This window comes from Sciurus carolinensis, chromosome 1 (genome assembly GCF_902686445.1).
Source record: "Sciurus carolinensis chromosome 1, mSciCar1.2, whole genome shotgun sequence".
In the NCBI taxonomy this organism is placed as follows: Eukaryota; Metazoa; Chordata; class Mammalia; order Rodentia; family Sciuridae; genus Sciurus; species Sciurus carolinensis.
In genome coordinates this window covers 42,868,772-42,940,860 of record NC_062213.1, presented here as the reverse complement: position 1 = coordinate 42,940,860, position 72,089 = coordinate 42,868,772, and the positions used below count along the sequence as shown (strand labels likewise).

Sequence of the window (72,089 nt, the reverse complement as noted above, 5' to 3'; positions counted from 1 at the left end):
CCACTGGTTGGGGGATAAAGGAGAGAGAATTTGGCAGCAACCGTGGGAAGTTTGGATGGGGGTGTTACGCCGACAAAGATCACAGGAGGAGTGGGTGACGAGAGGTTTAGCTGTGGATGGTTGAGATGGGGGCCGGTGGCCAGATGTGTGTGGGGCAGATAAAGATGGAGGTGTTGCCAACGTGTGGGTGCTAAGACCAGGAAGGAGTGTGTTTAACTCAGCAAATGTTGCCTGATGCACCTGCTGTGCTATCAGATGCTTTTAGACCATTTTTAAAAATGTTCATGGAATGCCACTTGGGCCTGGATCCTTCACACTCACTCCCTCAGCCCATAAACCTGTGAGGAAGAATTTGTCTAGTTACCCAGCCTGGCTGGAGAAAGCATTTAAGCCAATTGGCATTATTACCTGTCTCATTTTGCCTCCAGGTTCAGAAGAAGTGAAATCAAGAGTTAAATGTCAGCTGTACCAAAGGTGGGAGAGTGGGCTCTAGAGTCTTAGTGGCCTGGTCTGTTCTACAACTGTCTTTCATGATGTGGGTGACCTTTGAGCAGAATATGCTTCCATTCCAGAGGAACAGGCTGCTTACAGGGGCTTGTGTGGGTCCGTGGGGCGAGGGCAACCTGAACCTGGCCATAACTCAAGTCCATGTGCCTCATATATACGCGCTGGGAAGGACTCGACCCAGAGATCTGGTGATGTTCAGAGAAGGCTTGGTACTCATTTTATTATCCGGTGGAGTGTGAGGTTTCCTGCCCTTCCCAGCCCTAAGTGCCCCCTGCTGTCCCAGCTGCTGGAGGGGAGGCCTGCAATGAGCCCCAAATGACACTAGAGGGGCCTGTGCCTGGTAGGAGAGGTTCCTGGCCTTAGGTATTGAAAGGTTTGTGTGTGTGGAGGGGTGGGGCGGGGGGGAGTGCTCAATCACTGACATTTATTAGTGCAAGGCTAGTGTCGAACTGGGTTGAATTGCACTCCCAACAAAATACAGCTTCTAGTCCTCAGTACCTGTGAGTGAGCTTGTTTGGAAAAGGGTAAGAAAGAATTTCCATGCGAGGCAGAGCACTCGTCTTACATGCAGGAGACCCTAGGTTCCATCCCCAGCACTGCAAAAACCCAAATGACCAAGCAAGAATCTCCATGAGAAATCATCCAGGAATCAGGGTGGCTCCTAAATCTGGTGTCCTTGTAAAAGAGAGGAGAGGGAACTCTGGTGCCCAGAGAATACGGCCATGCGAAGAGAGGGGAGCGATGGGGGTGACAGAGCCACTGTCTGGGGTGACGGAGCCACTGTCTGGAGTGTCCGGGGCCATCAGAAGCAGAGAGAGGCAAGAAGTGGCCTCTCCTAGGGGCTTTGGAGGGATGCGCCCCCCACCTGCAATTTTGGCCCAGTAATACTAATTTCCAACTTCTGGACTTCAACATGGGACAGAATTTCTGTTGTTGTAAGCCACCCACTTTGTGGTAATTTCTTGTGGCAGAACAGCCACAGGGAAAGAATACAGCTGGCGAACAAGTAGCAGCACCTCCTCCGCCCAAGGCAGACCTCAGTAATCACTCTGCATTCCTGTCACCCCCACCACCCCACCCTGCCCACGGGCCTGCTGCAGCTGCTGCCTTGCTGCTGGGTGGGCCTGCTCCCTCAAACCTCTGAGCCGCCCAGTGCCTACCACATACCTGACTGGCCTGGGCATCGGCAGGGCCACTGTTGTCCAGGGGCTGTTGCTGGGTGTGAGTGGCTCATGTCTGTAGCATTAACAGCACCTGCCAGTCTTGGAACATCTGCTCAGGCTACCAGACTCTGCTCAGCAGCTGGGACTCCTCCAGCTCCCTGGCCGTCCAGCTGCGGCACAGCAGACAGCAGCCTGGGAATTGTGGCCTCAACCCCAAGGGGAACAGGTCACCCACAGAGATTCAGGCAGCCAAAACCACCGTGTGAGCCAGTGGGGTCAAGAAAATGCACCGGTGATGGGATTTAGGGGCTGTGGCTCCTGAGAACATCTTACTTCTTTCTGACCCTGAGGAGAAAAACAGCGCCAGGGAGGTGTGACATGGGGGCTGGGTCTTGAAGGAGGAGTAGAAATTATCCCCATCAGGAGAAAGGGGCGAGAAATCCTGAAGGATGCAGCCTCTCCCGCCCCCATGGTGGGAAGCACTTTCTCATCCTTCTGGAAAAGGCTAATTCCTCTCTCAGATCTTCTCCTCTCCTTTGTTTTCCTTCCAACTGCTTTCAACTGAAGTACTGGCTATACTTATGCAAATACAGACTCCTGGACTGCCTCCCCCACACACATACTGCATCAGTCCCTGAGGGCCCGGCCTAGGTAGTGCATTTTGAACACCTTGCCCAGATGATTCTGATGCGCCACCAAACTTTAGGTCAACCATAGGCCTGAAGGTACTTCCTGCAGGGCCCGCCTTTGCTGGACTGGTACAAAGCAGGTGTGCCCACTTCTGCTCCATTTTCTCCTTGTGAAACTGGGCATGGGGTATGGATGCTCCATGGCTTCCAGAACAACACTGACCCCATTGTTAGGTCGGAATTTGGGCGACTGTATGACGGTGAGTGGAGCAACTGAGGCAAAGGGCAGCATGCCACCCCACGACCAATCAAAACGGGCAGGAAAACTCCACTGACACTTACCTTCACCTATCACTCAGCAGGACCCGCCCATTTCGGCCTATAAAGACCCTGGGCAGCAGGAGCCACGTGGGATTTTCTGACTGACCGGTGCGGGGTGGGGGTGGGGGTGGGGCAGGGGCAGGGTGTAAGGGACTGGGAATTTCGCCCAATAGCCAAATTCCAATACACTTTCTTTGGCTGCTTTCTGTCTGATTTTATTTGGCCACTAGCCGTGCCCCCGAGCTTACACCCATGGGCCCTTTCAGGCAGTTTGAGCCCAAGACTAGGCCCACATGTAGGCCTCATGAGACTAGCCTGGGATTCAGTGAGGATGGCATTGCTGTTTACTATTAAGAGATGAGTGCTTTAAAGAGAGCTATTTAACCTCTCAGTGTTCTCATCTGGAAAGCGAGAATACCCACAGAACAGGGTTATTGAGAGGGCTGAGTGACGGTATAGACAGAAAATACCTTATTTGGTGCACAGCACAATGTCAATAGAGCAAAACTTTTTTAAAAAAATTATTTTAAATTATTTTAATTAATCCAGAAGAGAGAAAATTTAATTGAAATCGTCATTACAAAGCTCAGTTGAAGCTCTCCTGCACATTAAACCTCTTGGGGAGTATTGGAAAACATCTGTCTAGGTGCCCCTCCCCGTCCATACCCTCCCCATCCTTCTTTTCGACCTATTAAACTAAAGGAATCTCTGGTAGAGAAGCAGCTGCATTTTATATAAAGAAAACAACTTTATTTAAAAAAATAGAGGATCACCTGGGGGCACTTGGAGACATCTTTTCCTGGACTCTCCAGCAAATTTTACTTCAGGGGATGGGATCTTGGAATTGGTGTTTTAAAGCAGGTGTTTCTTATCTTTCTAGAAGTTAGGAAAGCATTGATTTAAAGCAAGTTCAACCTTCTATGGTAGCATTTTGGTGCCAGATGGGGAATATTGTTTATGGTATAAAGACATTGACGTTGTGTTTGGAGATTACCATGTATAAAATCTTAGTATTCTGTACACATGTGTATGTAAGTGTGCACACAGATGCACAGTTCCCGGAAAACTAGCTAAGGTGATGGTAGGAAAGGAGAATTGGCCAAAATCATAGAAGTTGGGGCCAGGATGGTGCTCAGAGGAAATTCATCCTAATACTAAATTGTAACTGAAGGATGAAGGGATTCCTGATGGACAGATGTAGAGTCCAGCAACTGGAACCCAATGGTTCCCACTGCATCCATCACCTTCCAAAGTGGTGGGTGCAGCATGACAGCTGCTGTCGGGAGTCCTGGGAGGACTGACCCTTCCCCTGTGTGTGCTGGGCCTGTCCTAAGAAGCCGCTCAGCCAACCCTGCCCGCTGAGGTAGGAGCAGGCAGAGGTGGAGGCCCTTCCCCAGCCTCCCCTTCGCTAAGGACGCTGCTCCTTTCTTGCGGCCCCCGTGCCTTCCTTTTTGACGTGTCCTCTGTAACAGGGACTTGACAGTGACACGTAAGCAGTGTCATGCCCACATAGTCACATTTCAGGGAACCATCTGCACCAGCCATGCTGAAGCGTTGGAGGGGATCAGTGCTGGATTATCAGCATTCTTCCAGGATCGGACCAGGAACACCAGATATAACTGGAATTCAGCGAGACCTTGGGAGATGGTTTATGAAAACAAAACAACAACAAAAAGCATCAGTGAACATACTAAAAACCATTAAGTCTCTGTTTATTTTATTTTATTATTTTTTTTGGCACTGGGGATTGAACCCAAGGCTTTGTACATGTCAGATAAGTGCTCTACCCATGAGCTACATGCCCAGCCCTTCAGATGCAATTTAAATGAGTGTTGTGCGGTATGTGAATTATATCCCAATAAAGCTGTTTAAAAAAAAAAAAAACGCTGACAAGTGGGTGATTTCCTGGAACGTAGTTTCTTATTTGAGGGTCTAGTCATTAGCCTATGTGGGACTCGTTTTCCCTTCTGCCCTGTCTTGCTCAGAAACACCAGTCTGTGATCATCCACCAGCACCACAGAACCTGAGCGATCTCCACCTTGATCAATCGCTTGACTGTTCGAGGGTGTGAAATTTGACAAATTCCAAGAGTCATAGAGGGGAACCATCAGTGTTTGGGTTTGGATTGACAAACTGAATCCTGAATAATAGCCACGAGTCATGAAGAAGAGGAGTTAGCACTTACGTATGAGTTCTGATGGGCCAGACCTGCCTAAGTGCATTCAGCTTTCGGGAGAACCCCATATGGTAGTACTTAGGCCTATCCGCACTTCACGCTGGAGGCAGCAAGCACACTTGGAGTGAATTGCCCAAAGCCACTCAGCTGGTGAATGGCCAAGTCAGAGTTCAAGATGGGGTTCTAACCTTGGCTGCACATGGAAACATCTGGAGAGCTTTAACAATCACTGGGGCCTCTTTCCCATCCCTGGAGATTGTGATTTTATTAATTGGGATGTGATCTGAGCATCAGGCTCTTTTTGTTTTGCACATAATGCACCAGGTGACTTTAATAAATGGACTCTGCTATGGGGATCACGTTCCTTCTCCATTAATGAGGCTGTTTATGCTTTGCCCAGCACCACACCTGTGCCTTACCTGTGTGCCACTGGCAGCATGGCTAAATTCCTTCATTTGGGGTTCATAGAAGAAAAGAAACAGAAGTTTTGGGCTGTGGTTGTAGGCTTTGTGCAATTTGTCAGGCCCTGTCTGATGCTTGGGCTCTGCTAGCCTCCCTTACCATTGGAAACCAGAGTCTCACCCCAGGGACAGTCCCAATGCACCCCAACCCTCTGACCAGCTGTTATGGTTTGGAGGTGAGGTGTCCCCCAAAAGCTGACATGTGAGACAATGCAAGAAGGTTTAGAGGAGAAATGATTGGGTTATGAAGGTCTTAACCCAATAGTGAATTAACCCCCTGAGGGGATTAATTGTAACTTAGGTGGAGCAGGGGGGTCATTGGGAGCCTGCCTTTGGGGTATGTACTGTGTATCTGGTGAGTGGAGTCTCTCTTTCTGCTTCCTCATCATCATGTGAGCTGATTCCCTTTACCACACACTTCAACCGTGATGTTCTGCCTCACTTAGAGCCTTGAGGAATGGAGTCAGCCATCTATGAATTGAGCCCTCTGAAACTGTGAGCCCTCAAATAAACTTTTCCTCCTCTATAATTATTCTGGCCAGGTCTTTTAGTCACAGCAGCAAAAAAGTTGACTAAAACACCAGTGCTTACCCTGACTGGGGCTCAGGAGTGTGCGTCAACAGCAGGGATTGCTGGATGTTAATCCACCCAAGCCAGTGCCCGTACTTATAACCAGGGTGTGGGCTTTGTCTTGGTCTGCTGGTCAACCTCATTAAGGGAACTAAACATCTGTCCAGTTCTTCCAGGCTGAGGCCTCGTCAGGAGCCTTGCTCTTTTCTCACACGCAAACCCTATATTTCACTTAGTAGGGCTGAGGCAGGAGGACAGCAAATTGGGAGGGTCAGTCTGGGCAACTTAGTGAGACTCTGTCTCCAAATAAAAAATAGTTCTGGAGATGTAGCTCCGTGGTAGAATGTCCCTGGATTCGCAGAGCCTCTCTTCCGTCATGTGCCTGAGATGAGACCATGACAGCCTATGGCTGGCAGCTCTCAAGTGAGGCAGCTCATTCTCCACCCTGAACTCACTTGGGGCCTGGAAACCATTGTTGGCCTTCTTGTTGCTTCTTGATGCTATTTACAGACACCTGTGGTCATCTTCCTTCAGAAAATACTCGTCCTTTGAAATCTCTCCCTATACTGTCTGTAAGGTTGGGATTAGTCCCTCTGCTGACAGACAGCCTATAATAACAGTGTCTCAAGCACTCACCATTTTTTTCAGTTAAAGAAGTCTCAGAGGTAGACCATCCAGAGCAGGTAAGTCACCTTCATTGAGTCCTCAGGGACCCAAACTTCTTCCCCTCACTTAAGGTGGGATCCTTGTTCTCATGGCCCAAAATGTGACCTGTACCTTGGTCACCACATCAGAGTTCCAGGATGACCAAGAGGGAAGGAGAGAAGAAAGACTTTCAGAAGTACCACGGCCACTCCAAGCAACCAGGTAGGTTGGCAATGCAATTTAAACATGTTTGAAGGACTGGGGACGTAGCTCAGTGGTAGATCACTTACCTAGCATGAGTGAAGCCCTGGGTTTGATCCCCAGCACCAGAAGAAAGAAAAAAAATCTGGGTGGCAATGGTTGTGGCTAAAAATCAAACACTTGATTGCTAAGAAGGGGCCAGTGGATACCAGGGGGCAACCCGTGCTTCTCATTTCTTAGGTCTTGCCTCACTAGTTCTGAGGACTTTGATACTTGTTTCCAACTAATACAATTCCAGGCTCTCATGAGGCCCTTGATCCCTTACCTCCTCTTTACTTGCCAAGTAAAAGAAGCTGTCCTCAGTTTACTTCTGCTCCTCCCCTGCTGCCTGGAAGCCCGTGGTGATCTTTCAGACTCAGGATTTCAACTGCCACCTACATCCCAGCAGGACTTTCTGCTTTGACTGAAGTCAAGTTCTCCAGTTGTCAGGGGTGTTTGGTTGTGTCTGAGGGCCTGGTGGACACACTCGCCCAGTTCATTTGTTAGGGAAGAGGAGTCTCCTGGGAAACATCCCTTCCTTCACAGTCACTACATCAGATTTAATTCAACACGTATCAGTGCGCATTCTCCTGGACACTGGGAGTACAGAAGGGAGCAAAGCAGACACAATCCTGGTCTTCTGAAGACAGACATAAACAAGGTAAGTGAGTAAGATGCGCCAAGGAGAAAAAAAAGGAGGGGCACAGATAGGGAATGTGTGTGGGTGTTGGCATTTGAGACACCAAGATGGTGACATCTTGAGCAAAGACTGAAGAGGCGGTGTGTGGCCACAGGCAGGGAGAGTATTCTGGGTTGAGGGACAAAGTGCCAAGGACTACTAAATGACTAAATGAGCCCAGTGCTTTTGACTGGGCTCCTGCAATAGGCCCAACACACCGGACCAAACCAGAATGGAGTCACTCATACCAGGTGCCACAGAATCAGAACAAATTTTAAACAGTCTGGTTTTCAAAAAAGAAAACCCAGGAGATTTACAGCAACCAAACAGAAGGGGCCCACTTTACTTCAGCAGGCATGACAAGGACATCCCTTGAGTTTTAACCCTATAAAGAAAGTAACTTTGAAATGACCAATTCTTTGTTCCATGCTTCAGCCCTTTTCTGCCAAAAACCCTCCTCCTCTGCTTGGTCCATTGGAGCACTTTCCCCAAACCTTAAGCTAGGAAGCTGCCTGATTCATGATCACAAATAAAAGCTGATTTGATCTTTTAACGACATTTGTTGAAATTTGTTTTTTAACAGTCCTGAGAGGACACCCAGGATCTTTGCATGAGGTCAGAAAGAAGCAGAGTGATTCAGAAGTGGCTTGAAGATAAGATCAGAGCGATAGTGGCCTGTGTGTTGGGGTGGGGGTTGTTAAAGCTATGTAAGATCAAAAGTTTAACTCTGAGGTAGACTGGGGAGGGTTTAGGGCAGAGAAGTGACATGGTCTGATTGATGTCTTAAAAGCCTCCCCTAGCCTACTGTGTCAAGAATAGGCTGAAGGACAGAAACAATGGAAAGAGCTATTTAAATAACTCAGGTAAAAGATAATAATGGATATGGGTCTGGGCCGGGAACAATGGAGGTGATGAAACCAGGTTAGTATCTGCTACCCTTCTTTTAAGGGTAGCCCCAACAGAATTTGCTAGTGGTCCACCCACAGATGATGCTATTTAAGACTACAGTCTAGACTTTGGGAGTTACTGTCTACTTGGGCATGCCTTTAGACAGTGTGGTGTGGGTGGGGTTAGGTATTCTTTTTCCCAGATACAAATGGTTGTTCTTAATGTCAATCATTGTTGAAAGATGAGGAAGAGAGGAAGGCTTGGGAGAGCCAGGCTGTCAGTGGGGTCTGGATCTCTAGGTATGGAGATACTGAGGACATTCTTGGGATGACGTTGTTGTTGGTGGTTGTCTTACTCCACTTTCTGGTGCTATAACAGAATACTTGAAACTGGGTAATTTATAGAGAACAGAGATTTATTTAGCCCATGATCCTAGAGACTGGGAAGTCTAAGAGCATGGTACTGGCATCTGGCCAAGGCTTTCATGCTTCATTGTTGCATGGTAGAAGGCGGAAGGGCAGGAAAGGGCAAGAGCTTGACAGAAGACAGGGGTGGACATATCCTTTCATTAGGAGCCCACTACTGTGATAACTGACCCACTCTCATAATAGTGACATTAATTTATTAATAAGAGACCTGTCTTCATAACTTAATCACCTCTTAAAAATCCTACCTCTTAATACTGTCACAATGGCAATTAAACTTCCACATGAAATTTCAAATCTTAGCAGTGGTATCAGTGGTATAGGTGAAGTGGTTGGGGGCCAAGTTACCTTTGACCTGGAGGCAGACCAGGCTCTCGATAGGGCTTCACTGTGGAGGGACTAGTGTAGGGTTGGTCCTACTGGCTTTCAGAGAAGTCACTCATGGTTACACTCCACCTCTTTTTGTGCATTTATTCCTTTTCAATGCAGACAGCCATGCTGTTGACGGTGGGCACTGGTCCCAGTGGGTCACAGCAACAGCAGTGGCAGTGAGTGAGGATCAGGTCCAGGCCCACCCCTGAGTCTTGAGTGATGCAAAACATCCCTGCAATGAGCAGGAGCAGGGAAGAGGGAAAACTGGATACCATGTAGCAGGAGGAGTCTAGTTCAAGAAGTAAGTTTATTCTGGAGGCTTCCATATACATACACCAAGGTTCCCCAGAATTCCCTGGGATGTGTTTGAGAGGGGCTGAGTTTCCCTGAGTAGGAGAAGGTAGAAGTAGAGAAGGACCATCTTGGGTGACTCATTGTCATGCTATTTTTTACTCCAGGCTTCTGTTGTCTGGGAAATGTGCCTTCTTGTAGTCAGCTGACTCCCAGTCTCTCCCTCCAGACCAGCTTTCCCTCCTGACAGCCACACCTCCTGGGCGTCTTGATTTAGATAGTTCAGACCTCAAACCCAACATGTCCCAAAGTTACCTCTTCTCTGCAAACCTTCTCTCCCGTCTCTTCTCAGTCTCCAGAGTCCCACCAGTCAGCTGTCCAGGCTCGAGCTTTGGGTCAAACTGGACTCCCTCTTTCTTTGTGCTGGTCACAGGCTCCGGGTGCCACGTCCTAATCATCTCTTGGCCTCTCTGTGCAGCCCCACCCTGAGTTCTAGGGTGACCCCTTGCTGTCGAACCTCCTTACAGGACCTTTGTTTCAATTTTTTCCTCCTCTTTTCTCCTCATGCCCCACACAGCCCAGAGTGACTTTTGTGGAGCTGTGACCTCCTGCTTACCATTCTTCAGTGGCTCCCATAACCTTTGGGAGATGATGCACAGCAGACAAGGCCCGTATCAGTGTGGCGCAGCCAACTGTCCACCTTCAGCCACTCCTTGAAGCCCTCCAAGTATCTGAATTGCTATTAGTTCCTGCACCCTGCTGGGGTTTGGGACACTTATTCTCAACATCTTCTGTTTCTATTGACTGGAGGGAATTTCAGAGACCCCAGTGGGAATGGTATTGGGGAAAAAAAAAAAAAAAAAAAAAAAACACCAAGAACTTCCAGCAGCTTCTCTCCATTCTCTTGGGGTTGTGGTTGGGCTCTTTGGAGACCTGGGAGAATACCCTGAGCACACCCACCCGAGCATCTTCTCTTCTTGCCCTGCAGAAAGACACATTCAGGTCAGTTTTCTCAACGGTCATGGATGGTGTTGGGCTCTGCCTTGGGAAGCAGTAGGCCTGCAGTTTGGGCACCCATTAGGAAACCCACACCCTCAAGAGCGCTATTATTTTCCCCTACAGACCTAGCAAAATCAGCCTCTCTGAAACTTCTGTGTCCCAGTCGCTGCTCCTCTCTCCCTGAAGTGTTCTATCCCTGTCCACATGGAGAAGTTCTCTAGTGTCCTGTCTCTCCTGACACCGCATCTGCCTGGTGGTCCCCTCCCTGGCCACTCTTCCTCCCCAGCCTCCAGTGCTCCTTCCGAGGCCTTCGCCATGCTCTCTGCACCTTCCACAGTTACAGGTGCTCCACCCACTGCCATGTCTGCAGGTCTAACGCAGGGTTGGTTTTTGTGGGGACACCTTTTCATCTTTGCAGTGCTCACGCCTGTGTGAAGTCTGGCACACAGGACTTTGGTACGTGTTGAGTAATTCAGTTTGACATTGTCTATTCAGGAGGTATTGTTCTAGGCATTGTGCAGTGGGAGACAAGAGTGGATAAGACGATGGAAATTGCTGGAGGTGTAGAGACCAGTGGAAAAAGCCATGCTTGCAACCAAATAATTATCAAGTAGTGTAAGTCCTATGCAGCGTTTATGAAAGATGCTGCTCTCATGTAGTTAAGAAGTACTGACTCTGGCTGGGGGCGGTGGCACAAGACTGTGATCCTAGTGGCTCAGGAGGTTGAGATGGGAGGATCACAAGTTCAAAGCCAGCCTTAGCAACTGAGTAAGGCCCTAGCAACTCAGTGAGACTCTGTCTCTAAATAAAATATAAAAAAAGGGCTGGGGATGTGGTTCAGTGGTTAAGTGTCCCTGGGTTCACTCTCCAGTATATAAAAAGAAAAGTACTGGCTCTGGAGTTAGGACCCTGGGTTGAAATCCAAGCTCCATAATCCTCTAGCCTCCATTTTCACAGCTGTCAGGTGGGAATAATGACACTGTTCTCATATGTTAAGGTTCAAGTGAAATAAGGTGTGTAAAAGCTTACTAGGCCTGTACTATATGCCCAACAGAAGTTTGTGGGATTGAATGTGTTCTGTTTTGTGGTTGCATGGAGCCTAGAGCCTTTGTTTGCTTGCAGGCAGCTGGGCAGACTTCACTGAGGAGGGACCTTGGCATTGGACCTTGGCAAGAAATCTGTTGGAAATTGCGTTTCTGGAGAGAGGTCTTGGAGTCAGGCTTGGCTGGAGCTGGGGCCTGAAACTTGGAGAAGCCGCCTCCAGAGGAGCGTCCCTGCCATAGTGTCTGCAGCGATGTGCCTGCTGAGTCACCTTGGGGCCCACAGGGTTCTGCCTGACCGAGAAAGCTTTTGGCTGTAGAACAAGCCTGGACAAGGCCACGGCTGCCAGGATTTTGTGTCCAGCTCTGTTTCATGGAAGCAGTGTGGAGTTCTGCTTGCCCCTTCTCTTTCTCCCATCCCTGCAGGGAGGCCCCAAGGAACCTCAGTCCGTGTTCCTGAAGTGGGTTCCAGCTCTGGGTTAGGGTGGGGATGTGTTTGTTTCAGGGCAGTGTTTTACACCTTGTAGCCCCCAAAGTAAAGAAGCTGTAATTCTTGCTTCGAGGTGGGGGGTTTGGTGGTTAAGCGGCCCCAGGATGAAATCCCAGCACAAGATGTTTAGCTTCTTTAAGCCTAGTTCTCTCATCTGTAAAATGGGGGTCGTAAGGCTCGTACACCAAGGCCCTTACCAGAACTCGCTTTGCACAGTGAAGGTCTTCACACTTGGATTGAAGGAAGGATCTGAGGCTCTGGCCCCTATTCTCATTCACCATGGAGTCCTGAAGATTCAGTGCTTCTCAAGCTTTCATGCTGAAATCACTCAGGGAATGTAAAATGCAGCCTCTGCCTCAGGAGGCCTGGGTGGGACCTGAGAAATTTACGTTTCTAACAGGCACCCAGGTGCTGCCCAGGCCTGCTGCCCAGAGCACACGGTGAGTGAGTGAGTGGCCAGGCTCTAGATGATTCCCTCCCTCTGCCCCAATCCACCCTGCAGACCCCCTCACTCCCTACAGTGCCCTCCTACCTGGCCACCCCCACCTCAACTCTTCCTGGAGTGCAGGGGAAGATGGCTAGTGGGGGCCACATGCAGGAGCTGCTGCTTCTGCAGGGGGAGGGGATTGAGAAGTCTCCTGGAGGGACCAGCCTTTTCTCTCCAAAAACACCTCAGAGGCTGCTTGGGTGTGAGAGGTGAGTCACCCAGGGCTGCTGCTTATGCTTATTAAGAAAGATTGGTGTTGCAGACATGACCTCCTTGTGATGGTCTGTGGCTGTTGAGGCTCTTTGCTGTGGCTCAGTTCCCCTGTTGATTAAAGAGCTTAGCAGGTGCCTGGGATCCCAGGCCCATCCATTGATTGTCAGTGAGAAACACTTGCTTTGGGGAGGAGGCTGATTTGAAGGGCCCAGAACCACCCTCTTCTGTCCTATCCCTCAATCCCTGATCAGCTCCATGTGTGTGTGGGGTGGGGCAGAAAGAAGGGTTAGTTTAGTTCCTTAGCCTTTCAGAAACAATTATCACATAGCTGTCTAAGTCCCTCTTTTTAAAAGCCATCTTCACTTGTGCCTAGAAATATTTTGGAGAAAAGAGGAAAATGAGCAGATGGATGCTCAGAAATAGGGTCCATGTTCCTGTTGAATGGTTCCAGCAATGCTGGGGCCCAGATGCTGCATGGGCCTTGCCTTCAGCTGGGTGACCTCCCTGCTGTTTTCTGCTGGCCACAGCTCCAGGGGCAAGAAGCATGGTGCTGCCTTCCCATAACTTGAATGTTAAGAAATAAAGTGCGATTTACTCGACTGTGCAAAAATGAGAGTAACTGGGCACCTAGAGTTCTGAGTCGTAGCTAGAGATTCTGCCGCCAGGGGTTTTGATCTCTGAGGGTGGATTCTGAGTAGATTTGGAGGAGCATAATTTTCTAGCTGACAAATGAAAAAATGCAGATGGGAGTTGCTGCACATAAATCACATTCAGGAGGACATCAGGGTCCCTGAGAGGCTACATCCCTTTTTTCCGTCTTCTTGCATAAAGGAGATGATTGGTGTGAGCCTGGCTGGTTTGCTAGCTAAACACAGATGTGTGCTTGCAGCTGTACTGCACTTCTTGAGCTGTCAGGAGGAAATTATACATTGTGCATTAATGAGCAAATGATTAAACAGGAAGCTGACCGTCCACCCATGGTGGCTGTGATTCCACTTTGACAGGAGAGACGGAAGAAAAAGGAAAGTCTTTAGGACAGTTGAGGACTGGAGTTGATCTGTAACAAATTAGTTTACATCTCTGGTGGCTCTGTGGAATTAGAACACACTTTTATATCTTCTTTTTGTAAATTGATCTTCCAGAAAATAATGGACACAACTTTTAATTAAAAACACATATGTAGCTAGGTGTGGTGGGGCATGACTATCATCTCAGCTACTCAGGAGTTTCAGATAGGAGGATTGCAAGTTCAACGCCAGCCTGGGTGACTTAGTGAGCCCCCCCAATTCTCCCAAAATAAAAATAAAAAGGGTTGGGGATGTAGCTCAGTATTAGAGCACCTACCTATTATGTGTGAGGCACTGGGTTTGATTCCCTGCGCTGTTAAAAAAGCTCAAAACCCCAAAAACACATATGTAAACTGGGTAGCTTAAATGTAAGTCGGAAAGACCAGGAATTATAGAGAGGAAGTGGGGAGAAAACTCTGCCCAGAATATGAGGTAAGGGATATGAGAACGTAGACCTAGTTCTGAACCTCTCTCATTCTGCTTCTTCCACCTGCCACATGACGCTGGTGAGGTTACATATTCCATGGCTTCCTGAAAGCAGTTATGAAATATCCCCCTAAGTCCTGTCCTGGCCAGGGGGAAGGTGTCCTCTGTGAATATGGTAATGTGGACTGAGAGGCTGGATGCTGTGCCTGAGTCCAGGTCCTGAGGATGGGCACACACTGGGGTCCACACCAGGCCTCTGTGTTATGGGGCGCAACTTAAGAACAGACCGATCACCACTGAGATGTCCAAATTTGAGAGTCTATTAAGCCGGCTGACTGTCTCACACAATGGCCCAAAAGTGGCTATTGGGAGAATAGTCCCAACCATAGGGTTGTAGGGGTTCTTATACCAAAAATCACATCAATCATAAGTGTCTGTTGCTATGATTCAAAATTACAAACTAATATCACGAGATCATCGACAGAGGGGAAGTGGGTCAAAATGACCCTTACCTAGGTACAAACTAAAGAATGGTTACTAACATCCACACAATCACTGTTCACATGGTACATTGTTTAGCAGCAATAGGAATCAAAAGAGAACAATTTTTCTTTACATAGGAATTGTCAATCTGTATTGTTAAACATGTCACACTAAGTAACTGATGATGGGTACAGAGGTGGGGTGTTCCCATGGGAGAAGCTTATTTTCTATAAATCATGGAGTCTCAGCAAAATGGAGTCTGTTTAGTCATTTCCCTTAGAGTCTGGCCTATAACATTCTCATGGAGCCAGATCTGTCAGCCCATCACATCTGTCCCTGGCCTGCCTTCTTCCAGCCTCTCTGCCAAGGTGAGGAAACACACGCCCATGGCTAGAGTTCAGCTCTCTTGCAACTACTCCTTCTTCCCCTGGGGCCTTCTTAGTAACAGTGGCTTGAGTGTGGGACCAATGGAATAGGGAAAGAAAGGGTGGAGAGAGATGGGAGGCTGAATGGTGGGCAAGGCCTTGAAGGCCGTGCTGGGAAAGTGGGACTTGGCTCTTGAATGTTTTAAGCAGGGAGGTGACCTGGTCAGATCTGATCTTCATATTTACCTAGCACTGGGCCCCAACTGCAGGGTGGGGAGCAGTCCTGAACCCTCAGCCCTCCAGGAATCTGTTTCTTGGGGAGTTTGGAGAGGAATCTGGCTTGAATTAACCATGGCAGAAACATCCCATGGGCTCCTTGCCTCTCGGGCTGCCCACCTCATCCACATCACCGCCCCGGTCTTCATCCTGCTGCAGTGCATGGCACTTTGCAGTTCCCCCTTTTAATCAGTCACCTCACTTTTAATTAGATGGGTGGGGTTGACAGTCCCTAATTTTGTGGGCTAGCAGCCTATTCATTTTGTGTGCGGCTATGGTACCCTAGCTTGGTTTTCTGGTACCACCCCTCCTCAATTCTCAATCTATGTGCTTTGGGTAAAGTTGACCCAACGCCTGGGTGCTAGAGTGGAGCAGGTGACTGATGCTAAGCCAATCAGTACAATCCATCCACCCTGGCTTCAGTGATTGGCTCAGGAATGTGATGCTGTCCAGCGGAGTCAATTTGGCACGGGAGACAAATGAATAGCGAGGCTTCTGAATTCGGAATGGTTTATTGTAGATTCAGGAAACCCAGGAACCCTGGCGCTCTAGGAGAGTCGGTTTATATCCCCTCCAGGGGACGAAGGGTAGGGCTGACGCTAATTGTGCGAAGATTAGGCGAGGAGCTAGATGTCCGAGCAGGCACGATTAGGAGCGCTCGGGAACACATACGCACGCATTGTGTGCGTGGACTTAATTGAATACGGCCAATGACAAATCACCTGGGTGTGCTTATGTTAATCAACCTCCTCACTGCCAATGTGACCAAAACAACTTCTGGCTAACTTCCAGGTGCCATCTTGGCATAGTCCGTATGGCATAGCCCCCAGCAGGAATGGACAGGTGATTTACATAAGCCAATTAGCATTAAGGGTACTGGATCTCTGGTTTTTTTTTTTTTTTTTCTATTTTTTTCCTATAGGTTTATTGATGCAAAATTGAAGTATAATAAAATGCACATATTTGAAGTATGCAATTTGATTAGTTTTGACATGTATGTAATCAATACAATCAATATAAAAGCATTTCCATTACTTTTTTTTAAATTTGAAATCATGCAGACTGTGTTTCCTGCATGATTACATTAGAAATCAATCACCTTAGGATATATAGAACCCCACCCCTACATGTCAATTATTTCAAAATTAAATATTGCACTTATAAGTATCTCAGAGGCCAAGGAAGAAAGCACAAGAAAAGTAAATAAAAGTACTTTGAACTAAGTGATAAGAAAAGCTTAAAATGTCAGGCTCTCTGGGATGAAGCAGAACTCAGATGAACATTTATAGCTTAAAGTATTTGTATCAGAAAGAAGCTAGAATAGCAAATTATTTTCAAATTATGTAGTAAGAAGGAAAAAAATAAGAGTAGGAACAGAAATATATGAAATTGAGAAGAAATAATACAGCTCAAATTTGATAAAAATCAAATAAGTCTAATTAAGAAAAAAGCAAGAACATAAAAATTAATATCAATAGAAAGAAGGCTATCAAAATAACCCTACAGATGCTAAAAGTGTATTAAAGTAATATTAAAATTGTATGCCAACATATGTGAGAGCTTACATAACATGGTCTGTGTGCTTCTGAGAAGAAAGTATGTTCAGTCATTGATGGATGAAATACTCTGTATATGTCTGTTAAGCCTAAATTATTGATTGTATTATTTAGTTCTATAGTTTATTTCATTTTTGTTTAGAAGATCTGTTCAGTAGTGAGAGAGGTACGTTAAAGTATTATTCTGTTGTGGTCTATTTGATTCTTGAAATTGAGGATGGTTTTTTGATGTATGTAGATGCTACAATGTTTGGGACATAAACATTTATGATTGTTATGTCTTGATGGCTAATTCCTGTAAACAGTATGAAATGTCCTTTTTCCTTCTGATTAACTTTGGCTTAAAGTTCATTTTATCTGATATGAGGATAGGAACTCCTACTTGTTTACACAATCCATATGAGTGATATGTTTTTTTCCATCCTTTCACCTTCAGTCTATGGATGTCTTTGCCTATGAGGTGAGTCTTTTGGAGACAGAATATTGTTGGGTCTTGTTTTTTAATCCAATCTGCCAGTATGTGTCTTTTGATTGATGAGTTTAGGTCATTAATGTTCAAGGTTATTATTGAGATATGATTTGTGTTCCCAGTCATTTGGGTTTATTTCTAGTTTTTAATTTGAATAGTTTCTCCTTTGGTTGACCATACCTTTAGTGTAGTTCCTCCCTTTGCTGGTTTTCTCTTTTTTTTTTTTTTCTGTTTCATCTTCATGGAATATTTTGCTGAGAATGTTTTGTAGTATAGTCTTTCTAGTTGCAAATTCTTTTAACTTTTGTTTATCATGGAAGGTTTTTATTTCATCTTCACATCTGAAGTTTTATTTTGTTGGGTATAGGATTCTTCGTTAGTTTCCATTTTATTTCAGAGCTTGGTATATGTTTTTCCAGGACTTTCTAGTTTTGAGGATCTGGGTTGAGAAATCAGCTAAGATCTGAATTGGTTATCCCCTATATGTAATTTGATATTTTTCTTTCTCAGCCTTTAAAATTCTATTCTTATTTTTATGTTAGGATTTTCATTATAATGTGACTTGGTGTGGGTCTGTTATAATTTTGTACGTTTGGGGTTCTGTAAGCCTCTTGTATTTGATTTTCCATTTCATTCTTTAGGTTTGGGAAATTTTTTGATATTATTTCATTGAAAAGATTGTGTATTCCTTTGGTTTGTTTCTCTGTGCCTTTATGTATCCCAATAAATCTTAAATTTGGTCTTTTCATGTTATCCCATAGTTTTGGGGAGTTCTGATCAAGGTTTCTTACAATCTTCTCTCTGTGGTCAACTCTATTTTCAAGATTATATATTTTATCTTCATTGCCTGAGGTTGTCTTCCAAGTGGTCTAGTCTGTTAGTGATGCTTTGAATTTTTAATTTGGTTTATTGTTTTCTTCACTTCAAGGATTTCTGCTTATTTGTTTGTTTTTTTTTTTTCAGAACCTCTGCCTCTTTATTGAAGTGATTTTCACTTCCTATATTTTCTCTCTGATTTCATTGCTTATACTGTCCTTTACTTTGAAGATCAGTTTAACTATATACATTCTAAACTACTTCTTTGACATTTCTTCCACAGTGGTGTTGATGAATTCTATTTTTGGAGTATCTTGGTTTGTTTGGGGTAATTTGTTCCCTTGCTTTTTCATGTTGTTTGTGTGTCTACTCATCTAACAGGATGGCTCTGAGGCAGCAGAGTTTCTACCCTGTGGACTTAATGTCCCTGAATGTTTCCAATACCTCGCTGTTTAGGAGAAGACAAATAACAACAACCAATGCAAACAATATATAACATTAAGCCAAATAGTTCCTACTATGATATCTATAATGTTAAATTATATGATCAGTTCTTGCCTGCAATAAAAACAGCAAATTTGCAAAAGTGTTTATAATTTCAAATGGTGGACAGGGAGAGAACAGAAGTGATATAGGATGTAATGATTATGAGGGAGGAGGAGAAAAGAAGTGAAAAATTAAAGGAAGAGTGAAAGAGAGAACAATAGAGATTGGCTGTTTGTTAGCAGAAAAAAAGAATCAAGGGAAACAGGTAGGAGAAAAAAATATATAAGTAAAAATTAAAAAAATTAAAATAATACAAAACAAAACTGAAATATACTAATCAAGCATCTTAGTTCACAAAAAACTAATCCACGAAAACTAGCTGGCTTCAAAAATGCTAGAAATGAGGGGAAAAAAGTCAAATGTGAATATGTATAAATGTCCATGTACCATTAAGGTCATAATTAAACAGAGAAAAAGAATTACATTAAAAAACAACAAAACAATCTTTTTTTAAAAAATATTTATTTTTAAATTTTTACAGATGCATTTTGATTCATTGTATACAAATGGGGTACATCATTTCACTTCTATGGTTGTGTACAATGTAGATTCATACCATTCGTGTAATCATACATGTATATAGGGTAATGATGTCTGTCTTGATGAAAAGTTAAAGAATTCTTTCCAGTGAAGTTCAAAAGTTTCTCAGTTTCTCTTCTCAGCAGTTTTAGGTGGGGTCATCTGGCATGATGTTCCACCCTCTGGATTGCTTGAGTGAGAGAGGTACTCCTGTAGTCAGAATTCCTGGAGGCAGGATTTGGGCTTAGGTGGGCTGCAGGCTGTTCACTGAATGCCAGTTGGTCTGGGGATTTTAAATCAGTGCACATTCAACACCCAGTACGTGTTGGTCCATCATGGAAGACTTTACCTCAGGGATCTCCCCTGGGTTCCACTTACGTGGTGGGGGACCCAATCTTAGTCCCTTACATCACCTTCAGACCCCATGTTTCCTGGTCTTGGGTTCAGTCTCTAAACAGATCTCTCCTGGCACTGCCCTTCCGAGTTCCCAGAAGTGTCTTCTCCCAGCCAGAAGTGTCTCTCCCAGCTGGTCCTACAAGCAGTTGGATTGGAGGGGGAGGGGTAGAGCCAGGTGGGTTTCCATGAACAGTCATCCCCTGTGTAAACCTCTCTCCATGTTTAGATTTTCTCCTGGTCACTTAAGCACACCCTATCTTGTTCAGTGTGTGTTTATTGGGCCTGTATTTTGGGCCAAACTCAGTTTTCTCAGGAATCAGTCCCCTCAGCTGCTGGCCCCCACACAGTGGCTGCAAAATTGTTCCTTCCTTTGTCCTCAGCATGCCGCCTGGAGAGATGGTGGCTTCTTTCCTTGCACAGGGATATTGTGAAGCACACATTGTGTAATGTACAAAGCTGCTCCCCCTGCCCTTTTTGTTGCAGTCATTTCCCCACCTCCCAACTACTGTCAGTCTGTGAACATCGTAGCTAGCTATTGGTTCATCAGTCAGCTTGTAAGTATCCTTCTCTGTTATTGGTCCCCTGTTAGCCTGGCAGAATTCAACTGCTTCATGGTAGCTACCCCGCCATCTTTTCTCATGCTTCTCTCTCCTACTCACTTTCTCTATCCTCCTCGCTTTTCTACTCTCTCTAGTGCGCGTCCTTTCTTGTTCCCTTTCTTTTCCTCTCATTTTCTCTCTTACCCTGCAGGGAGACACTTTGTTTGCTTAATAAACTCCCTTATGTGATTTCCTGTGTCCAGCGTGGTTTTCGTGGGATCCCTTACACATTGCTTGATGGCTGAGCAATGCCCTTGATCTCTAAATGCTCCGTACCCTGACCTGCCTCGGGCCGCCCGAAAATGCAGGTTCCTTTAATTCCCTTATCCCTCTCTGGCTGGTGCTTCTGGCAGTAGCTGTGCTGCTGGGGATTTCTTCCTTATTTTATTATATCCTACCTCCTGAGAACCCAATCTGATTTAAATATCCAGTTTTAAATTCCAGTAAAGTTCCCTGCTTTTGTTTGTTCACCCACCTTGCTGAGAAGTTGCCTGTCTGCTTTCTTGGTTTCACTCCATGGAGCAGCCAGGAAAGTGACCTCCTCTACTCCACCATCTTGAAACCCTCTGATCCCTGGGCTTTTGTTTGGTTCTTCCATCACTGACTCACTTCCACTTGTCTAAGGTGGTGATGATGTGAGCCAGAGGCCACTTGAACCACCATGGATAACTTAAGAACCAAACCAGCCCAGAGGGTGCACAGCCAAAGGTGGCTCCTAGTGACACCATGTACTCTCTGAAGTAAGCTGTACCTAAGGCCAAACCTATTCTTAGACATTTGAGTTACAGGGGCCAAGCAATTCCCTCCTTAAACATAGACCTGTTTGGGTTGTGCTTGCTGTCAGTTGCAATTGAACAGTCTCAGTGACAACCTTGGCCCATGTTGTCTTCTTTTTTGCCATGAGTGCAGGGACTGTGTTTGTGTCCCCAGGACCTGGCTCAGTGCCTGATTCAACAAATAAGAAAAGGGATCTCAGAGCTTTCCCAGCTCTTACCTCAGACCTGGACACGAGGCAGCATGCTGTTTTTGTTTTTTGGTTTTTGTTTTTTTCGCTCCCCTGGGTGATGATCTGGCTAGAGTACCATTGGAGCCAATTTTCTTTAGTGTGATGAACTTCAAGAAGGCAGCCACTTGTAAGCTGTGACAAAAGGGGCCCTAGGAAGGATTTGCTGCTTGATGAAATCTTCAGAGCACCCGAAGTTCTACTGTTAGCAAGACTCCTTTGGCTTTTGGTTCTGAAAACTCTTATGTATTCTCTCTCTAGTATTTGCTAATGGATTATAAAGAGACTCTGAAACGATACACATGAAATGAACAAAATTAGTTATCTGAAGAGAGTTGGAATGGGAAGGATAGGCAGGCATAGGAATGAAAATTTTTTATCAATAGAATTTTGAGCCATCCAAATAGACTGACTTTTCAAAAAATAGGAACAGCTTAGAGAGTATAGGACCACCAGGAGCCATTATCAGCTCTTCACAGCTGTGGGGAGGACATTTATTTATCAGCTGGGTTTTCTGCAGGGGTGTCTGATTTCAGTGGTGGGAGTCCCTCAGATAGTTTGTCTTGGTTTGGGGAGAGAAAAAGAGGGATGCAAAACCTCGAGGACCATCTGGAGGGGTCTGACCTGGCAGGTCACCACCCCTGACAAGGTGAGAGGGAGAATGAGGGGTACGGTGTCAGAGCTACTCTTTTACAGGGGCCCATCTGCCCCTGGCTGGCCTTGATAATTTCCAAGACTCCTCTTATCCCCAAACAGGTCCTTAACCCAACTATCTGCAGGTCGGGAGGCATGTCCCTCTGAGCCTGTTAATTAGAAGAGGTAGGATTAGTGATCTGGGCTGAGATTCCTTTCAGTTCTGTGCTCTCATTTGAAGATGCCATCTCCTCCCCATTCCCTGCCCCAAAGGCCCCGCTCTGTTCAGAAGGTACAAAGTATGGGCAGGACACACAACATGGACCTTTAGGACACACCAAACCAAAACACTGACAGGAGCTCTGGAGTCAAATCATCTCTCAAGGGCACTCACAGTTCCTTCCTGTGTTTAGATATGGTTCTGCGTTCGGCAGAAGAGCAGGTGATGTGAGCCCAGGGTGCAGCTGAGAAACTTCCTGCCCTGCTCCCTCACCGGCACCTCTGGGGCTCCCCGGCTCAGTACCCTCCTCACACAACTCAATTGTCCTGGGGACTTCAGCAGAGTTGAAAACCTGGGCTGGTGACTGTGACCCTAGAAAGGCTGCTGCTCCTTGCCTGAGATCCTCACAGGGCAGGAAAGCCCCACCTAAGAGATACAGTGGTGGCAGCCAGCGGTCAAGGGGCAGCGAAGGGGGATGGGCAGCACTTGAGGAAACCTGGTGTGGGTGATGGTGGAGCAGCTAGCTGGTCTGTGGGTCTGGAGGATGGGCGTGGACCCGGGCACAGGGATTGTCAAGGGGCTGGAAGGCAACAGATCCAGTCGGAACACTCACCAAGACGTAAAGCTTAAATTTTTTTTTTTTTTTTCAGTACCGAGGATTGAACTCAGGGGTACTTGACCACTGAGCCACATCCCCAGACCTATTTTGTATTTTATTTAGAGAGAGGGTCTCACTGAGTTGCTTAGCACCTCGCTTTTGCTGAGGCTGGCTTTGAGCTCTCAATCCTCCTGCCTCAGCCTCCCAAGCCACTGGGATTACAGGCATGTAGCACTGCACCTGGCTCAAAGTTTAGATTTTGATATTACACAAATGAGGCCATGAATACAGGCACAGGGACACAGTGACAGGAATGAAAGATGTTCATTATACCATTCACAACTGTCAGATCCCAGCATCTAGCCCCTCTGGTAGCTGTCCAGGGAAGGGAGAGCAGAGGCTGGGTAAAGAGGCCTTTCTAGGCTGCAGAACCTCTGTCATCTGTCTGTCTATCCATCCAAAGATCCAGAGGGATGTATATCACATGGCAGTGTTTTGAAACGGTAGAATTGCTATATTTTTATATATTTCTATATGCAAAGTAGAGTATGAATTTTTTTTTTTTTCTTGTTTGTGCATTTTAAAAAAATCCCTTAAAATCAAAACCAAATCACTGTACTCTGGGAATATCTGTGCTGAACAATCATGTTCAAAGGTCACAAAGATATGATTTCCCGGTCTCAAAAAGCCCGTCAGCACAAACCCCCTGTCCCTTGCAGTTTCCTTGCTTGACTCTTCCCAGGTCATCACCTTATTTCTAATCATTTGTTGTGGTGAGGAATCACTTTATTGCTACTTTTAAGCTTCAGATCCACTTATATTCCTTGAAGTGCTTAAGGAGCTGATTTGTTAGATGAATCAGTTAAAATGTCCTGTTTCTTCCAAAGGTGGGGTCCACAAACACCACATAAGTGCTTCTGGGTAGGAAGGGTCTCTAAGCTCCCCTGTAATATTCAACTAGTGGGTGTCTCTTCTTTTCTCCTTAAAACAGACAGTTGAATTAGTCTAGGGAGGATTTCTATTTTAATTCAGAGAAAAACATAACTCCACTACTAGAGGATGTCGTTAGCAACAGCAGGCACATTCCACAAAGACTGAACCTGATGTTTTAGAAAAGTGTTCTGGGTACTTTCCCCAGAGACCAAAACCAACGGAGAAATGAGATGTGGTCCTCGGTGCAGGTCTGCCCTCTATGGGCTAGATTTGTCTGTAGGGCTCAGAATGGTGCAACTTTTTAACACTCCCAGTCCCTTTCTTCTTCACTGTGACTAGCTCTCCCCTGGTGAAGATTGCTTCAGGACCTCCCTCCTCTGCTGTGTCCCTCGGGCTTCAGGGATGGCCTAGAATGTGACTTGATGACTTGATAGCAACCCCAATATCTCAGTAAGAATTTCAGACTGTAAAGGGGGAAGTTAAAGAGATGTGCTTTCCTTTTTCCTGTCTGGGAGCAGTGTGTTTCTGGCACAAGTGTTGGCACATAGCTCGGCAGTTTCCATTTCAGTCACGTTATAATCAATAATGAGCAACAGGGAGATGTCCAGTGCTGAGTCTGTCTTGGTTGTGAAATAGCATGAGTGCACCAAGTCTGCCTGCAGCCTTTGAAGTCTGGTATTGACCAGAATCAGTCACCTGATACAGAAGGCCAATTATAACAATTTCTTAGGAAATGACCCATGTATTACCAACCCCGAGTACTGTTTGATCACTAGCACCTCTGGGCCCTGTTGCCACACACCTGGCACAGCACAGGTGAGCCTTGAAGTGGAATGCATCTGTGCTTTGAAGGTTCACTTTAAAAGGGTCACATTGGGTCTCCTGCTGTAAGATGAAGACGTTTAAGACAAAACAGGAAGACTGTCTGGAATCATGCAGATTGTTGTCTTTAATATATGCATTTTATACTCATCAGAACTCTTAGCAAGTAATTCACACTTACTAAGCAATTGCTATGTGCTAAATGCTTTATGTGGCTTACTGTATTCATTTCCTCTCAGAGTTTCTTGCTGAGGTGAGCATTCTGCTGCTCAGAGGTTTAGGAGGTTAAATGACCTGTAAAATATCACCTGCCCCCGTAAACTTCAGAGCCAGGATTCAAATCCAGTCCTTCTGACTCCAGGTTGGTGCTCTTCACCTCAATTAATGCAGTAGCTTCTGTAGGGTGAGAGACTCAGCTGGCTCCTGGGGCAAAGGCAAGAAGTGGCACAGAGCTCCTCTGTGGACACAGCACTGTGCCTCTTGAGTATACACATTATCTGTGCCTTTACAGGTATGCTTGTGGGTCAGATAAATCCATTCCTGCTCATCCCCTTGGGTTATCACTAGGTCTGGGATATTTCAGAAAAAATTTGTGCTGGTAACTAAATTAAATACCTATAACTCCTCCATAAAAGCTCGTGGAAACAAGTCCAAGTGGTCTTCAGCACATAGTTGCACAGGGAAACCAAGACCAGAGGGAAGAGGCTTGAAAGACATTTGCTGGGTCTTTCCAGTCCAATTGTTTCTAGTTCTTCTAGCTTAGGCTGAAGGCATTCATAATAGGATATGCCTCAATCTACTGGGAAATATCTTGTTTAATCCTCTAGTCCTCCAGAAAAATGTAAAAATAAAGCATTACATTCTTTGAAAACAAATCTTTCAATTTTCCCTACACACCTTGTGGATATTAAATTAAAAAGAAAATCTTGAATATAAGAACTTACATTGGCTTGCAGGTTATGTAAATTGTCTCTATTGATTTAAAATTGTTTTCCATCTACTTTCTGGACTCCATATTTCTACATAATATTGTTATTAAAAGCTGCTGTTTGGGGGCTGGGGAGATAGTTCAGTCAGTAGAGTGCTTGCCTTGTAAGCACAAGGCCCTGGGTTCGATCCCCAGCACCCGGAAAAAAAAAAAAAAAAAGCTGCTGTTTGCCATGGAAGATGGTGTCAAACACTCCTTTCTCAGGGTCACACACTTGGAGATGATGAGGTTTGCATTGTCCACTTTTGGAGGTTGCTATTCTTTTCCGTGGAAGGTGAATACCACTCTGTTCTTCCCCATCTCCATTCCTTATTGGATTCAAAACTTGAACTTGACATTAACACTATTCTTTCTAGGAAGCACTGAAGAAAATACACCTTGAACCCTAACTAGAATCATCATTTTAGATAGAATGACAAGAGATTCATGAAAACTTAATCTTGGGATATTAAAATCACTTAGTATTAGCTCACTGTTTTATAGTGGCAATAAGAGTTCTTAGGAAAAAATACATGTGTATTTTTACAAGTGAGGATACTAAAGCCCACAGAGGAAAGTGACATGCCCAAGGTCCTATTGCTGTTAGTGGCTTTCACCCTCGACTGCACACTAGAATGGAGAGTTTTAAATGGTACTGAGGCTTGTGCCTCACTGCAGACACTTTTCTGGGAGTGGAGCCTGAATCCTGGTACTTTTAAAGACTCTTCTGCTGAACCCATCTAAAGATGCGATGAAAACAGCTGGACAAGAACATCTGCAAGCTGCAAGCCCGTCCCACAGTTGTCAAATCCATGGCAATCTCCCCATTCCTGAGCCCATGGCAGCTTGGCCAGTGGTTACAGAACTCTCTTTTGCACAGCACCGGGGCTGCTCTCATCCTGTTCATGGGCACCGGGAGACCGCCTGAAACCAAGCTCATGAGCACAGTATCTTGCTTCCTCTAAACAAAACCACACAAAAATGTGTGAAAATATTTTTATGGCCAACTTGGGTTGTACATGCTTGAGGCCCAGGGAATGCACCTATTAGCCCACCAGGGCTGTGCAGGGCCATACCCGGGAAAAAGCCCCAGGTTACTCAACTGAGGTTCCGCTCCGGCTTGTCTCACAGAGCAACTTCTCCTTCCTTTTATATGCAGATGCAGAGCTGGATGGATCTAGGTTTGAATGCTCTTCTGCTATTTACCACTTACATAACTTGGGACAAGTTCTTTGTGCCTTAGTGTCTTTATGTGTAAGTATGAATAATATGAGACTATTGCACGGGTCCCTCTTTCTTGCCTCCTCTGATTTTGATCTCCAGCAAAACTGATGCTTGGGCCCTTGATCTTTTCCATCCTTCTTTATCTGCTGACTCACAATCCTCTCAGTCCCTTGATACCAACTTGTTCTGATGAACAAATCCTTGATAAGAAAGGATCCTTAGGCCCCTCGCTCACACACCCACTGCTTGGACGTGGCTGTCTGAGACAGTGACTATACTTTGGCCCATCTTTTCTCTTGGGTGCTGTGTGCTTCTGTAGCCAGAGGTGAACTATACAGTCTCTTAACAATTTGGATCCTACTGAAATCAATTCTATTTACAAATTGAGAGCAAAGGACATAGTCTGTTGGCCTGGATGCAAAATAAAATCAATCAACCTTGAAAAACAAAACAAAAAGCAACCCCTACCCCCGCCCCCCCACAGCCCCAACAAACTGTATTTAGCAGTCTGGGTCACACCCAGGGTGGGTCTGAACCTATGTCACAGACACAAAACCCTCCTCTTTCTAGTAGAGACCAGTTTCAGTTAGATCTTTGAGCAGGTCAATGCCCCATGGCTTTGATCCCTGTTGTCTTTTTGGTTGAAATATAAGTTCCTTCCGGCTTTCTTCCCAAAACTGCCCCATTCTTCCCATCTCTTGCCATCTCCTGCTTCCCCCGCCTTTCCCACTGTTGCCTTCTGACCAACGCTGCTTACTGTGCCTTCTGGAATGCCCGCCTCATGGTGACTGAGCTCCTCATGCCCTGACCCTCTGCTGTGACTGAACGCAGCTTCTCAGGACTAACTCCCTGGCATGTCATTCTTGAGTTCCACCGTCTTCCTATGTAAGAGCCACACGTGGAGTATGTGTCACTTGAAAAACATGCGTGTCATCTTTTTCTCTCAACTGCTTCTTCTAATCAGTCCAGCTTGTATCTGTGGGACTACGTGGGACAGGTTTAATTCTTAATTCAATCCTACTTACCTCACTAGTACAGCTTCGGCTCTTACCATTGTATTTGCCCAAATGCAGTGTGAAAATCAAGCCAAATCTATTTACTGGTGGTTCCTGAAACACATCAAGCAGTCTGCTGCCTCAGAGCATGCTGTTCCTTATTTATTATTATTAATGTTTTTATTTTTTGCAGTAGCTAGGGATTGAGCTCAGGGGCTCTCTACCACTGGCTGCATCCCCTTTCCTATTTATTTTTTGAGACTGGGTATCATTAAGTTGCTCAGGCTGGGCTTGAATGTGCTTCAGCCTCCAGGTTTGCTGGGATTACAGGCAGGCATCATCCAGCTCTTTCGCTTTTCAAAAAATGCTCTGGTTTCTTATTAACTCTCTAGCCTTCATGAGACAACTTAAGAATCATCTCCAAGGAGGAAGAAATGACTTCTCTCCTACCTGACTTAAATGCCTGTCCCCTGCACAGAGGCACTGACTTGTGTCTGTGAGAACTCGCTGCTCATCTCAAGAGCAAGTGGTGCCCTTCTTTTCTCCACTCACTGAAAGCACAGAGCACACAGCTGGTGTCGCTTAGAAATCCATGTCTCTCTAATTTCTGATTCTAGTCTCTTCCCCACTACACATACCACATCTTCCAAGGTGCGGCTAGCACAATGCTGAGTTCACCAAGATATTTAAAAAAAATTTTTTTTAGTTGTTACTGGACTTTTATTTTATTCATTTATTTATATGTGGTGCTGAGAACCAAACCCAGTTCCTCACACATGCTAGGCAAGAGCTCTACCGCTGAGCCACAACCCCAGCCCTCATCAAGGTGTTAATTTTGAATTTTTCTTTGAAGGTGCTGGGGATGGAAGCCAGGGCCTTGAGCACGCTAGGCAAGGGCTCTACCACTAAACTACATGCTCAGCCCAGTAAGGTGTTTTGTTTTTATTTAGAGGAACAGTATTCATATCAAGGAAATTAGATGTCATTAAATCCAATTTTTGTTTTATAGATGAACCCAAAGACACAGTGGCTCACAGTGCCCTGGGAAGCTAGTGGCATAATTGTCTCAGTTTCCCCTCTGGCACTGAGAGTCTCTGAAGAGCTTGAGGTCTACAGCAAGCCCACAAATAACCACAATGTGAGATACTATATGAGAAATAGTGGGAAAGCAGAAGGAAGGGGGAGAAATCACACCTTCAAACAGAGGTGGGCTGTGAGTAGGAGGACAATCAGGATTGAATATAATAGTTCTCAACCTTTTTAGTCTCAGCATCTTTTTAGCTTTTAAGAATTATTGTGAATTCCCAAAGAGGTTTTTTTTTGTGATTATGTAATACTTATAACATTAGAAATATATATAAATATACAAATATATGTTAGAAATTAAAACAGCATTGAAAATACATATTTATACTATATTAACTTGAAAATAATAAAAATATCAAATTTTTAGAAAAATAATTATATTTTCCAAAACAAATGTAGTGGGCAGAGAAGTATTTGTTTTGCATTTCTGTCATTCTCTTTAAACTTTGGCTTAATACAGACAGTTGAATTTTCATATCTATTGTTGCAGTCACTCTCTTTCAGGTAGGGTATTTTGGTGGAAGCCTTCAAAGAAAATATGGCCTTGTGGAGACACATAGTTGGAAAAGGAAGAGTATTTTAACAGTCTTTTCAGATAATCATGGCTATTCTTCAACACTATGTCAAATCTCAACAAGTGCTAGTTTCTTTACAGTTAGCTGCAATGAAACCCAAAACTGTTATCAAATGAACCTGAGTACTGTTATGTTAAAATACATTGTTCTATCCTGCATTTAAATGCACACTTTTGTTATATCATGTAGTCCTTTAGCAATATTTTTGCTGATTATATAGATCTTTCAAATACTGTCACATTTCATTATACAGTACAAAACAAATCACTCATTACTATCACCACTAGTCTCATCAGGAAAGAATTTACGTATTGGGGAAGCTGTCATGCTCACTGTGGTGGATACGAGTTTTCCAAAATTCTTATTTTGACTTATAATACTGTCATTTATTTATTTGGAAGGAATCACTTTATTAATTTTCTGAATTCCAATAGTTTGCCAATTATTCTTTTGAGCAAAAATGCAGTCCATGAGAAAAGCAGTTTCTTCAGTTCACAAGACAATCACACAATATGTATATACCTTTTTAGTCACATGGAATATCAGAAAGATATTTTTGAAGGCTGAGATTAATAAGGTTAACAATTTTTACTGCATGAACATTCTTAAATGAAACTGGCCTTCTTAAAACTGCATGTGCCTGCATGGTACCACTGCTTTAAATGGAGCTAAGTTAGGGGCCAGCAGTTTGACCTACCATTTGCATCATCAGTCAAACGTCCATACTGTGAAAAAGCAATTCATGTCTGACAGCTAGGAAAATAAATTTAGCCCCATGAAAGTGGGGACTCCCTAGGAGTGGAGCTCACTTTGAGAATCAATGCTATACAAGATCATGGTTGGAAGAATGATTTGTATTTTGAAAGGATAAGGGAGAACAGTAATATGTAAGGTGTGTCTGAGGGATAGTGGCAGGAAGTTTGGCAGGAGCAGGGGAAAATGGGAAGAGAAAGCTAAAGGATACTATGGAGGGACTGGAATACCCTCATGATGGCCACATAGGTTTAAGTCAGAAAGGAAGAGGTAGGCTAAAGGGAGCACTTGTTTTTTTTTTTTTTTTTTAAGGAAAGTAATAGCTTCAACTTATATAAAATCAAAAAGGCCAGGTTTACATTTACTAGATGTAAAATAAAAATGATAGCATTGCTGTCTTTCTCGTAGGGAATGAACAGCAAACATGTCAAATTATCTGTTTCAAGAACCATGCTGCACTATTACTATAATTTAGACAATAATTATTTTAGAAGGGAAAAATGAGAACATTTGTTAAGCACTTATTTTGAATCAAACACTATGCTAGTCATTTTCATATTTTATGATTTACTCCTTACAAAGAGCTTATAAAAGAGATCTACTATTCATACAGAGGAGGCAAAAATAGCTCCAAAAGTCAAATGGCTTTCTAAGGAACATGACTCTCAACTCTGATTCTGTAACACTTCACATTTTGTCATCCATTATTTCAAGACATTTGAAGACAAATTTAATTATTAAAACAGGGCACAAAATTGTTTCACAAACCCAAAATACTATGAAGTAAAACCTTTAAAGGAATTGTGTATTTTGAACTTTTTCTTTGCTCCAGGACTATTTTAAACAACAGACACAACTTATCTGGGAACAATGTTGTCTGATAAAAGCTTTTGTTAAAACCTAACAGCTGCTACATATGATGGTGCATGCCTGTAATCCCAACTACTTAGGAGGCTGAGGCAGGAGGGTAGAAAGTTCGAGCCTGGGCTACTTAAGTGAGATACTTTATTTAAAAAAAAAAACAAAAAGGGGGGGGGGGTGGGAATGTAGCTTGTGGCAGACTACTTGCCTGGTATGTGTGCAATCCCCAGGACCAAACAAACAAAACAAAAACATAACAGCTGAGGAAAACACTATCTGAAATTCATTGCTGAGCTTCATCATAGTACTTTGGATACAAAGATTTTTTTTTTTTTCATATTGAAAAATACTAGGTCAGCACGAAAAGTAGGGAAAGTGATACTGTTTCACAGTCTGTTACCACCTTTGGCCCAAGAAAAGGAGGATTCTAAGTTTCTTGACATCTGGATGCATATCCCAATCAACTTGGTCTGTTCTTGAACTTGGACCTGCTCCTTTGACTGGCCATGCTCTTTTATGCATGCATATACACACATGTACAGGTGCACACACACTCTTATTTGCAGCTTGCATATTTGCTGCGGTGTGAGGGTGTATGTCACTGAATTTTATCACCCACTCCATTGTTCATGGGACTTGAGTTATTCTAGTTTGCTTTCTGATGTTGTTGGCATCATTCTGTTTATTTCACCAAGTTTTTAACAATTCATAAATTTTGTACACATTGGAAAAAAACTGTTGTGTTGTTGAGTATGGATAGATTCAAATTTACCAGGAAATGCCAGTGCAGTGAATGGATTAATAGTCTGAAAATTCATGCATGTATGTTTTATTCCTTATCCCTGTTAAAAACAATTGCGGCATGCTGCTCCCTACCTCATGTAAATATTCAACTAGATAGCTGGAAACTTTCTTGTTGACATTAAAAAATACCAAAATTATTTCAAATAATACCAATATGAATACTTTATTATAAAATAAAAAGTAATAAATGGAGAATACTCATTTCTAGGAAGCATGAGGGTCTGAGAGTATAATATAGTTAGAAGAAAGTAGTTACCTGGCTTCACAACAGATACCTGCTAAAGGTAGGAGATTATCATAAATATTGAAAATAAGATTATCTTAAAACTTTTATAGACTTTGCATTTTGAAATTATAGTTGATTTCTTTTCTTCTATATTGGTTCTTTTCTTCTATATTGATACTACAGTAGATGCATTTTAGCTTAAATTGTAATAGGTATTTACATATAAATGTAATATTCTTTCTACATTTTAGATTAAAATAGTACAATACTAAAAAGCTTATAAACTCACAATAAAAACTGAAACTCATAGAGACATTTCTGACATTATGGAATTATTATGATTATTATGTTATGGAATGCCATACACAGGTAATATGTCCCAGTTTCAGGATAGTTACAATGACAAGAAAAATGGAAGGGATATTTTCATCCATCTGAAAGGAAAATAAGTTAAAAATATTTTTTAAATTGATGACTCAGCAAATTTGAATACTGGACTAAACAGAAGTCATCATCATTATGACTAACATGACAAATCCCATGAAATTTTGAATATGAATCTTGTTTTGCAATTTTTTGGAAGAGATGACTTCAGTCTAAATCCTGCTGTATTTCTGACACAATTACAAAGACATATAATTTTGGGGAGTAAAAAATTTTATTGAAAGATAAAATCTATAGACACGTCCTTGATACAAAAATATGAGTATCAGTCACGATGAGATTTGTCCTATTGCCACACCAGACTTAACTAACGTATGCAAACGTGTCATGGCCAGGAAAGGGCTTTAAATGGCTATGTAGATGTTCTTTGCTTCAGAAGAGCGGCTGGAATGGAGTCAGCATAAGACCAAGAAGATAACTGTGCTAAAAATTACTCCCTTTCAGTGTGCCCCTTGTTACACATTTGAACCAAACTGTAGACACTTGCAGTAGTTTCTGGCAGATTAAAAAGCCTTCAGAATCTTTCAAGGGTGCTAGGAACTGGAAACTGTGAGGTAAATGATTTTCTGAACACGCTGCTCAGTGATATCAAGGAGGAGCCTAACAGGATACCTGCTGGGTCATCAGGCTTTATTTCCCTTTTCATGTACTCATCTAATAATTATCAATCTGATTCTACCAGAAAAGTTTACAGGCTGCCTGAAAAAATCATCTTGCTTGCTTGCTTGATAGAATTGTTGGCATTAAAGGCTAGAGAGCATTTAAAAATCCAACAATGACCTATTTGTATCAGGATTTTTGTGATTTTCGGTCCATGGAAACAATTTCTTTCTGTATATAAATGGATATTTGCTAAGAAGTTTTTAAAATCTAATTGAACAAAAGGAGGAGAAATAAGCTAAAACTGGCAACACATATTTGTCATTATTGTGCATACACTGTTTTGAGCTGGTGAGGTCTAAGGCAGTGTTTTATAACATCCTGTATTCCTGACAGCCCTTCTGTTAGCCACTTGGCATCTAGTTTTTGAGATGTCTAAGTTATGATCTTTGGCAACAGCAGAAGTGACTGGAGGAAGTGCCAAAACCAATTCTACCAAGACCTCTGTGCCCGGGTCAGGTCCATCCCCTTTAACTGCTGTAAGTGAGCAGTCAGTGTCGCGGTTGCTAATGAAAGGCTGTATGATAGTATGAAATGCTATCATTAAACTTCCATTTAACAGGAGTTAGGCAAACAAAGAATTTGGATATTTGTTACCTTACTTACTAAGTGAAACATCCATCATCAGAAAGGAATGATTCTAAAGTGTTGTATTATCTCCTCAGTCCACTTGATCTTCAAAAATTTGTATAGTTAAATGAAATTCACTGTCTTTTTCCAAAGGGTACAATATGATATGTGCCTCTACCTAAACGAGATGATGACTGGAGGCTGCTCTCACAGAGGCATCTGTGGGAATGTCAAAGGGTGCATTCTCAATGTTTACCACAAACCCACCGAAGCTGGTGATCTGTCTGCAGGTCCGTCAGTTCTTCAACAGTTCTCCAGCTGCACTGGCAGGCATATGCCCGTGCTTCTTTCTTCTTTACCAACTTTGTTTTTAATTTGTGGAATTCTGGCATGTTGTTCCTATTAGTAAAACGGGAAGGTTTTAGCACAGCGCTTTTATTCAGGGCTTAATTATACAAAAAAGGTTGTAATTGCTTTGTTTTCCTATTTTTACAATAGCTAAACACTAAAATGACCTTGGCCCTTGCACTAATAGAAAATAGGCTTCAGTGTTCACTTTCTGGAGGATTTCTGGCATATTCAGTACTTTTAAAGGTGAGTTCCTAGGCCTGGTTATTAATGCTGTGGTAGAACACAAAAACAGCAAGGGATGAATTACTGATCTGTCCTAGCAGACCCAACATGAGTGAGAACAGAATGGGAAGAATGGTGGTGTACCTTCTTCCTCAGACACCTCTGCTACAAAAGTCTACACTATGGCAAGTGTAGAGAGCACAAGAGGCGTGAAGGCAACAACCTTCTGATGAATTAACTATAGGAAATTTTCATTAACACAGAAAAAGTGCCTGTTATTTTTGTATATTGGTCTCAGACCATATCTTTCATTTGTTTCAATGATTTTCTTATTATACTATCAGCAACGGAGTAAATGCTATCCTGAAATATAAAGATGTTAAAATAACTAAATGAGTGAGCAAGACTATCATAAAATGATAACCAGATTTGATGCTATGATACAAAAGGATACAGAAGTTATTGTTTATTAAAGAAAATAAATTATGATTTTAATAATTCATGTGTTGAATTTAAATGAATAGTCTAGGCAAAGAAAAATGGACAAATTAAAATGAAATAATTTAAAAATACAAAGTGAAATGACAAAATACTGTATAAATACTAAAAAAAAAAAAAAAAATAGTGGTATCCATTACTGGTGGCTATCACTTCAATAGATGGCAGGCTCCAAAGTGCCCTCTGGTGGTCACTGGGAAAAACGTTCAGCACTGTATCTTACAAAATTTAGGCACAATTTAGGAAGATTAGAAGGTAAGAAAACCTAATTTTCTAGACCACCTGTCTGATTTTAGTAAACTAAGACTCTGAGCAGATAAGTGCCCTAGATAAGGTTATGGTGAACTAAGGGAAGACCTGATAAGTTTTATTGGAAAGGGAAAAAAAAAAACGAAAACATCAAAACTAAGTTGGTTAACATGAGGAACTATGTCCTTTGTTTAATCTACAATATTTTTCTGACAACTTTAACATTTAGTACTTGATTGAATCCTTACTTAGAGATTTTAGGAATAGAAATCATGCCTATCTGGAGAGCTAATGAATACATTTAAGTGGTTTTCTTTCTCTTTCTCTTTTTTTTTTTTTCCCCAAGTGCTGGGCATTATATAATACATACTAGGCCATTTGGTACTTTTTTTAGAAGCATATATCTTAAAAGTTTAAGAATAGTTCTATTATTTTTCCTTAAAATACACAATTTAATAGAAAAATAGCATTTTATTTAGTTATAATGGCAGGGTGTCAATAAACATAGCTTGTTTCTTTCATAAAGTTCTAGAACTCGTCAAAGTTAGGATACACTTATTTCACTCATGTGTAAAATAGGGCAATACAACGACTGCACGCATTTCATGCTGTGACAAACGTGCAGACTGACTCCACTAGAAATAGATGGCTCCCTATGTTCCAGGGGACATTCAACAGCACTCTGCAAATCTTTTTACTTGTCTCTGGTCTTGTCTTTTGCCCACTTCTGGCTTTCCTCAGTGACTGGTCCTGTCCTCCTCAAGTTTCATTTACCCGCCACAACTTTACTTTCAGCAGATCACATCCTCATTCTCAAAATCAGGCCAGGAGATATGAAAAGCCTTCCATTTCCTAGTGAGCTCTCCCTGAATGCATTCGTTTCTTCCCACCCTCCTTCCAGTGCAGAGGAAATGGTCCTCCTTTTCCTAGTCAAGGCATTCTTTTTTCTTTCTTTCTTTTCTTTTGAAAATTGCTAGTAAAAAGTTTAATTTCAGAAACAAAATCCACCACTGATAAATTCACTAAAGCACAGTCCACTCAGATTAAGTATAGACAGAGTATTTCAAAAAGCTCCTTTTTCCATCAGCGATTAGAACCCCTCTACTCAAACACCTGTTCCCACCCATGTCTGCCCTTTCCCTTACAACAGAACCCTCAAACAAAACGACCCTTAACTCTGCATTCACTGAGAGTCTTCCAAGCGGCCCTCCTGGTAATACTGTCCAATGGCTTCAACTATCACTTTACAGATGACCTTTCCTCTGTGAGCTTCGGAGACAGTTTTTAACAGCACCCATAAATGAACACATAGCTTCTTCCTTTAAATTTGTTCTTAAATTTCAATGGACAGTATCATTCATAGTCCATCTATGTAAACCAAGATAGAAGCCGAGGATTCATCTAAATGAAACTTGTCTCTCATATTCCATGGCCAGGACAACTCTACAATCTCTCTCAAATACATCACATCTGCTCCTCTCTACCCTCCTCACTATCATAATTCGGATCCTTATTTCTTTCCCGTTGATTACCACAATATCCCTTCGTTAATCCCCATGAGTCTCAACTGGCTTGGTTCCCACAGCGTAATCAGTTATCTCTGAAAAATTCAAATCTATTCTGATGTTATCTGTGATGTCTCCCTCTCAGAACCGTGCATTACTTAAGAGCAGAAACTGGGTCCTGTTCATTTTATGAGCCTAGTTTTTGGATAATGAACTGCTAACAAGCTGTGAAAAATAAATATATCAGTGATCTATGTCTGTCTGAGATGGCCTCACTGTTTAGTTGTTCTGTTCTCTTATCTCCCAAATATTCCTAAGCATCTTGAGGGCTGAGATCATATCTTCCATATTTAAAGAATAATTACTTATCTCTAATAGTATAATAAATTTCTAGTATTTATTTTTTGTCTAATGTATGCAGTTTTTTTTAAGCCAGGTTGCTAAAAATCTAGATTAAACAAACTGGTGTTTTTATTCAGATTGAGATACTGCAAGTTCCTCAAGTACCAATGAAGTCACCCACTTGCTTATTTTAACCTGTGCTGGCCATTTTTTTGATGTTACTTGCATCTTATTATCCTATGCTAGTTTTGTAAAAATTCATGGTCCGTCTTGTTAATATACAAGGGATTATTAATCACTTATTAGATTGGCCAGAAGACAGTAAATATCAGAAGGTTTAGAGAAGTCAGAAAAGCAAAACAAAATTTGATTAAGTTAACTTTTCCAATTATGGGAATAAAAAATGGGATGAATCTAAGAGTAGGGACTAGGTTTTATATGGGGTGGGGACTGTTAAACCTCTCAAATTATAATTTCCCCATACATTTGTATATGTGAATTTGTGTGTGTGTGTATGTGAGTGCATGTGTGAGTGAAGAGGATTCAGAGCACTCTAAGATGTTCAGAGTGGTCTCTGAAGTGAAAAAGTTTAAAAAGTATAAATGAGGGGAGATGCTAATGAACTTATTGAGGATGATGGTTGCCAGAAGAGGTGGAAAAGGGAGCCCCTTCATCCTCTTCTTTTTTCCCCTCTTTTTTGATGGTGTGGGGACTGAACCCAGGTGTTGTGCTCATGCTAAGCACATTCTCTACCACTGGACTACACCCCCATCCCTCTCACCTTTTACTTTATGCAACTGGAAGGTGCTACTATATATTAATTACTTATATCTGAAAACAGTCTGTGTTTCCACACAGGTCTGGGGGAAGCCAAAAATGTATGATATACATACTTATTAATTTTAACTCAATTTTTATTTGAAAATATGAATATATAGCTACACACACTTTTATAACTTTAATACCTTAAAAATATTAAGTATTTTGGAAGTGTATGAAAATGTCCAAATTATAAAAATGAGGAAGCCATTGTTCTGACCATAAGGAGGATGGTAATCATATACTAATCTAAGATCTTCAATTTTATATGACAGTAAGAGTCGAGGACACAAAGGAAAGGAAGAGTTTACTTCCACGTTGAGAAGGGTGAGAGAATCATGAACATGTGTGATAAATTGTCCCTAAGGGACAGGAAGGGTTAGGGTAGGTAAAATGGTGGGCAGCTCTCTCAGGAAGTGAGGAGCTCAAAAAGTCAGAGGGAATGGGGGCACTCAGTACTGTGATGGAGGTAAAATCTTGCAAAGGTAAAAGTGCACTGTGGAAAGACAAAGCTGGATACAGGTTGGATAATGAGGGTCTTGAATGCCTGCTAAGGAATTTGAACATTATTCTCTGAGCAGAAGGGTGTTGGCCAGGACAATGGCATACTCAGAGCTATGCTTTAATTCTGAACAAGGAAAGAATGGCTTGAAATAAGAGACTGTAGGCATGAAAATCAGTGAGGAGGATATGTGCTCTTGTCAAGAAATAACACATCCTTGCTTAGGCAGACAGGACACAGATGGAAAGGAAGAGATGGATGAGACAAAGACTGCAGAGGTGCAGGTCACATGATCTAACCATTTACCATTGACAATACAGCAAAACGAAAAACATAAAGTCATTAGTACTGTTTTTCATAGAGTGAAGTGTTTTAGAGACATACCTAAAAAACAGATAATCGCATGATTTGTCCCACATACAGTCATTGTAGCTCACTATCCAGAAATCACAGGCTATACAACGCAGATGGTCACATGCTCTGTTTGGAGAAAAAGAAATATGTATTAAAGATTATTGGTATGTTTAAATATCAAAATATGGTGGTTTATTCATGGAACATACCATGTTACAGATTACTGAATAAACTACAGAAAAGTACAGATTCATCTGATGTTAAGAATTGTTTATATCTCTAAACTTTCAGATTTTTTGTTCACACCTATTTTACTAACATCTTGAGACAGATATATACATGCATACATACATATTGTATATACATAAAATACAGTGGTTTTAATTCAATTCAAGGGTTTTAAAATTGTGTTGGAGGCAGCTCTTCACTTAAGCTAATTTATTTAACTGGTTCCCTTCCTACTGAAATTTCCAGGGATTCCTCTGGATCAAAGAACGTGTGACACTACACTGCAATGGATCCCTCTCTCTCACAAATGACTTCAGTGCTGGCACAGTATCTTATTTCTGATTCCCCACTACTTGGCATGTGTGCCTTCATTTGCCCACTTAAAACTATTTACTAAGAACCCACTATGTGCTTGTGAGATTTTGTCTTCATGGAGCTTAGATTCTAGTAAAAGATGAAACTAAATTATACAGTATGTTAAAAGGTGAAAATTAAATGAACTAATAAATAGATTGGGGTAAAGAAAACTAGGAATACTGGAAGGGGATGGATTGCAATTTTAAATAAGGTGGTCTGTATTAGACCTCACTGAGAAGATAGTTTCTTTAAAAACTCCCCTAGTATGAGTAAGGCCCTGTGTTCAATCAGTAGTTTCTTTAAAAACTTCTCATTTAAAGAAGATTTTATTTAAGAAGGGAGGGAGAGAGCATGTTTGTGTACTGATAGCAAAGATGCAATGTACAGCAAAATTCTGATGATTGTTAGAAAAGAGGGCAGAACTGCTAGAATGATAGAATTATTGCTATTTGGGAACTATTATTATATTCTGTATCACACATAATGGGTCCTCAGTGAATATATGAGAAAATGAAGTGATAAGCAATTTTAAAATACAATTACATATATAGTATATAGTAACTTTAGGAGTAAAATGACAATTATGACTTGCTGATGTAAACAATTTGATCTGTATAGTAATTCTGATTTACTTTCAAGAAATTGCCTCAATTGTTTGAAGTGTTTAAAAGCTAGAACAAACAAATTTGATCATAAAAATTAAAATAAAAATTTTTAAAATACCAAAAAAAAAGTGAAAAGATCAATAATAGAGTTGAAAACATTTTCAATTCATGGTCAAATACTGTCCTGTACAAAAAGTGGTTATAAATGACAACTAAGAAAAAAAAATCTATAAAAATCATCATCACACTAGTACAGACAGCAAAGAATAGTAAAGAGCATGGATTCTGGATACAGAACACCTGGATTCAAATGCCAATTCCACTATTTACTAGTGGTGCAACTGTAGTCAAGTAACTTGACTTCTTTGTGAACTGGTTTCTATTATCTGTAAAATGGGGATATTTACATACCTCATAGAATTATTATGAGTACATAATGAGTTAATTTTGGTAAAATAATTATAACAGTGCCTGGCACATAGCATTCATTAAAAAGTTAAAACATAAAGGATTAAAATGTAAAGCAACCATGAGATACATCTTTTTAACGAATTAAGTTAAAATTAGTAGGGTACGTAACTTGCTATAACATTTTGGGAAAAAACTGGCATTATGTTTTAAATTAAAACTATACTTAATTGTTGTATTACTAATTCTGTTTTGGGAAATTCATAACATATTTAAATAAAAGCACCCATATATAAGTACATACCTTAATAATGTTTATTACATTATTGTTGAAGTAGGTTAAAAAAAAAAGGATATCAACTGAGTATGTATCAAAAAGGGAAAAGACTGGGCTGGGGACATAGCTTATTGCTAGAGCACTTCCCTAGCATGTGTAACGCCCTATGTTCAACCCTCAGAATCTCCCTTCCCTACACATAAAAGCAAGAGGTCTGAATAACATGCAGTATATTTATATAAGGTATATTACGCAGCTGATAAAGAGAATGAATTAGATTTATCCACTGACTTGGAGGGACATCCAAAGCAAGGTGCATAGCAACTAACCTAAGCTATAGCATGATCCTATTTTGGGAAAAGCCAACAACAACAACAAATTTCCTGTAGAGGTGGTTTTAAGTTAGTAAGAACATGGCAAAAAGTAGTAAGAACATGGTAGAAAGTTATAATACATAGCCAATACTGGTTGGCTCATGAGTCACAGGAATGAAGAGGAAGGACAAAGATTATTATATTCTGTATATATTTTAAAATTCAATTTTTTCAATAAGCACATATTTCTGAAACAAAAATAAAATCCATCACTACATTTTTTCCACTTATTTCTCTAAAACTTAAATATGTTAATTTCAAAATTGCAAATCTTTTTGGCCTGAAAGTTTGAAAATGCTTACTATTTCTAAAAATATTAATAATGGTAATGAAACATTAAAAACCTATATAAGTTTCACAAGCAATTCTCTATTTTCTTTTAAACTGTTAGCAATTTATGCAGTTGTATTTGTACATATGAAAATTCAACACAATTACATTGGTACCTATTTGAACTCAGATTTTGAATGTACATGTCAGGAAATGGAAAATGATGGTTCCCAAAGGTACCATAACTTGCTTTCTTATGCATATATAGTTCATTACATGACTGCACAGAGTGTTAACTTTAATGCCTTAATACATATGTGCAATTTGGTTGAATTATTGCTGTTTGGGAACTATTATTTAGAATTTCCTGACATTTTGTGTGTGTAAAATCTTAACCACAATGTTAAATACAGCTTTTTAATTTAAAATTTAGTAGTTTATTAAAATCTATTCACACTACCATATTTTCCTACAAACACTGTCCTGTGAGAAAAATAAAACTAACTTGCACCTAAGAAATCATTCCACTGCTACAATTCACTCTATTAGATCATAATTAGTAGGTCTATGGAATAGTTTAGTCTTGTAAGTAGTTTATAAATAATTTAGAGTAAAATTTGATTGGCTTGAAAATACTGCCTTGATTTTTATTTATACCACTTATTAATATTACCACACTTTCAATTATATTTCTCTTTTCCACAACTGGGCAAGAGACTCAAAATTTTCTACTCCAAAGTGTTCAGCATTATCCCAAAACCAGAGCTTTATCTAGAAATCAAATAAATAAATAAAACAAATAGGACAAACAGACTCAAATTATACAATGGGTATACATATCAGTGCTGATTTTCAGGGCTTTAAGATATTTCTCTTTCATAACTGTATACAGATGCTCTTCAGTTTACAAAGAGGTTACATCCTGATAAACCCATCCTAAGTTAAAAATGCATTTAACACACCTAACCTTCCAGACAGCTCAGCACCACAGTATAATGCAGAGTATAGGTTGTTCACCCTCCTGTCTAGTGACTGGTCAGGAGCTGTCACTCACTGCCACTGTCACCACTGAAAGACAATCACACCACTTATTGCCAGCTTGGGAAAAGATCAAAATTCAAAACTTAAGTATAATTACTGAATATGATCATTTTTGCACCATTATAAAATTGAAAAATCTTAAGTTGAACCACTGTAAATCAAGACCATCTGTAAATAAAAACTTATCTAATATAAATTTTTGATACCAGTGAAAGATAAATTACCAGGTTTCCCCTTCTCAAATATGGAGGGAATACATGAAGAAGGTGTCACCAACAGCTTTGTCCTTTTGCTCTACTAAGTAGATGTGGCTTTAAAGATGTTTGTGGTGGGACTGCCCAGAACACAGCTTAATATCATCTTCTCCCAGACTCTGGTTTTCAGGTAAATTCTATCCGATTGACACAAATGGGACTCGGGAGTCTTGATGTTTGGACAGTTTGAAAAAAACAGCAGTTGCAATAGCAAAAGCAGTTTAGAGTCTTTCCTCTTATATATATTACCTGCTGCAAACTGGTATACTAGAAAATGTAATGGGTTAGGAATCAAGTTACCAATCTGAGTCCTTGCTTTGTAAAAAGGGATATGACCCTGGGCAAAACATACTATACTACCCGGGAGATATTCTTAATAACTTTCCTCCTTATCTACTATTGCCATTTAGTCACGGAAGTCTGCCAATTCCATGTTCTAAATATCTCAAATTTTATACGTTTTCCACATAGCCACTGCCACCACTCAGGTCATAGCTGCCATTTTGGGGGGGTGCCAGGGATTGAACTTGAAAGGCACTCAACCACTGAGCCACATCCCCAGTTCTATTTTGTATTTTATTTAGAGGCAGGGTCTCGCTGAGTTGCTTAGTGCCTCTCTTTTTTGCTGAGGCGGCTTTGAACTCAAGATCCTCCTGTCTCAGCCTCCCCCGCCACTGGGATTACAGGTGTTCGCCACCGTGCCCGGCAGCCATTCTTTCTTTCCTAGATCACTGCAAGTACTGCCCGCTGACTAGTCTCCCTACATCCTTTTCTATCTTCAACCCTCCAAAGTCCAAGCCATACTCCATACAACAGCCCAAATGACTTTTTTTTTTTTTTCAAAACACAAATCAGATTATGTCACCTCTATTTGCTTAAAACAAAACAAAACACCCCCTAAAATCCCCAAGGGTTTCAACTGCATCTAGAACCTACATTTTCTAAAATTCTTCAATGGACTATAGGACCCTACACCAAACGTCTCTGACTTTCCAGCCCTATTAGGAGCCATGACTTCTCCCCACCATGCTTCAGTTCACCATGTTCCTTCAACATGCCCAGCTCCTTCCCATCTCAGGGATCTTATAACATGGTACACCTTCTGGCTCTGATAGTCCCCTCTCTGCCTAACTCCTCATTTTTCATATTGTGGTTTGATTAAATGTTATCTGTTGGGGAAGCATTCCCTGATCCTTCATATCAGTTAGGGTGCTCATTATCTATGCTTATAGCATCCCATACTCTCCTTTTATACCATACATTTAATGGAAATTAAATAATTTTTGAAAATATCTACAGTTTATCTCATCACCTAGACTGAAAGCTCATTGAGGCAGTGAAATATCCATTAATTTGTTCACTATAATTTGTTCATTTAATCCCTAGGACCTAGCTGGTGGCTAATATGTGCTTAATGAATCTAACACCAGTACCTTAGTCTCATTTATAAAATGGAATTAAAAATTCTTTCTCTAGCTGCATGTTTGGCTTTTTCTGTGGAGCAGGTGAACCGAAATGCATATATAAAAAGTGCTCTGGACAGTAGAAGGGACTTCACACATAGAATGTTTTATGTGTATGTGAATAAATGTATTTTTTTATATGTGCAGATTCTGTCATGAAAAGGGCAGTTGATGGGGGAGGAAGAAAAGATCTGTGCATATATAAGCACACAGTATCTTCTCTTGTAGGAATGGAATTTGATATATTTTGGCATCCTCAGTCATCAACACTATGAGATAGAATCTCCAAGCTATAAAAATAGGCTGTTCTTTTAAGACTCCTATATGGTAGAACTATAGCAAAGCGTGCATGCACACATACACACACACACAAATGTACTATATATAAAAATCTTAATGCAATATTAATCTTTGGATATAGAGTAGAATATACCATTTTAAAAGACCCTATTTAAAATCAGAAGGCATCTATAAGTAAGCACCAATATGTATTTCCTGAGATAAAGTGGAAAAGTAGTAGAATAGAGGATTCTTGCCCCTGAGGGAGACCACAGCAAAGAAAGCAGGACCACTGGATAAGAAAGACACAGATAATTACAAACCAGCATACTTATAGTTAGCTGTCTCTTACACTGTGGGCACAGCTATTATACAGATTATTATTTAATTTCATCCTCACAATATCTCCATGAAGCATGATTAGTTTTTTGGGAAAAGCAAACTGAGGGTTTAGAACATGGAGTGCCTTCTCAAGGCTTGGCAGCTTTTGAGTGGCAGAGTGACATGGGCGTTCTGTCATCAGAGCCCTTCCTTTTCGTGCCGGTGTGATTATTTGCTGCTTCCGTGTTTTTTTAGATTGCTTAATATTTTATTCCCTTTTGGTTCTTACTAATATGTATACACCATTTTTACATGATTTCTGTTTTTTCTCGCGGTGCTGGGGATCACATTCAGGGCCCTCACATGCTAGGCTAGTGCTCCACTGCTGGAGCTATACCCCAGCTATCATTTGCTTCTTTATCTGTTTCTCTACTGACCAGTGTGTTACTTTTTTGTTTTGTAAACTAGCACAAGGCTTAGACATTCAGTGCACTTGAAAAAAAGAAAAGGAAAAAGAAGTTCAGAGGGAACGAGAAAACAAATCGGTAGTATGTGAATTAAAGCAGGGGATATGCATGAGAAAGGAGGGTCATTCCAGACAGGGAACACATGTAAAAACACTCAGAGGCAGAAAAATACAAGTGGCAGGAAGAGGATGACAAGTGTTCTAGTGGAAGTGGAATGGCTGTCTCAGGTTTTGATTGCAGGTGAAGGAACTAAAGAGAAAGAGGAAGCAGGATACAATTTGATAAACAACAAGTTTACAGTTAATGAGAGACAAATGGCAACTTTCATTTGCCTTCGGAATAGGGAGAGGTGCTCAAAGTAATACTTTGGGAATGTTATCTTGAATGTTATATGTGGGTGAAGTTTGAGAAGTTGGAAGTGGATGGTTACTGGGAAGCTACTGAAGTTCATGGGTAACTTGACAGAAGCTGGGATTCGAGGTGGCATGGCTCTGGAAATGACTAAGATGAGTCCAACTGAACTGACAGGTAATTCAGGATTGACAGCAACAAGGCCCACATTCTGCTCTAAGCCAGTTTGTATACCGAATTCCTTGTTTAAATGTCCTCAACAAACGATGGTTCAACTATTATCAATTCTTTCAAGGAGCACTTAAAGCAGGTACTACCCCAGTGGATGTAGCCTGTTTGCTACCTGAAGTTTCTGTATGGGGCCCCCCAGACTCCCAGTTTCACTTCAATCCTACTGTCTGTCTTTCTAGGAACTAAGCTAATACTGCCATGACTCTCCGATGATGTCCTTTTAGATTCTACTTCAATTAGTAAAACAGTCCTGCAGAAATGCGGTCCACATGCAATCAAATGACTCAGCCTTGCGAACTTTTTGAGTAACACAGACCTGTAGCTTCTCATGCTAACTTATGGCCAAATCTTTGTGACTAAGGCATCCTTTGAAGCTGTGTAGCTGTGCTGCTTCACATGCTTCACACGCTGGTTTCCACTGCTGGGAAGAAGCTCCTTCTCTTGGTACCTGTGAAAATCCAGCTGGGTGGCTGGGGATGTGGCTCAGTGATAAGAGTGCTTGCCTGGCATGAGTGAAGCCCTGAATTCAGTCCCTAGCACTGGAAAAAACCAAATCAATCAGGCTACTACTGCAGTGATGCAGGCACTTCAAGTGGGGTTTAGAAAAGGGCACTGACAGGGTTAGGGATGTAGTTCAGTACTAGAGCACTTGCCTAATATGCTGGATTCAAACAAAACCAAAACCAAAACAAACAACAACAACAACAAAACAAAAACAACATTTGGGCCTACTTTTTCTTCTATTTGGTGTAGGCTCTCTGGTCTAATTCCTAGGTTCTTGATCCATTTTGGATTTTTTTCTCCCCGCCTCTGAGGGGCCAGGGTTTGGAACCACGGCCCTTGCACCTGCTAGGTGAACGCTCTCCAACACGCGCTATTTCTTTAGCTCCCCTTGATCCATTTTGAGTTGAGTTTTGTGCAGGGTGAGAGCTAGGGGTTTGATTTCTTTTTACTTCATATGGATTTCCAGTTTTGCTAGCACACCATTTGTTGAAAAGGCTATCTTTTCTCCATTGTATGTTTTTGGTACCTTTGTCTAGTATGAGATAACTATATTTATGTGGGTTTGTCTCTGTGTCTTATATTCTGTACATTGGTCTACCTGTCTATTTTGGTGCCAGTACCATGCAGTTTTTTTTTACTATTGCTCTGTAGTAAGGACTGGTATTGTGATACCTCCTGTATTACTCTTCCTGCTCAGGATTGCTTTGGCTATTCTGGGTCTCTTCCAGATGAATTTCGTGATTGCTTTCTCTATTTCTATGAGGAATGTAATTGGGATTTCAAGTGGAATTGCACTGAATCTGTACAGCATAGTATGGCCATTTTGATGATATTAATCTGCCCATCCAAGAACATGGGAGAGCTTTCCATCTTTTAGGGTTTTCCTTAATTTCTTTCTTTAGTGTCCTGTAGTTTTTATTGTAGAGGTCTTTCACCTCTTTTGTTAGATTGATTCCCAAATATTTTATTTTATTTTTTGAGGCTATTGTGAATGGAGTAGTTTTCCTAATTTCTCTTTCAGAGGATTCATCACTTATGAATAGAAGTGCATTAGATTTATGCGTGTTAATTTTATATTCTGCTACTTTGCAGAATTCATTTATAAGTTCTAGAAGATTTCTGGTGGGAGTTTTTTGGATCCTCTAAATACAGAATCATGTTGTCAGCAAATAGTGATAGCTTGAGTTCTTTTCCTATTCATATCCCTTTAATTTCTTTGGCCTGTCTAATTGCTCTGGCTAGTGTTTCAAGGACAATGTTGAATAGAAGTGGTAAAAGAGGGCATCCCTGTCTTGTTCCAGATTTTAGAGGGAATGCTTTCAATTTTTCTCCATTTAAAATGTGTTCGCTATGGGCTTAGCATAGATAACAATAAGAATCAATAAATGGGATGGATTCAAACTAAGAAGCTTTTTCTCAGCAAAGGAAACAATCAATAATGGGAAAAGAGAACCTTCTGAGTGGGAGAAAATCTTTTCCACACATACTTCAGATAGAGCACTAATCTCCAAAATTTATAAAGGACTTAAAAAACTTTACACCAAAAATACAAAGAACACAATCAATAAATGGGCTAAGGAACTGGGTAGATACTTCACAGAAGAAGATATACAGGCAATCAACAAATACATGAAAAAGTGTTCATCATCTCTAGTAATTAGAGAAATGCAAATCAAAACCACCATAAGGTTTCATCTTACTCCAATTAGAATGGTAATCATCAAGGACACAAGCAAAATGCATCTGTAAAAATAAAGAAAAAACAACAAAAACAAAAACAAACAACAAAAAAAAAGAAAGAAAAGGACATCAACACAATAAACAATATGTACCCAGCACCCAGCTCTTAACAGCTACCACTCAAGAATAACAAATATTTCAATATAGTGTCTGGCTAATAAAATAAGCCTCTCATTATAAAAATGTATGCAAGTCAAGATGATAAGAACTACATATAACAACAGGTCATCAATCTGCAAAAACCTAGAAAGAAAGTATATATTTGTTACATCCTACCTCTGTGAAGTATTTGTTCCAATCCCAAATGGAATAGTGCTTCCACCAAGGTACACTGGGCTGCAACTAGACATGTTCAACAGATGGAGAAACATCAAATTACAACAAAAAAGAAATATGAGAAGTTAATTTGGCCTCATTGACTCTATGTTCTTGTAATCAAATTGTATATTTTTCCTAGCAAGCCCACTATTTCAAAGAAGCAGTATTTATTACAGGATCACTGCTTTATTGGATATAACCTGTACATTCTGGAACACTCAGGAGTTAAAATGAGTCACAGAAAAATGTGTTTGCCAAATAATGTAAGGGACAAAGTAAAAACTAAAGAATATAACAGAACATTAATTTTGAGAAACTGTTCACACTTTTTTTCTAACATGGCAGAAAAGTATTTATAATAGCAATAATCTCCCATTTAATTTCCTTTACACTAAGGGTTCACAGACCGTAAGAACAATAAAGATATTGCTGTAGGTCTTTCTCCTGAAGGCCCAAACTAGTGCTTTGTTCTTCAATGTCATTGTTTAAATGGTAACAAAATAGACTAGACTATGCTTATAGTGTTTGTTCGCCTGAGGTGATCATCAAAGCAATCTCAACTTACCTTTTCCTGAGGCCTTGAATGGAAGCTCTGACAGATGTGTTACCTGAAGATTTAGATTTTAATTTCTGTTAACAAAACAATAAAAGGCCAAGGGTAACTTAGAGATATGTAAAGTGAAAACTAATATTCTTTACAACAAGGATTTTTTTAATGACTTAAATAAAAATTTTGGTGGCATCATTTTTAAGTATCTGAAATAAAAACAAGGTTCAAAAGCTTTTAAAGGCAACAGGGAAGTAGAACTCCCTGAGGAATTTGGAAATTACTATGCTAACTTTTAGTCTAGGAAAGTGATATACTGCCATTATTAGCAAGCTAAGATTTAGAGTCACTTTATAACTCTTCAGTTAATATCAGAGTTCAATGATTTAATATGAAAGTCCTTCTACTTAAAACTTCATTCTGGAAAAATTCAATTGAGGAGGGAAAAAACCCCTCAGACTCATTTTTAACGGCTGTGAACAGTACTCATCTGAACTAAAAATAAACTGGCTAACCAAACTCCTGTGTAACTTCAGAAATATTAATTTTGATCAGCTGGAATGGTATTAGCCAATAGACGTTCAAGGGAAATGTAGGGCTACCTAGTCATAACCACACAGTAGTTCTTCTATGGTTACATAACATCATATCATTAGCAAGCATTTATTACGTGTTAACTGGTATATGGTACCAAACAAGATGAACCAACCACATACTAGGACCACCGCCAAGGAGAAGGAAGTGAGATGGAAAAAAGGCAATTTAAACTATGCAGAGCCATGTTTCCATTTTACCTAGTGGGTGAGGAAGTTTAATGGAGGTAAAAATATTATTTCATTTTACATCCTCTTAACTCTTTTGTTTGATGCTAAACAGAATCAGAAAATATTTTGGTGCAAGTCTAACAAATAATGTGCATGAGTCTCTTTTTGTCTTGGGGAGCATGTTTCAAGTCTCTTCCAGGCTCACGACTGTGACTCTAAGTTGGCACACTGATATTTGTTGTTGGATCTTGGGCCTTCTGGTGTGGGTCGAGAAGCAGTTTAGAAATGCAATGGGAAAGCAGAGGATGGGTAGAAGCAGTACTTTCAGGGTATAATATGGTTCCTTAGGACAATGTGGGCATGGATCACTCATTCATGTTACTTCTTTTTCACATCCAATAAATATTTTACATAGATCTGCTTTCATTCTTGAAGGCTGGAAAACTGATATAAATGTGTACCTCGTGTGTGTGTATGCTTGTGCACGTGCATGGTGCTGGGCGTCAAACCCAAGGCTTTGTGTAAACGAAACAAGTGTTCTACCATTGAGCTATTCCCTCACTACTCCCAAATTAGTATTTCTCAAAGTTAAACCAGAAAAGTATGTATTTTCTTTTTCATAAACACCTTGAAATGAAGATAATATCTCATACACAGATCGGTACCCTATGGTAGTTAATAAATAATGATTGCTTAGATGATTAATGAATAATACCCAAAACATGTATTTTTTTTTTTGTTATTAATTAGCACGACTAAGTAGCATTACTATTTGGCACACATAATATACTTATTCTGCACTTAGGATGTAGTCTGCAAAATATTCAATATTGCTATTGTGCTGACATGATCAACTAGGTATCAGTTTATTAATTTAACTCAAATGAACTGAAAATGTTCAATTTAGAGAAATTCAGACTTTAAAATCTATTACTAGTCATTTAATTTTTAGTCTGGCTGACAAAAATACAAGTGGTCCCTACTGATATCCTTAATACCACTATAACCTAGTGATTTTCAGTCTGCTGTCTTATTTTAATCTTCCCTACACCTTTAAAAAAGTCCTGGTATAACATTTACTTTTTTAGATACTTTTTCTTTGCGGTCTTTGTAAATTAGACATATGTTTGGTCTCTTAATTTTAACAAATGTTTCTCACATACTGTACCAATAAACACTAAAGTATATAAACTCATAAACTGCTGGTGAGAAAAATATAAAATGATATTGTCACTTTAGAAAACAATTAGGCAGTTGGTAGAAAAGGTGAAGATGAATATATCTTAGGACCTAGGAATCCCTTTTCTTTTTTTTATATATCCTAGAGACTTTTTTGTACATGTATAAACGAAGATATGTAAAGATATCTGATGAAGCACTGTCTGTACCAACAAACTACTGGGAATAATCTAAATACTTATCAACAGTGAAGTGGATAAATAAACTGTGGTGGAGTTACACAGTGGACAACTGTGACAGATAGAATTGTTTATGGTTTATGTATATGTTATAAAAGTATCCAAAAGTATGGATAGTGGTTACCTCCGGGAAGGGAGGCAGTAAAATAGGATTTGGAGGCATCTTAAATTGTATCTCTGATTTTCATTTCTTAAAACAAAAACAAAAGTCCAGAGAGGCAAATACAGCAAAACATTAAGATATATCCATAATTAGGCAGCTGTTATGTTCAGAATCTAGGCAGCTATCATATTATTTTATGGACTTTTTATACATTTAAAAGAGACATAAACATTTAATAAGTTAAAATATTCACAATTTATTCACTGGTTCATGTAATAACAGCAACAGCACTGCACCTAAAATGCTAAGCACGTCCCTATAGTGAAACCTGGTTTTGGTGCCAAAGGTGTTCTTGGAGGTTACAAATACATACACAAGTGACCAACTTGATCTGAGTTGACTTGTACACTAACAGCTTTTCTAATTTCTTATTCTTGCTAAGAAATGAAGAGGGAAACACACAGTGAGAGTTTCAATATTATAAATATTTTATTTCCTCTCCCACTCTTTGTTGTAGTTTATCTTTTTCTTTTCTTTTCTTTTTGTTTGTTTTTTTAAAGACCATGCTGGTCTCAAGTGCTCCTCCTGCCTCAGCCTTTTGAGTGGCTACAGGCTGTACCACCACACTCAGATCTATATATCTCTTTAAGTGGAATGATTTCTTTAAGTAATTACATTTCTCAGAATTTAAAGGACTACAGAAAGCTATTGTGCCTTCTTTAGGTTTTCATGCTATTCTAAATGTCTTGAAATAATGAAAGAATTATTATACTTTTATAATACTTGACTTACAAAGTTCTTTTTGTCAAAGTTGGGCTCTTCAAATATTTCATTAATAAGACTGTCAAGATCATCTTCTTTTTTTAATGTTTCTGTTGATCTGAAAAGAAAAACACACAAAGAAAACTCTACCTGAAGCTTAAGATAAACTCAAAATGAGAAGTTTTGTATAAAGTTCACTATTACAATTGATAACAGAAGGATAAATGTGCTGTTAATTATTTTTCCCCATATGGACATAGCCTAAGTTTGCTGAGACAAAGATACAGTTTATCAGTACGAATTAACAAATGTACTTTACTATTACATACTTAGTATATGACATTTAAACCTATACATTATATTCAAGAGAAAACTGGGAATGTACTTTTCTAAGTTTCATTAAGCACTTATTTAGAGAATACAGAATATGTAGAATTTTAAGTAGGACCTGATATTGTAAACAAAGGGTTCCACTGTAAATCAAATAACTGTATCTCTTTACTACAAGAGTCAAAGGTCATGTAATCAAATGACCAAAGGGGGGAAAATTGCAATGTGTTAGACAGAATATCTAAAATATCTCTTTATCTTCTCCAGCCAAAGTCATCACTGGATTATTAATACAAACTGTTCCTGCACAGAGCTTCTGTTTGACAGAGAATGCTTACTAAATTTTTACTAAATGCCAGGCAGGTACTATCCTTAGGCTTTACAAGAAGACATCTTTATTATCCCAATTTTTAGGTGAAGAAAGGGCATTGAGAGACTCAGAAGCTTGTTCAATGTCATACAAATCAAGGAAGAAAAGGCTTGGAATGGAATATAGGACAGTTCATACACCTAACACCATAGCAGAATAACTTTCTTCAGAGTTCATGTTACAGATACTGTATATTAACTTCATTGGATCATAAAATGAATTGTTTTAGAACACAAGTTTTTTGGTCCATCTCTCCAATTTTAGAAATGTATTCACTGTGAAATTTCTTAATATCAGGAATATAGCCCTTCTTTGATTCTGCTTGGATAAGATAATTTAAGCTGATTTAGGAAAATCCAGGGACTACTGCCTAATACCTAATGGTTGAACCGTATTTCCAAGAGTCAGAAGAATTCAATCTCTACCCAAACTGGCATCTCACGTAAGATTTGTTATTAGGTCACATAATTTTGTGTGCCCATACTTTATAACAGTAATGATAATAAAAAGAATACCAATATTTCATTGAAAACTCAAAATTTTAGAGTATACTCTAAAAAGTATGCTTTGTCTTTTGCTACTATAATAATCTTAATCAGTTATTAATAATCTTTATTGATTCCCTCCCTTGCTTTTTACATTTTAATATTAATTTAAGATAAAGTTTCTGCTGAAACTTCATTTGAAATTTAAAAAAAACATAAACACAACCTATAATGATAAGAACATATATGACTTAAATTTAGATCTACCGTGTCCTTATTAATTTGGTAATATGACTGGAAAAGTAACTATTTGATTTGGTCAATGAAATGAGGATAATAGTATTCACCACATGGGGCTGTGGAGTTTAAATGACACATAAAAGCACTTAGCACATGGACAAGACTCAATAAATGTTAGTTATTATTATAGCTCTTATCTAAGAGGTTATGATATTATTTTCAAATGTTTTCATATATATCATTCTGAACCACATTATTACTACTGAAGTTTTACTTAACCCTTTTCTTAAAAGGGAAAACTAATCACATTTATTTTTTAATCATTTTTAACACTTTCACAAATTGCATTTTTAAAATCTTTTACATTAGCGGTTGTTTTTGGTATTCAGATGCAGCATGGTCATTTACTGTATTATCTGCAGAGTTATTGTTTCAAGAGGTAATTTTAGTATTTTAACTCATAAAAGATACAGCTTATATTGCTGTACAACTGGTAGGCCATCTCCTATTAATAAATTCGCAATATAAGTTGCTTACTTGCTTTTAAACATCAATTTTGGCTCAAGGTAAAATTTTAATGTGACATTGTATGCCAGGTACAGACTGCATTTGGTATTAGATTTAGGGTCTTGGTTACTATTTTGCATAATTTCCAACTACCTTGCTAGATAAAAAGTGTTAACATAAATGACACCATACTGATTCACTGCAACTTTTACAAATGTACTGACTGAAAAATCTAATGTATTAAGGTGGGATGGGGTATTGGAAGGATGTAGATGAATTTCAACAGGGCAAATAGGAATAAAAGAACCTGTGCTTGGAGAGGAGCCACATAGGTAGTGGTTCTTTTCATTATGAGCTGCCTGTTCTAAGACACCCTATCCGGCTGCATGCTAGTTCTCCTAAGATGAACACGGCTGGAAAGCTCTTTAATAAATTCTCTCCATCCCCTAAAGGAACAAATAAACAAAGAAATGCAAATAACACTGCGGTGGGGAAGGGAAGGTAGGTGTAGATGTGCTGTCAAGGGTACATAAGGAATTCCAGTCTGCAAGATAATATTCAAGTTAATGAGAGCAGCGATATTTTCATACACATTCAGCCAAATGGGAGTGGATCCGTTCAAAGTAGTCATTTTAGTTGTTTCTACATTTATTTTGTAAAATGCTGCTTGGTACTCAACTTATTTTTAGACCTTTTTGATTTTGAATTCCTTTAGGATCTTCTCAATGTTTTTACCTTCTGAGAGTGAATTTTTATAAACAAATGTCATTGTAGGTAAGTCTGGTGAACTGGGCAGCAACGGACTGAGGTAACTCTTCTGAGAAATAACAAGTGAAAACCAAACAACGCATGTAGCCATAAAGTTAGCAAGAATGACATTCTTGAACTGATCCAAAACTGCTTCTGTGTAATTTCACTAGCCTTTCCCAAATACTCTAAGCAAGAGGCAATTTACAAAAGATTCTAGCATGAGTTCCTTCTTGGGCCTCCCACGACATCACGTCGAAGGACAATACTCACATGATGCTAACATTTTGGAGGTTTATTTTTTTATTTTTTTAGGTTGGTGGGTTGGAGAGGCAGCAAACGAGGGTGACCTATAATTTAATGACTATACGGGGGTTAAAAAGCTGGTAAACTTGAAAGTTAGTTTTTTGAGTCAAAACCCAGAAACTAAAGAACCGTCCCCAAATTTCCAAGGGGATGCCTGACATGGGGATGCCTGACATCTGCTGGGTTCCTTACTTTGGTGAGCTAATTAAAACAAAGTTGACAATAATTAACCTTTTTGTCATGAATCTAATCTCATCTAACTCGTTGAGTTTTAAAGATATTGGGGTAATGGCAGGACAGAACGGAATCGTTCTCTCCCTCCATGACAGACGTACCAGGCACGGGCCGTGCAGAGACGTCAGAGGCAACAGGTCGTTCCGTTAGGTACCTCACAGGGTATGAGAACCTCTGCGTCAGACACCCAAACCTGGCCGCTCTGCGCGGCCCTCTCCAGCTAAGGAGGTCAGCGCCCCGCCGGGATGAGGGCTCCGCGGGCTGCCGGCGCGCACCGGGGCTCGCAGGGACCGCGCCGGCCCGGAGCTCTTCGGGGCGGGGCGTCGGCGGCCTGGCTCCCGGGGCGCTGCCCGGGGGCGGAGTCTGGGCCGGGCGCAGGGAAGCCCGAATCCTCGTGGACCGCGGGCCGGGCCAGCGCTGACTAGAGCGTGGGGCGCAGAGGGTCTAAGCCCTAACCGGAGGCGGGCGGGAGGTCGCGGGCACTTTTCTTTTGGGTGCAGCGGCGGCCGGGCGGCTTTGGGGTTTTGACCGGAACAGCCCACCCTTCCCGCCCGTTAACCTGAGCTTCTCTTTCGCCTCGGCTCGGTTCCGGTCGCTGCCGTGGGTGTCGCCGTAGCCTCTGGGCGGCTCGCCCATGCCCAGTCTCAGTGGGTCGGGTCTGCAAAACTTGGACTCGACTTCATCCAAGAGCTCATCCAGGTCCTTCGCCATCTTGAATCGTCACGTCTTTCCCCAGCTCTCTTGGCCGTGGCGCCGGGTGGTTTCCAGGGGCAACGGAGGGACACGTCACGCACGCCCTCTTTTTTTGGCCAGCCCCCGCGCATGCGCGAGCCGTGCTTTGATCGGAGGCAGCCGGGAGCCGGGTGGGCAGAGGGGCTAGCCCGGGAGTGTGTGGTGGGTCAGCTAGGCCCGGGCTTTCTGCAGAGCTGGAAGTCGGCGCTGTCAGTGCAGTGTGGCCTAGCTTTGCTTTGTTTGCTTTTTCTTCCTTCTAGTTTGGCGAGTCTCCTTCCATTCCCTTCCTGGTCCAAGCTATAACCTCTTCCTCGTACCCTCATTGACTTTTCCGTTTCGATTCTCGATGTGGTCCAGTTGTTCATAAATTACTTAAAATTATCAGTGTATTCTCTGCGTAAGATAGGGATGACAGTCCCAAGGCAAAACAGTAAGTTTTACTTACAGCAAAAGCTTCATCTTCCCGTAGTCGGCAGGATTCGAACCTGCGCGGGGAGACCCCAATGGATTTCTAGTCCATCGCCTTAACCACTCGGCCACGACTACTGCTGATGTTAATTTTAGCAGGGAGATTCTATGTAGACTCTAAGCATGAGCGTATGCTGCAGTAACAGGTAGGTCAGATCTGTAGCAAAACATTGCTAAGCTGTTCTTTTAAGAGCATATTCGAATGTTATGGCTCTTATATTTTAGCTGTGTAAAAGACTAATAGAACGTGTCTCATCCAATTCTTTCTAGTCCATCAGAAGTACAGAAGTCTAGCCATGTCCAGAGTTAAGAGCGAGCGAGAGAGAAACGCCCAGGACTGCTTGCACAGCGCTGAACTGTTTCTAGTTGGGGAGCGAAACCGTGGGCCGCGACCACCCTCAGGAGTTCCATCCCTCCACCAGTCTCTTTGGCAAACAGCTCCCAGGACTCCTTTCATCCGCTAGGAATTAAAATACGATTCCTGCCTATTTAAATATAGCACCGGGCCATAAAACACTACTTCGAGAAGGTGTAAAGCACGATACGAATGTAAGCTACGATGTTGTCTCTAATGATATTCTTACACTCTCCACGATCTAACCCGTGCTTTGAGTAGTGTTTCTAAAGTGGGATTAGCACAGAGGTTTGCACACTTGGAACCTCCGGAAATAGTTTGATCCAATGATTTACTAGTTTCATTTGTTTAGTTTGTTAGTCAAAATATCTTTATTGTCTCTGAAGAGCAACATGCCATAATATGCTGGAGAATGGTACCTGCTCACTAGAGCCCATCTTTAAAATACGATAAATTTGGAAGCAATCATTAAATGCAACCGTTACTAAAATTTACATTATGAAAACTTACAATTAAATTATATTAAAAACAGGGTAAAACTCAGACCCACATTCTAGTTATTTCACTCCATTTTACTATGATTTATGGTGTAGGGTTTGTTTTTAATTTTTGTGTCTGAAGTTTTATAGAATAAGTTGCTATTGTGCATTTCTTCTTACCTTCCCATTCAGTGATGTCCCTTGAGAACTTGATATCAACCATGGTGGGTGTATTTATGCCAGGGAATTGAAAATGCTACACGTGGCTTCCCCGCCCCCAAGAGTTGGTTGTTAAACATTTACTAGCCTACCATTACTGTTACTATTGGGCCAATTTTGAATATTTCTAGGAAAGCAACAGCCTTCTTTCCTGCAGGGCAGCTCTGGTTATTCTCCTTGTAGTTTAGCTATTAGGATCCTGGCTCACTGTAGGATTTCCCACTCATCCATTTTCTAAAGTACCCCACGCTACCCCAGTTGCCTTGCTATTCCAGTGTACCTGGAACTGGCCTCCAGCAGAAAGACAAGGGAAAAAACAAAAACAAACAACAAACAAACAAACAAACAAGCAAACAAACAAACCCAAAACACTTGAAAATGCTTCCCTTGCAACTTGGTTCCAGAAGAAGTAATGCATAGTTGCTGTCTGGTTTGATAGACTTAAATTAATGATTTGATTTTTCTCTAGAAAAGATTAAATCTGAGGTGAGACAGACTAGTAGTTAAAAGAATATCTTAGCAGGTAGACGATTTGCAATTAGAGACCATGGAAAGATAAAAGAGGAAGTGTTACTGGGTTTGTGTGTTTTGTCTGAATGAACACTAGAAAAAAAATGGATCTTGTTCTATCCTTTCCCCATTTTAAGAAAAAAATCGTGTAGATCATTCAGAGTTCAGTATTTTGAGAATTTTGTGTATCCCTCTTTTGGCTCTTCAGCGGACCTCCTGACTTCAGTCATGTTCTTTTTGCTTTGCTTTTGAGAGAGAAAAGTCAAGTTCAGTGTCTCTAAGGAAAAATGCCACATAAATGTGTGATATGGCCCTGTGATAAACTGTAAAATGATGGCACACTATTAAAATCCCCCGGTGTCAAAAGTGATACTAGCTTGTGCTTCATTGTACTCCAAACAATGTAGGTAGATATAAACAATGAATGTTGACATGTCTTTATAAGATTCTATATTTGTGCAAATCATATTAGAAGACAATTTTTAAAAATGTATATATTCGTTTGGGTTTTTGGTTTTATTTTCCAAAGTGAGTGATCTTTCTTCTTTCTAAAACTGGTATTGTGTTTAGACAATTATGAATCCTCATTCCAAGTCTTGGAAAGTATGTTGCAGATGTTTCACAAAGGAAAAGATGAAGTGCCTTCAGATGATACAGTGATTCCACAGGTAAAAGGGGGCATGTCCTATATGCACTTAGTATTCTGAGGAAGTATTTTAGGGAAAAGGTCTTGAAAATAAAGGAGCAAAGCCCTGTGGACTTTTACAAGTAACTGAAGAATACCCTGAGTCTGCGTTCTTATAAACGAGTTAGAGGTGGTGATACAGCTGGTTCTGTTGTCCCCTATAGCTCTGGGCCAACCCTTTTAGTTACAAGGTGTTTTATAATCCTCCTGGCTATTCATATAATGAATTGCAAGGCCTCTTTGAATTCCTATGTACTTAGATTTAATTTTCCCGACCCTGCTTTTCTCCCTACACGTCACAGGATTGCTTAATCAATACCCATGGCTGGGCAGTGACACTATTGTGAGGGAGACATCCACCTGGAACAACTGAACCCTCCAAGCAGCTGATGCTGGGGAAGAAATGGAATAGCATTATGGCAGCTCCAGTTCTTTTAAGCAGTCCCTGGGATAGGCCTCGCTGTCATGTAGGTAAATTCAGTCCAGAACACGCAGAATCTTTATTGGAATTTGTACATTCGTCTCTCACAGCTGTGGAGAGTTTAGACTAATCACAACTCTCACTGGGATACTATCATCTTGGTAATTTGAAAAAGGATCAGGAGCCTGCAGGCTTGGAACATCTTGAGAAAACTCTGGCTCTGAAATACATCATCACATATGGGGGACACCACTTGCGGCATCATCGCAGAGAGTTGAAGAATGCTGAAATCAAGTATTTCTCTGGCATGATTTCAAATGGCTTGAGAAATCTGAGAACTTTTTTTTTTTTAAACTGCAAAACAGATTCTTTCCTCTTCCATCAACCCCGTTGCTGTCAGTGTGTCCAATGTTAGGTGCCAAAAATGAGCCTACTCTCATAATGATAGCAATGCCAAGGTTAACATGGCCACCAGGGGCTCTCTCAAGAATCTGTGAGGATGTATTTCGATCCACAGACACGTTCTGAAGGCGTGCACCTCCTTAGTCTTTCTAGTCTCAGTACATTTCTCTTCAGCAGCCGGGATAAAATCTGTCACTTTTCGCCAGAACTTCTCATGCTTTGGGGCCCCTAAGACACCATTTTTCATTGATCCTTACATTCATATGGTAGAGCAAGGTTCAAAGTTGGTATTTGGGAAGCAGCTTCTGACAGCATGGAGGCCTAGTGAACTATGGTTATTTGTTCAAAAGGCCAGGATGCACAGATGTGCTCTAAGAGTGTAATATAATTTTTGACCCCACCTAAGTGAATATTTTATCAACATCCACATAGCAACCAACAAACAGATCAGCTTGAGGAAGCAAGTGTTAATGTATGTGACTCATTACCATCAATTCTCTGAGGAGTCAGCAGTCCAACCTCTTTCTGAGGGGTTTGTATTAAAATATTTCTTAAAATTCTACAATTTTGTGAGTATCATTCTGTCTCCCCCCTCTGCATTTCACATCATTTTTTGCTTTACGATTTTTAACCTTTAAAAAGTTAAAACTTGTTTCAAGAAAAAGAAAAAGGAATGGGTTGGGGAAATATGGGAGGAGAGTAGGAGTTTCATCCAGGTGTTATAATGAAAGCAGAGAACCAAATTGGCGGAGGTGATTGGGGATGTTTCATAGGCCCGCACTTAGGTTTGGTGCTTAACAATTTTCCACTTCCTTCCATTGGCCATATTGCCTCTCAGGGAGGAACCTGGGATTTTAAGCAGATCAGATTGCTCTATTCCTCAGTTGCCCTTCCACATGTCAGCCAATCTTTCTGGTCTTAATAAAGGAACTTTTCGGTATCTACCTTACAATGAACTGTCCAAGAAATATTTGGAGGCCTAGAAAGACTTAAGTGATTAGGTATAAATTTCTTTTTTCATTTTACAAATGAAGCAATCAAGGCCATAGAGATGAAATAATTTAGATATTCTTTGATTCTTTGGAGATTTTCATTGCATTACATATTATCTTTTTTTGTTATCATATGACATGTTATTGCTTATATAAATTTAATATCACATTGCCATATTTCAGAATCCTTTTGTGCCTGACTTAACATTAATGAAAGAATATCTCATCCTCTCAACTTAAAGTCCATTGGCTTGTGTCACTATAGAGCACCCGCAACTCTGTAGATTAGTGACTATGTATAGACCTCATACTATGTTTGAGGACTCAAGCTTCTGAAGGACAAGGATTATACCTGATGCTTATTTATTTCTCTTATAATAGTGCCTAGAAAGGGAGGAAGAAGCATGACTTTTAAGAAATTATGATCAATAAATGGGATGGATTCAAACCAAAACTTTTCTTCTCAGTGAAGGAAATAATAAATAACATGAAGAGAACCTACAGAATGGGAGAAAATCTTTACCATACTCACATTAGATAGAATACCAATCTCCAGGATATATAGAGAACTCAGAACTCAGAAAACTTAACACCAAAAACCCCAATCAATAAATGGGTTCCTTAACCCAATCAATAAATGGGTTAAGGAACTGAACAGACACTTCACAGAAAAAGAAATACAATTGATCAGCACATATATGAAAAAAAATGTTTAACATCTCTTAGCAATTAGAGAAATGCAAATCAAAACTAAGATTTCATCTCACTGCAGTCAGAATGGCAATTATCAAGAATACAATCAATAAGTGTTGGTGAGGATGTGGTGGAAAAGATACACTCATATATTGCTGGCGGGACTGCAAATTGGTGCAACCACTCTGGAAAGCAGTATGGAGATTCCTTAGAACACTTGGAATGGAACCACCATTTGACCCAGCTATCCCACTCCTCAGCCTATACCCAAAGGACTTAAAATCAGCATACTGCAGTGATGCAGTCACATCAATGTTTTTAGCAGCTCAATTCACAATAGCTAAACTGCAGAACCAACCTAGATTGCCCTTCAACAGATGAATGGATAAAGAAAATGTGGTATATATACAGAGTGGAATATTAGCCTTAAATAAGAATGAAATTATGGCATTTGTAGGTAAGTGGATGGAGTTCTCATGCTAAGTGAAATAAGTCAATCTCCAAAAACCAAAGGTCGAATGTTTTCTCTGATATACAGATGCTGGGTCATAATGATGGGGGGTCGGCTAGGGAAGAATGGAGGAACTTTGGATTGGGCAGAGGGGAGTGAGGGGAGGGAAGATGTGGGAGTGGGAAAGTTGGTGGAATGAGACAGACATTATTACCCTGTGTACATGTGTGATTGCATGAACAGTGTGACTCTGCACCATGTACAGCCAGAGGAATGAGAAATTATGCTCCATTTGTGTTAAATGTATTCTGCTGTCATGTATAACTAATTAGAACAAATTAAACAAAAGAAATTATATTGTCCTTTTTTTGAGGGGGGAGGGAGTAGATAATCCCCTGTTGTATGCTAATAACGAGGCTGATTCTTAGAATTGTGAGTCAGAATCCTCCAGTGATAATAGAACCTCCTTCCCCCAATTCTCCTTTCTTACTAACACAAGGACATACGGTCTTTTCAAGTCACAGAAGCTATTGACTGAAGAAAAGTCTTCCTGAGCATCCAGGAAGGTCTTAGCTCCAGAGCGGGAGTTGGGGGCTACAGAAAAGGGCCAGGGCAGCTGGTGAGCTCCAGGAGGGGAAGGCCTGGTTCTTCTTGGCACCCCTGTGCTGGCATGTGCCTGACCAGTGAAGGAAGGGAGCTAGCATTCTAGGACCATGGGAAAGATCCCTTCCACAGTAGAAGCAGCCTATTTTCTGAATATTGTGTTCTGAAACTGACATCTTTGACTACATGTGGTCTGGTTCTAGAAGATTTTCATCATTTATTGCCAAGAAGTCACTGTCTGCTGTATCAGTTCCGATTTGCCCTGCTTGGCTGTGATTACTGAGATATTCCAAGTGTAGAATGAACCCATTAGCTCCTGAGCCAACCCAGGTCTTGCTCTTCCTCATCATGGGTAGATCTGGAATTAGATATCCTAGGTCTAGTATCCAGAGAGCAAAATGCCACACTGCTGTCTTTCCCAGGAACTCTTGTATGATGGTTTCTATCCTATCTTTGGATCAAACTCCAACTTCTATTGATGAGCTGAAACTTTGAATGTCAAACCCTTGTCCAGGGCTGTAGCAGTTTCCCAGGGCTACCATAACAAATCGCCATTGAAAACAGAAATTTGTTCTCTCAGGTCTGGAGTCCAGAGACCTGAAATCAAGGTGTGGCCAGGAGCTACTCCTTTAGAAGGTTCTGAGGGAGAATCTGTTCCTTGTCTCTTCCGCGGGCCGTTAGAATTCCTTGGTGTTTCTTGGTTTGTAGCCATCATTCCGAGCTCTGCCTCTATCTTCCCATTACCTTATTTTTTGTGTATCTGTTTTATAAGGATACAAGTGATACATCTTATAAGGATACATTTTGGGCCTACCCAGATTATTCACTACAGGATCCTTTTAAAAAGTCCGTTAACTTAATCATATCTGCAAAGACTCTTCCCAGATAAAGTCACATTAAGTTCCAAAGATTTGATATAGATTTTCTTGGGGTGGAGGGGGTACATTTTCCAGTCTACCACAAGGACTCTGACCAACTCCTGGCATGGTGTGAACCCTCTTCCTGGGGAATTGATTCCTTGTCTCTCTTGATCTTGACTAATGGCCAAGGCTGTGCTTTAACATGAGTGAGTCTGCCTGGAATTAAATTGTTATCCACTTAACTAAGTACTATCACATTTTTATTGCCTTTTTAGGCCTCTGGTTCCAGCCCCGTGGATATAAATGACAGACTGGTTAGACCTAACCTTGCCTTTAGATACTGTAACTCAGCCTAGTGAACTTATTTCTCCGATTCAGGTCAACTCTCTTAACCCGAGTCATACTGGAATAGATCCTATTGTCTTCTCTAACATTAAGTTCTTCTTCTTTTTTTTTTTTTCACGATCTATGGCTTACATTTTAAATCCATCTTTACCAACATAGCATTGAGTTCTTTACATGTTTCATAGCAACAATTGTATAGTATTCTTAAGTCCATAATATACTTTATTGCTCACCTACCATATTTTGAGCTCTCTATAGTACTTACCTTAGTCATAACTGAAGCAATTGGGACATAGAAGTAAAGTTATTTGCATAAGATCATATACCTTGGGTTTTGCAATTGGTTGTATTGCAAAATTCATGTTGACCTTACCATGCTGCATTATAATTTTATGTGTTTTAAAATTAGGTATCTTATTATCATCTCTTCCTTTTATTAAAAAAATATGTATAATTGGAAAAATGAGATTACACTCTATGTATTATCTATCAAAATGTGTAAATACATTCTACTATCATGTATAACTAATTAGAACCAATAAAATAAAAAATAAAAAAAACCTGAGGTGGGGTAGGGATTAGTTTTATTCAATAATTACTTATCAGGACTTGAATCAGGGCAAATTTACTCAACCAGACACTTTAGATTCTTCAGTGGTGAATCTTTCAAGTTTAGATACATCAGTGTATGTAAATGTGTAATGCACTTGCCCCAGTTTGCATTGTTCTACATTTATTGTAATTTAGCACCATGCACAGTGTACAGAATCTGTCTGTACTCTCTTAACATTCTCCAGTAGCCATTCATCTACACAGAGAAGATGAGACATGAGTGTGACGGAAAGTGCCAACATTTCAGCCAGCCAGGAAAACTTCAAAAGTCTGAATTCCAAGGACAGAGTCATGGACTGAACTTATACACTGGCCTATTGAAATTCAACCCAATATTCCAGGCCTTCGGTACAGTTTGACTAGATTTCTTAGCACCCAAACTATTTAAGCCACTGGACCTTTCTATTAGTTTGAATTCTAGTCTTCTTAATATATTATAATGTTGGATAATATTAGAAGGCTCTTTGTTTTTCAGTCTTCTCTGTAAGTTGTGGCTAGTAAATGTTTGATATAATTCCCATACCTTAAATTTCCATGGTATAATGTACAAAAAGAGATTTTAAAAAGACAACTTCCTTGGGGATGTAGCTTAGTAGTAGAACACTTGTCTAGGATGCATAAGACCCTGGATTAGAACTTTAGCAATTCACGTGTGCGTGCATGTGCATACCCACATGCATGCGCGTGCCTGCGCGCGCACACACACATGCACACACACACACACACACACACACACACACACAGATTAAGAAAACTATCTTCTTTTGCCTTTTTTATTAATGGTATAAGTGCTCTACCATTGAGCTACATCTCTAGTCCCAGTTTTCTTAATCTAAAGGAAATATAACTTAATATAACTTAATGAAATATAACTTAATATAACTTAATGAAAGGTGGGTAATGAACACTTGGCTTTAGAAATCACATGGGACTCCTTTCCCACATTTACTAGCACAGGGTAGGGGTGGTGGTGGGTATTTGAAGGTATCATCTATCTTCTCTGTCAGTTTCTTTGTCTGGTAAGTAACAAGGATAGTAACTCAGTACTCATCTGGCAGGGATGTTGTGGTGCTGAATGGGAGAGCCCAACGAGGAGGCAATAGAACTGTGGAGCTACTCAGAGCTAGGAAGGTTTCTACAATGAGCCCAGGAGGAAAAGATCAGCCTCAACTGCATAACACCCTTACTGGACTTGCCTAATGTGTTCTTTCAATGTCAGGACTCTACTTTGTAGCAGAAGATTACTTCAGAACAAACCCATACATCAGGGACTTGCTGAAGGCCAGGAGAGGGGTGTAGGATGGCAGTTAAACCTTCCTCTCAGAGTGAGGAAGAAGGTAGGTAACTTAGAAGGGGCTTTGGTTATCCTTTCTGGGAGCAGAAAGAACTGGTGAAGAATGTTTCACTATAGATTGTCAGAAAAAGAAATCTATTCCACAAAACTTTTTCTGTTGAATTCTGCTGCCACCACCCCAGTTCAAACTCTTGCCAACTCTCACAATCTGCAAATATCCTCTAACTGGTTCCCCTGCCTCCAGAGACTCTTTCTTCAATCAGATCTTTATAGATGAACTCCTGACAATGTCCTTAGATCAGAGGCTTTGACACTTTTCAACCACAAGTCACAGATGAAATACATTTTATGTCACAGCATGGTATGCATATACAGCTGTTTATCTATCTATCTATCTATCTATCTATCTATCTATCTATCTATGTTCTATCCATCATCTGTCAATCATCTACCTAGTATCCTTTCTTCTTATCTACTGCTTTCATCTGTCATCTATTCATCAGTTGTTATGGTTTAGATGTGGTGTCCCACAAAAGCTCACGTGTGAGACAATGCAAGACTTGCAGAAGAAATGATTGGGCTATAGCCTTAACCTAACCAGTGAATTAATCCTTGATGGGATTAACTGAGTGGTAACTGGAGGCAGGTGGGGTGTGGCTGGAGGAGGTGGGAATAGGGGGCGTGGCTTTGGGGGTATATATTTGTATCTGGCAAGTGGAGACCTCTGTCCTTCCTAATCATCGGATGAGCTGCTTCCCTCTGCCACACTCTTCCTCCATATGTTCTACCTCACTGCAAGTCCCAAGGAATGGAGCTGGCCTTCTATGAACTAAGACATCTGAAACCCTGAGCCCTCAAATAAACTTTTCCTCCCCTAAAATTGTTCTGGATAGGTCTTTTAGTTACAGTAACAAATTAGTTGAATAAAACATCAATATTCAATCATCTACCTACACAGATGTGTTATCTATCTAAAGTGGGGGCAACAGTTTTATGAAGCTGTATTTTAATCTATGTGAAAAGTATTTCAATATTTTCTATTCTGTTCTTTCTTTTTATCTGAAGAAAATGTGCTGGTCATTAAATAGAATCTCTGACCCATTAGTAAGTAGTGGCCCACAGCTGAACTATTCTGTTCTTAAGGCATTGTTGTAAATATATCTTTAGACTTTTACCAAATGTACATGGCCTCACATTGCCTTTCATCTAAACTCCAAATTCCTTGCCTGGGAAGCTATGGGGGCCTCTCAGATCCATCCCTATGACCTCTGGCAGGAAGCAGAAAATTGTAGTGGGAGTTTGGAATCAGCTGGGCCAGAATTGAAGACTGGTCTTTGACACTTGCCAGGGCTGTCACCTTGGACGAGTTAATTTTTTTATACCCCTGTCTCTTCACCTGGAATAGTGAAGAATAGTGCTCATGTCACTGGGCAGTTTTATGGGGTCAATGAGAGTGCACATAGTACGTGACAAACATCAGCAGTGAGGTTCTGCCCCATGCCTGCTCCGGTTCCTTATGGACTCCACTATTGGCTGTTTTCCAGAACCGTTTGCTGGCCCCCTCCATCTGTGTATTTGCTCATTATTATTCCTTGACCCTACTGCCTTTTGGGGAAATCTTATCTGTTCTTTATGACTAAACTTAAAGGTGCCACTACTTTAAAGTCTGACCTTATTGATCAATGAGATTGTTCCACTCCTCTATTTAGTATCTATAACCCTATAACCACATTTTTGCACTTACCCCTTTTGTCATTCATAGTTATTTCTAATGTCCCTTATAAGAATGTGAGACCTATGAGGATGGGGAAACAGGTTCACTTCAGGTATATTCCCCCAAATATCTAGTGAAAATAATATGTTGGATGATTGTCATGTCAGAATGTTGGCATCCCTCCAAACTTGTATTTTGGAAACGAACAGCCAATGTGATAGTATTAAGAGGTGGGGCCTTTGGGACATGATTAAGTCATGAGGGCTTCATCCTCATGAACAGGATTAGTGCCCTTCTAAAAGGCACTAATCTTTGGATATATATACCCCAAAGTGACTTGTTGGGTCCATTATGGCAATTCTATTTTTAAGTATTTTTGGACCTACTAGACTGTTTCTAAAACAACTGTATCATTTTATACGACTGCCAACAGAATACAAGGACCCTAATTTTTCCACGCCCTCATCAACACTTGTTGCTTTCTGTTATTTTATTTTTTGATGATTTTGGGGCATCCTAATGGTTTTGGGGCAGTAGGGTAGGTGAGTGGGGAAGTAGGTTTTGGTTTGTATTTTCCCCTATGATTAGTGGTACTGAGCAACTTTTCATATGTTCATTGGTCATTTGTATAAATTCTTTAGAAAAATCTATTCAAATTCTTTGCCCATTTTGGATTGGATGGCTTGATGGCTGAGAAAGTTTCTGGTGAAAAATCTACTGATAATTCATTGATAATTTATTGTATATGATGGGTACTCTGTTTTTACTGCTTTCAAGGTTCTCTGTCGTTTGAAAGTTTGAGTGCATGTTTCCTTGGTGTGGAACCTTTGAATTCATCTCACTTGGAGTTTACTGAGCTTCTTCGATGTTTATATTAATGTCGTTTATCAAATTTGGGACATTTTCAGTCATTGCTTATTCAAATATTATTTCTTCCCTTTTCTCTCTCTGCTCTATCTGGATTTTCATAATACATATGATCATTCACTTGATGATATGCCACATGTCTATTTATTTTTCTTCAATCTTTTTTCTTTCTCTTCCTCAGACTTGAATTCCCATTGTCCTATATTCAAGTTTGCTGACTTCTTCTTCTACCTGCTCAAATATGCCTTTGAATCCCTCTGGTCATATTTTTTATTCCTGATATTATACTTTGAGCTCTAGAATTTCTTTTTGGTTTCTTTCTATGTTTTCTTTCTCTTTATTAATATTTTAATTTTGTTGATACATCATTTTTAAAACAACTTTCTCTACTTTTCTATTTTTAGTTCTTTTAGCATCTTTAAGATAATTCTTTTAAAGATTTTGTCTAGTAGAACATCCAGGACAAGTTTTTGATTATTTTTTTCTTTTAAAGTGCCATGATTTCCTATTTCTTTGTATGCCTCATCATTTTTTTGTTGTTGAAAACTGAACATTTGACTCTAATGTAACACACAAACTCAGAGTCTCTCCCTTCCTCAGAATTTGCTGTGTTTTAAAAATTGTTTTTATTGATTATTTTTATTCATAGGCCATCTCTGTGCCATGAATCATCCTAAGTTGTGAACTTAATGTCTTTGATCTTTTCTGAGCTTATTTCCCTGGGTGTGTGTGGTTGCTTTCTGAGTTTCTCGGTATATGTAGTTGTTTTTGAATGTCCTGGTCTTTAATGTCCAGCTACCAAAAGGGGAAAAAGAGAAAAATAAGAAGAAAAGAAAAAGGGCACTATCTTTTAAAATTCCCTGGAAGTCACTTCTGCTGAAGGGAGTGGGAATTGTAACAATGCAGGGAGGTGCAGCAACAATGGCCACCTGCCTCTGAACCTCTGTGACCAATGTTTGGAAAACAGTCCTTTTTGCCTACCCTGGCTCCAGGAAGCGGCGCACAGGTTGCTCCAGAACCTGTGCCTTCCATGGATTGGGGGGTCTGGGGTGGGGGTTGCTAGTCCTGTGTTGATAGCTGAACTTGACCAAAATTAACCCCACTTTCTGATGATACAAGCCTTCCTGCCCCCTGGAAGTTGCCACGCTCCAATAAATGCCAATTTCCAAGTGGTTATATTAGGCAGACTCTGTCAGTGCAATTATTGTCTAGGGGAGACAGATTCCTAGTGTCTCCTACTCAGTCATCTTCCTAGAGTCCTTTTCCCATATATCTTATAATTCTACTATAAGTGAAATGAGTAAAAGTAATCCTTGGTTAATCTGATCCTTTCACAAATACATAAACTGCCAGTGTTAAGTGATCAACTTGTAGCTGGTTTTGTATCAATGATATCCATGCTATTGATAACTGTCATTACATATACATATAGTGTATGTATATATGTATGTGTGTTTGCACTCTAATTCTTGTCTATGTGTATGTGTGTGCATTTGTGCGCACACACACGCTCACTAATTCATTAATACATGGTAGAGGGAAATGAGATAGTGCAAATAACAGATGGCATATTTAGAGAATAAATCTTGATATAAGAGTGTAAAGTAGTGGTTCTGAATGAGGTTTAGGGTCTAGAACTTATGAATTTAAAACCCTACTCTTTTATTGACTGGTTATGCTATTTAGACTCTCTGTACCTTTATTTCCTCATCTGTAAAAATGGAGGCTAATAATAGTACCTCTATCATAAGGACTATTATAAGATTGAGTTGATACATGGAAAACACTTAAATAGTACTGGTTTAGTACCTACCAGTGGAATCCAATACATATACTATGACCAGATTTTCTCCTCCTAGTTATATACTCAACAAAAATGAATGCATGTTTTCTAAAAGATAAGTACTATAACGTTCATGGTAGTAAAACTTGTAATATTCCCAAACTTGAAACTACCCATATTCCCATCAACAGTAGAATGATAAGTAATTTGCAGTATATTTACATAACAGACTACTAAACTACAGTGAAAATGAACAAACTATACATGCAATATTTATCTAAAGTTCAACACTAGACAAAACCAGAAAGCAGGATAATGACTACCTTGGTAAGGAGAATAACCGGAAAATAACATGAGAGTGGTTCTGGGGTGGTGGTGGTATAAATGTGTGTTTCTTGTTCTGGGTGTGTAAGTTGTATACTTGTGATTTGTGTATTTTTCTGTATATAAATTATTTTTTAAAAGTACCTTATGAATAGAAAGTGCAAAATGCTTAAATATATCTACATTTAAGTCCTCACACACACACACAGTGTTTAAGCACACACACACACACACACACACACACACACAAAGTATATATATATTTTAAAGAGTTGGTCTCACTTTCCCTGGTCTGTGGTTATGGAGACTAGAAAGTTCCTTAAATTCTCCATTGCTAGGATGGTTTCAGAGATCATGATACTTGCTTTGAGGAGAAAGATGTTATTGAGAATTGGTGAGATGACATTTTAAAAAGTGGTGCCAGTCTCTTTAATATCCAGCAGCAACTTTGGAGTAGATTTTCATGATAATAAGAAAAAAATCACTTGAGTGCATCCCTTACAAAAAATGTAAGGAGTGGACTTCTTTTACCTCTGGAGGAATGTTGTTAAGGGGTTTTGTCTGTAGTCTCACAAAGGTGGCCCCCTCACCTTTGCCCTTGGTGTAGAGAACTGCTCCTGAATAGGGGTTGGGCAGTTTTCCCAAGGGAATGAGGAAAGGGATAACATCCATGATCCTTCTTTTCTGTGGGCTAGACAATGATGTATTGAAATGGGAGGGATTGAAGTTTGTTGGAAAGAGATCTAGAGGTTCTGGGATGGAATTCACCATGGGTAGGTCTGGCTTGGTGACTTGCACTGGGACTGGGTCAGGACCTCATGGGGCGTGGGTACTTCCTTCACAGCAATGGCTGAGGCAGGAGCCTTCCACATCTGCTAGGTGGGCACAGTTTCATGCTTAGGAATAATAACTCTAATGGTAAAAAGTACAAGTGAAGGCATGACTGGCACTTAAAGCAGAAAACGCTTCTCCATAGTGAAGATAACCAGCCCTGGGACTGAGTTAAGCCAGAGTTTAGTATGCTCATGAGGTAGCTGCTGAAGGAATGGCGTTGGTGGGTTAGTGAAACTTTCTACTTATTTCTTTCACCTGGCATTCGGTGGTAAAACTGATTCTCTAGAACAAAGAAAGACTCTAGGATGTTGGCCCATGTGGGGGTAAAGTATTAGAAAAGACCTCAGGGAAGAAATATCAGCTTCCTGCTGGTAAGCTCTTCTGGCCTCAAGCAAAACAAGAAGAATAAAATAAAAGAACACTGTTTGTACTCTGAGCTGATGAAGGATATGTTCTAGCTAACACTAATAACTGTCATTTATTGGACACTTACTACATGGATGGAATAGAAACTCTTCTTTGTTTACCCAAATTGTCCTGTCCCTTTCTCTATACACAGAGAGAAGTCTTCTGTTCATCCTCTTTTGTATTAGATGTGTCCCTTTGACTACATCTAGAGCAGAAACATGGGTTAGGACTTCTGGGCTTGGGCCTCAGGACAGTAGAAAGGTCTCCTTTCTGCCTTCCTTTCCCATTGCTGGTTGGAACCCCATAGTAATCCAGTTTTGACCAAGCAGATGTTAGCAATGTCCTGGGGTATGACCCAGCAACATAAAGGAAGGAACCTGGATCCCTGAATGACTCTGGAGCAGGGCTTTCCTGTAACCCTGAACAACTCACTCTGGAACTGTTATATGAGGAAAAATAAACTTCTTTGTCCCTGACGTTTGCATTTTTTTCAACTTTGATGGACACAAGAATCAATTGAAGATCTTATAAAATGCAAATCCTGATCCAGCGAGTTGAGCAGGGGCTAGAGGGTTTGCATTTCTAACAAGTTCCTGGGTTATGTTAATGTTATTGGTTCAGCATCTATAGATTGAGTTCTGAAGGAATTCTGATTTAATTGGTGAAACTGGGGTCCAGGGACTTGTTCTAAACAAACATGCAAATGAATAAACAAACAAACAAACAAAAGACCAAACACCAAAACCCTCCCCAATTGTAATCAATTGCAATCACACCAGGATTGAGACCCACTGAATGGGAGGAACATTCTTGAGGATGCAGAGTTCCTTTCCTGATGTCCTTATTCCTTTCTGCTCTTCTAAACATCCTATCTTCTTATTAACTACTTAGGAATAATGCTTCTGGATACTTGTCTGGAACTGCTGGAGTGCTTGTCTTCTTAAAACTCTTTTCACCCAGAAACTTCTTTTTTGGCATCTTGTTGATGCACATTTTGTTTTGGATGTTGAACTTTGTCTTTGAACAAAATAATTCAAGATGATGATTTATAGAGAAATTGAACGTTGGCTCTTCCCAAAATATGCCTTTAGGGACCACATATTGAGCATTTAATCGTAAACACTGCAGCAGTGGTCTAACATGAGGCTTCGGCCATAAGGCAGACGGACGCTCACCATTACTGAGATGGATGATGTAATAATTAAACTATTGTTTTGTATGATCAGTTTGACCTGAAGGTTCCAAAGCCTTAAGAACATCTGGTGGCAATTTGTTAGTTAACACAACATTATTTTGCATTTATTAAGTGTTGATAATACACTAGGTGTTGTATAGAATACAATCTGTGCTCAGAGACCAGAAAAGAGGGCAAGAGGGTTCCCATAGGGAAAAAGTGAGGCTTACAAC

The 72,089-nt window shown here is 40.6% G+C and overlaps 1 protein-coding gene and 1 non-coding gene across 4 annotated transcripts; both read right to left on the bottom strand.

The window, feature by feature from the left end:
• Positions 1 to 20,286: 20,286 nt before the first annotated feature.
• Positions 20,287 to 55,391, bottom strand: Cfap418 (cilia and flagella associated protein 418). Of its 3 annotated transcripts, none has more exons than XM_047517996.1 (7): positions 55,191 to 55,391; positions 51,443 to 51,530; positions 48,384 to 48,448; positions 47,777 to 47,842; positions 38,361 to 38,456; positions 33,756 to 33,887; positions 20,287 to 21,405 (listed from the first exon to the last, which is right to left on the bottom strand). In XM_047517996.1, exons 1-7 carry the CDS (start codon positions 55,340 to 55,342, stop codon positions 21,393 to 21,395), a joined length of 612 nt encoding a protein of 203 aa, XP_047373952.1. In that variant the 5' UTR covers positions 55,343 to 55,391; the 3' UTR covers positions 20,287 to 21,392. The 3 variants fall into 3 exon arrangements, with proteins under 3 accessions (XP_047373952.1, XP_047373946.1, XP_047373948.1); XM_047517990.1 differs by lacking the exon at positions 20,287 to 21,405 and adding an exon at positions 30,981 to 32,248; XM_047517992.1 differs by lacking the exon at positions 20,287 to 21,405 and having other exon boundaries at positions 31,001 to 33,887; positions 55,191 to 55,390.
• A 436-nt stretch (positions 55,392 to 55,827) lies between these two features.
• Positions 55,828 to 55,909, bottom strand: Trnas-aga (transfer RNA serine (anticodon AGA)). Its single transcript has one exon. It is a non-coding gene; the product is annotated as a tRNA-Ser (tRNA).
• Positions 55,910 to 72,089: the final 16,180 nt, after the last annotated feature.

Excerpts from the sequence above, each read along its gene's own strand:
- Cfap418 (XM_047517990.1), bottom strand. The coding sequence starts at position 55,342 with ATGGCGAAGGACCTGGATGAGCTCTTGGATGAAGTCGAGTCCAAGTTT. Across the intron at positions 48,449-51,442 it reads ACTTTGACAAAAAGAACTTT|AAATTAAAATCTAAATCTTC; the intron begins GTAAGTCAAGTA and ends TTTTGTTAACAG. Across the intron at positions 38,457-47,776 it reads GGAACAAATACTTCACAGAG|AGCATGTGACCATCTGCGTT; the intron begins GTAGGATGTAAC and ends TTCTCCAAACAG.